Source organism: Aquarana catesbeiana, linkage group LG02 (genome assembly GCF_042186555.1).
Source record: "Aquarana catesbeiana isolate 2022-GZ linkage group LG02, ASM4218655v1, whole genome shotgun sequence".
Classification (NCBI taxonomy): domain Eukaryota; kingdom Metazoa; phylum Chordata; class Amphibia; order Anura; family Ranidae; genus Aquarana; species Aquarana catesbeiana.
The window spans coordinates 417,395,455-417,467,543 of record NC_133325.1 but is presented as its reverse complement, the minus strand read 5'-3'; positions in this window follow the sequence as shown (position 1 = coordinate 417,467,543).

The following is a 72,089-nucleotide window of genomic DNA, read 5'->3' as shown; positions in this document are numbered from 1 at the left end:
AGTGGATGGTGTCAGTAGAGTGGTGGACGGTGTCAGTGGGAAGGTGGACGTCGTCAGTTGGGCGTTAGACGGTGTCAGTGGGGCGGTGGACAGTGTCAAAAGTTTTTTTTTTTTTTACAATTCAATTTGTTCTTAATTTTTTTTCACAATCCTTTGGGGGTGGGGCTTAGGGCTCTGGACTGTGTTATCAGCCCTGTTGGGGGCTTTGGTGAGAGGAGGGGAGCCAGCTGCGGGGGACGAGGGTGGGGGGGGGAGGAGGAAGACACAGCGGGCAGATGAGGAGGGGACCAGGGAAGAAGAGGAGAATATGGGCGCTGGGTGAGGAGGAAGACACAGAGGACAGTCGGGGATGATCAGTGAAGCGGGGAAACCTGTGAGCACCGATCTCCCTGCATGGTTTTTTAATCAGCCGCTTCTCCTTCTCTCCCTCCAGCGGCTTTCTGCTAAAAAAACATGCACCGATCATTCCCAACTGTCACTGGACATCCATGTGTGCAGAAGTGACAGGGGGCTGTGAGCGCGCTCTGCTTTTACCCAGAAAGCACTCTGCCTCTCCTATGCACGCTCTGGCCAAGGGGAGTGTAGAGGTGGGCGGGGAGTCTGCTGGCGTCACGACTCCGCCCACCGAGCGCCAGATAACACTGAATCTGGAGTTTTTGGGGGCTCCAAATAGAGAAAGGGGAGATATTTGAAAGGTAAGGATACATGCAGGAGGCATGTATACAGTATCCTTATAGTTCAGCACTATGGCAGTACTTTATAATTGATGAGAGTGGGTTTACATTCACTTTAATTTCTTGACTACCTCTTACAATTTTGAAGGCCCTGGAGCACCAGGACAATGGCAATGCCAAGCAATTACCCTATTTTGTAAAGAAAACACCCCAATGTATAATCTATGAGGCATAATGAGTCTTGAGGATGAGTGCTGATGTGGCATGAATGTGGCACAGATGAGCACTGATGTAGCATGGATGTTACACGGATGATCACTGATGTTGCATGGATGAGCACCGATTTGGCATGGATGAGGCACAGATGAATGAGGCATGAATGAGCCATGGATGAGCACAGATGAGCCATGGATGGATGAGCCATGGGTGGCATTAAGTGCCCTCCCACTGACCTCAAAGCATGCACACCAAATCCGCAATAACTGTTATGAACATGCAGTAATACAAAACAATACAAATATCCCATGCTCAAGGGCTCCCCCTAGGTTGTAATGCAATGTTCCCAATGCAAGGTGAACTATGGTACTTTGTAGGAGATGATAGAAGTCCCGTGTCCTCTTGGTCTTCGCTAGCTCAGGATATTAGCCTGCAGTATTTGTAAAACCAACAGGGAAAGCAAGTAGACAGTGGAATGTAGGATAAGTGATGCGCTGATAATTGTGTACTTGCAAACAAAAGATACTTGTAATACTTTCTCCTTAGCAGTGGAGGCAATGCAGTATTAACTTTATAGCACAGGGAAGGCAACCCTGAAGTTCCACTGTATGCAGCCTATGGATAGGTGAGATCACTTCTGTGGGACTACAAGTCTCACCAGCTGTCTATAGCTGACACACTTAATTAACAGGCCACTTTATGGATCTGGGCAAGTGCCCGCTCACCACAACAGGCCCAGATGCTTGCAAGGCTCCTTTCCTGTTATCTCAGTCCGATCCAAGCTGGCGCCGTCACATCGCACTGCTCCTTCTGATGGCTGATGACTGTAGTGCAGGAAACCTCTAGAAATCTTGGGTTCTCCGGTCCATCTGCACGCTGGTCCAGCTGACTGTGCTCTGGAACTCCTCAGAGGCAAAAGGATTCCGCTCCGCGCCTTACAGGCCACAGTCTCCTGGTCACACACAGACCTCACTGCAGGCAGGTTTTGAAAGGCGTCCCAAGAGACCGAAAGTATGGTATGCCTGTCCTTTCATCTGCTTACCCAGCAGGCTGTTTTGTGACTTGGCATTGTGGGTAAGTGGAAAATAGTGTAAAAAAACGCGCTATAAGAACCAAACTAAATTAAACTAAATTAAAAATTGGTAGCAGGATGATTGACACCCAACCAACATGTAGGGAGCAGCAATTAATATGTACACATCAATACACATACAAATGGAAAAAAATATAAAAAATCGCACTACCCTTAAAAAATATATATAATACTGTGAAAATATATATGTGAAAACCTGCGTGATAATAATAACATACAAGTAATAAGTTAAACCAATTGTTGTTACCAACAATAAAAGATGTCCAGTGATCGATAAATATTATTGACAAACGATCAATGATCAATGAGCAATTTAGTGTAGTGAGCACCAGTGAAAATAAAAATTAAAGTCCAACAAAATAGCATAAATCAATTAATCTGTTCCAGTTTCCCAACAGTAAGTGAGATCCACCACCACAAGTCAACGAGAATGCGCCCTTACCGGAATACCATGATCCCCCATCACAGAGGATCATGTGTATTCCTAAACCCCGGCTCCATGGGACGGCAAGCAGACACCAGATGGTAGGAAATCACCTAAGGCAGCTCGAACCGGCAAAGCAAAGTTGTGGCACATAGGAGAGAATGGATGCTCCAATAGTGTAAAAACCAATGATAGTTTATTATAAAAAGAAAGGTAATACACTTACAAGAGAATGGATATATAAAACCGAACGTCTGCTGCACCGGCTGGAGCACAAACAGAAAGTCACACCCCCAGACTGCTGATTGAGACTCGGACCCAAGCTTACAGAATAAAGATCACACAAAACAGAAGTTAAGCATAAAATGTTAGGAATTGTCTATAAATGCATTCACATCAACATCCACATTTAGACCATGGGGGACATATGATTTGACTCTATGTATCCATGACATCTCAAGCTTGGAGATCACCCTAACTAGAGAGCTTCCTCTCCAGTGAGGACTATACTCACCCCATACAGGGGAAGTATAGTACTTCCTGTTGTTCAGATCTACTGTACTTTGCATGGATAAGGCGGTGTATTTATGGATAACGTGAGGATGCTATTAAGGTGCTTGTGTGTTGAATGGCTGCAGATCACTTGCCTAGCTACCTCTGTCTCACCAGGTATCACCTCTCTGAGCTGCTAAGTGAGAAAAGAAGAGAAAATTGTTTTCTTTAGGCAAGTTTAAATTGCACTTTAAAGCGGAGCTCCACCCCAAAAGGGAAGCTCCGCTTGTCTGCCTCCCCCCCCCCTTCGCTACCACATTTTGCACCTTTTGGAGGGAAGGGGGGAGCGGGTACCTAGTTTTGACAGGTACCCACTCCCACTTCCAACTCACTTTGCCGCAGCGAAGTGAGCCGGGAGTTAACCCCCCCATCTCCCCACAGCCAGCCCATTCACAGAGTGCAGCACTATTTGCACATGGGCAGTAGGAAACCAGCTGTGAAGCCGTAAGGCTCCACTGCCGATTTCCCTTAGCCAAGATGGTGGCACCAGCACTTGAGAATCGGCTCGGACAGGCAAGTGCTCTAATAGTAAAAGTTAGCAGCTACAGTATTTGTAGCTGCTGGCTTTTAATTTTTGGAGGGGGGCGAACTCCACTTAAGAGGCTTCTCTGGTATTCAACTTTAAGTTATATCAAAAAATAAAATTACTTTGTATTGATATGTTTTTCATGTAATTAAGTCTTATGAAATTTGAGAACAAATGTTTTTCAGTTTTTTAAACTTTGTATACAGTAGGGAAGTATTACAAACAAACATTTTTATTACTGCTTGTTTTTTCATTGGTGGAATTTGCTCTCATTTCCTGTTCTGGAGAAAACTGGAGAGTAACAGGATGGATAATGGACTAAATGGTCATAACAGAAGTAACTGCAGTTTACTAAACAGGTGCAATGTTGGAAGAAATTATGCAAAACAAGTTTAGGGTGCCAAAGAGCATGCAAACACTGCTGAATAATACAAAACAGAATATGAAAACTGACCCAATATAGAATGTTCACAGCAGTGTCTCTGTGGCTGAATCACAGCCACAGAGACACTGCTAATAGCAGTCAGCCCAGCTGCCCCTATTCCAGCTGTGACAGTGGGGGGCCTCTCACCTGGCTTTAGGTCACTTGCCCAGTTACCTCTGCCTAACCAGGTATGGTCTCTCAAAGCAGCTTAGAGAGGGGAGCCAAGTAATGTATGCCCCCTGTGCATGTCCAGAAACCCAGGGAGCTGTAGGAAACAGAGATAAAGAGGTCTGCACCTACATCGGAGCATGGTGAGTAAAAAAGCACTTCACTACATAGCACCCCAATTGAATTTGCTGTCCCTGGCAAGTTTGCAGACCATTTGAATTCATCCCATGCAAAGTATATGTCCCATTTAGGTCTCTGGGAGCATCTCAGGGGATGAGTCTCAGTTCCATTTTCCAAGATGAGGAAAGGTGTCTCTTTCTTCAGGTTCAGTTGTTAGGGACAGGGAGTTCATTCTCTAGAGCAGGGGCCTCAATCTGGCGGCCCTCCAGCTGTTGTGAAACTACAAGTCCCATCATGCCTCTGCCTGTGGGAGTCATGCTTGTAACTGTCAGTCTTGCAATGCCTCATGGGACTTGTAGTTTTGCAACAGCTGGAGGGCCACCAGTTTGAGACCCCTGCTGTAGGGGGCAGGTTACAAATCACAAATTTAGGTATTTCTTCGTTTCAGCACCCAGACATTTAATCTCCTCATGCCTGAAACCAACAAACACTCCGAAACTCCTTTCTGATTCCTGTTATCCTCTAGTATTTTAGGAAGGGGATGTAGAACATGACCCACTCCTCACCAGACTTGTGTGTCCTCTCTAGACACCTAACACTTGATCACTACTGTGTACTGTATTCTAAATTAATTTCGCAGTATAGGCTCTTATCACAGAAGCCACAGCTTTACGATTACTGCAAGGCCTTGCTCTTGTGATTCTCCAAGTCAGGTCCATAAGCTGACCCTGTGCCACAGTAGGTTCCAATATGGATACTAATCCACGAGGTGGGGGACACAAAGCGCACTTGCCCTCCCACTAAACAGGGCCACCGTCACTTGCCACAGTCATCCACTTTCACTCAGTCTGGCAGCAATTTAATATATATATATATATATATATATATATATATATATATATATATATATAGATATATATATCTATATATATATATATATATATATATATCTATATATATATATATATACAGTATCTCACAAAAGTGAGTACACCCCTTACATTTTTGTGAATATTTTATTATATCTTTTCATGTGACAACACTAAAGAAATTATACTTTGCTACAATGTAAAGTAGTGAGTGTACAGCTTGTATAACGGTGTAAATTTGCTGTCCCCTCAAAATAACTCCACACACAGCCATTAATGTCTAAACTGCTGGCAACAAAAGTAAGTATACCCCTAAGTGAAAATGTCCAAATTGGGCCCAATTAGCCATTTTTCCTCCCCAGTGTCAGTGACTCATTAGAGTTACTAGGTCTCAGGTGTGAATGGGAAGCATACTGGTCACTGGATGTTCAACATGGCACCTCATGGCAAAGAACTCTGTGAGGATCTGAAAAAAAGAATTGTTGCTCTACATAAAAATGACCTAGGCTATAAGAAGATTGCCAAAACCTTGAAACTGAGCTGCAGCATGGTGATCAAGACCATACAGCAGTTTAACAGGACAGGTTCCACTCAGAACAGGCCTTGCCATGGTTGACCAAAGAAGTTGAGTGCACGTTCTCAGCATCATATCCAGAGGTTGTCTTTGGGAAATAGACATATGAGTGCTGCCAGCATTGCTGCAGAGGCTGAAAGGGTGGGGGGCCAGGCTTTCAGCGCTCAGACCATACGCCGCACACTGCATCAAATTGGTCTGCATGGCTGTCGTCCCAGAAGGAGGCCTGTTCTAATGATGATGCACAAGAAAGCCCTCAAACAGTTTGCTGAAGACAAGCAGGCTAAGGACATGGATTACTGGAACCATGTCCTGTGGTCTGATGAGTCCAAGATAAACTTATTTGGTTCACATGGTGTCAAGCATGTGTGGTGGCAACCAGGTGTGGAGTACAAAGACAAGTGTGTCTTGCCTACGGTCAAGCATGGTGGTGGGAGTGTCATGGTCTGGGGCTGCATGAGTGCTGCCGGCACTGGGGAGCTACAGTTCATTGAGGGAACCATGAATGCCAACATGCACTGTGACATACTGAAGCAGAGCATGATCCCCTCCCTTCGGACACTGGGCCGCAGGGCAGTATTCCAACATGATAACGACCCCAAACACCCCTCCAAGAGGACCACTGCCTTGCTAAAGAAGCTGAGGGTAAAGGTGATGGACTGGCCAAGCATGTCTCCAGACCTAAACCCTATTGAGCATCTGTGGGGCATCCTTAAACAGAAGGTGGAGGAGCGCAAGGTCTCTAACATCCACCAGCTCTGTGGTGTCGTCATGGAGGAGTGGAAGAGGACTCCAGTGGCAACTTATGAAGCTCTGGTGAACTCTATGCCCAAGAGGGTTAAGGCAGTGCTGTAAAATAATGGTGGCCACACAAAATATTGACACTTTGGGCCCAATTTGGACATTTTCACTTAGGTGTGTATTCACTTTTGTTGCCAGCAGTTTAGACATTAATGGCTGTGTATTGAGTTATTTTGAAGGGACAGCAAATTTACACTGTTATACAAGCTGTACACACATTACTTTACATTGTAGCAAAGTGCCATTTCTTCAGTGTTGTCACATGAAAAAATATAATAAAATTATTACAAAAATGTGAAGGGTGTACTCACTTTTGTGGGAGGGATACTGTATGTGTTCTAATCATGAAGGTTAAAATGTGCGTACTAAAGGTTCTGCAATAGAACAAAGCTGCTCAACCCTGAGGATTGCATGGCTTCAAATTCCAAAATAAAGTTCCTCTGATACACCAAGGTTACTCTGATTCAGGTTATAATCACTGCCACTTGTAAAGAACACTGACAACTTCTTGTCAATTCCTTTTACTTATGAACTTGAAAGTTGCATATACACTTTAAATAATTTTCCCAGATATTTTTGACTTATATGTACAAAATTAGTTGCATACTGTATAATTGGCTGGAATTTGGGTAGAATTGGCTGTGCTGCTGTAACATAAAACTGTCTCTTGTTATTTCACATAGGAAATATGTGTAATGGGGCATACACACGGTGGAACTTTTCGTCTACAAAAGTCCGACAGCCTGTCCGACAGACTTCCGGCGGACTTTCGGCGGACTTGCGGCGGACTTGTGGCAGACTTTCTAACGAACGGACTTGCCTACACACGACCACACAAAAGTCCGACGGATTCGTATGTGATGACATACACCGGACTAAAATAAGGAAGTTGATAGCCAGTAGCCAATAGCTGCCCTAGCGTGGGTTTTTGTCCGTCGGACTAGCACACAGATGAGCGGATTTCGGGGTCCGTCGTAGTTACGACGTAAAGATTTGAAGCATGTTTCAAATCTAAAGTCCGTCGGATTTGAGGCTGAAAAAGTCCGCTGAAAGTCCGGGGAAGCCCATACACGATCAGATTACCAGCCAGCTTTAGTTCGTCGGCATCCGTTGGACTTTTGTAGACGAAAAGTCCGACCGTGTGTACGCCCCATTAAGCAAACATAGTGTGCCCCATACCAGAGATTGATAATCTCCATAGCAACAACAGTCGATAGAAATTTGGATTCCCTGATGAACAGGCACATTGGAGAGGTAGCGAATGGAAGAGCAAAGGTTATATTGTAGTGGTAAGTCCTCTCAGATGTACTCCTATAGGACAACAGAACCTAGTTCAGTCCTCTGCAGATGTAAATATACACCCAACCTCACAGGATGTGACACATCTGCAGAGGAGAAGACACACACTACCTGATCCCCACAGCAATCAACCAAAATAAGTAATGTGATACTACACCAGGAACACAGTACATTGTCATAATGACAACAAGGTAACAGCAAGCAATAGTAACCTGCCTACATGTTAGCGGATGGTGGTTCAGAGGGATGCACAATGGAGCTGAACTGGGTGACCATTGCGGTGGTCTTGTTAGTTTGGTCACAGGTTGGTATTGCCACAGCAAACTTGATAAAGTGGTCCACATAACTAAAAAGTGATGATATTCATCTACTGACTTTTTTAGTGTAAGAACGTTGATAGTCAGTTCTTCCAGTGGGGCATATATATATACCTGGTCAAAGATGCAATCTGGGCTTCAGTGTCTTCTAAACTGAAAAGACCACATAGTATAGGCAGACTTGTTCAACCATCTGAAATAAACCCGCACTCATAGAACTAGGTAAACATTTTGTGGACACGCTAGTGTCCTGTTGTCACTTAGACTCTTTCTCCCACAGGGAGGGTCTGGGCCCTTGGCAGTGTGACAGAGTACTCTGAAATGGTTCCCAACTGAAAAAAGAATACATTCCAGCAGAACAGTGTGAAAATCTCAAGTCAAAACAAAACCACTGCAGTGCTTCTCCACCTCTGAACAATATGCTCTCACCAGATCAAATGACCTTAAAAATAAGGAGGTCAGGTAGCACTTTGTATTTAAAACATCATGGAAGGATATCCTCTTTGAAGCACCGTCAGTTATGTCTGTGATTGAAAAGTAAAAACTAATAGTGTAGTATTTTATACTATCAATGGCACATTTTAAAAGAAGAAAGTCCCAACACATCAATGCAGTTAAAGGAAAGTGCTCCAGTTAAAACTTAATATGATGCTGCTGGAAAAAACACTACTTCTCTAACACCTGCACTCACCAGGTAAAAAGACCCCAGGAGGCAAGATGTCAAATAGCATAGTTTAAAACATAAAAATGGGATATCTTCTGCATGTCATGTTCATGTCCTCAAGGACATATATGGTCTATGATGTTATTGAGTGGGCCCATCCCTTGTGATCTCATCGACCCCACCCCCCTGGTTTGTTTAAGTGGCAGGAAAGCAGAGCTGTCATTGTCGGCGGCAAGAGGTGGGCACGGTCGGGCGTCTGCGAGTGGCAGATTTTTTTTTCCTGCGAGTTGCCGGACGTCATTAATCATGATTGACCCGGACTTATATCTCTGGATGATGCGACTGACAATGGTTGTACATTGGGGGAACTTTTTTTATTTAATAAAGTACTTGTCAAAAATAGTGTTTTTTATTTACATTTGCCTTTTTTGGTTAATGAATACCCCAAACTCATTCACATGGAGCGGCCAGATCTGGGGGCCCTTTTGTTAAAGTAACCTTGTGAATCAACTTTGTGGTAAAGCAGTTGGGAAGGGGTACCAAGAGACTGTTGATGGTGCAACGCAAAAAGAACTAAAATGTTCACACAAATCAGTTGCCACCATCACCATGAATATAAATTACTTTAATCCTCCTTGCTCCTCTAGCAGTGCCACTGTTTATGCCTTTTGCCTTGCTCCTCCACACCATCTAACACAGCACCTCTGTACCTGACACTCACCTCTCTTGCCGCTCCCTGCTGCTCTGCCACTGATTGCACCTGCACTTTGTAGACATACACGCTCTGGCTGCCCTGTGCTGACTCCTTGGAAAGGTTTGGAGTCCTCCTGACTTCAATGCAGAGACCTCCTGTCTCTCAGGTGGTGGAAGAAACTACTGTCACCTCCTAGATTATAAGGGCTATGAACACCTGCTCACATGCCCTGCTGGTCTCCTTCAATTTCTGGACACTGGGTTGGAGACTTCTTCCCACCCAAAGCACTTTGAAGTCTCCTAACTCCTTTTCTCCACTCAGAACTTACATTCTGGAGCACCTTAAACTGTATTCTCAGTACTCTGTGTTGCTTTATCCTAAGTGTGCACAGTGGCAGGACCTTGCACTGTCACTATATATCTATATCTATATATCGATAGATACTGTAGATAGATAGGTATCACACACCTTTTTATATAAGTTTTTCTCCTACCACTTTACTCATCTCCTTGCCACCCTGTCATACCGTTCAGTCTCTGGTCTCCACTGCTTATTTTCCAGGCTGATCATTCAATGAATAGATGCATCAGGAGGCCGTCACAACTGACAGGTTTGAAATGCAGCCTTTAGACACCAGTCTAGAAGGTGCTTCACTGAAATCTATTAAATCTGGATGTATTTTCCCCTCCAAACTGTCATAACATGTCAAATGCTGCAGCTTCTATATACAGCCTGTTAAGCAAAGCTTATTTTTTCTTTCTCTTCCTCCCCCAGCCTCTATGTAATCTCTCATTTTACATTTATCTTCCTCACATATTATTACTTAACTCTGAAAGCACAGATAATATAATTTTCTCCTTACATTATCTGCTTCATATGCCTGCACCCTTACTCTTTTTTTCTAGCTTTTACTGGTAAAACTTGCACTGGCAAAAATATAATCACTCATTGAAAGGAAACCATTTACAAGGAATTGTTGATAGCGTGGTTCTGTATAGATTAAGCATGGCAAGTAATAAAGCCTACTTATGAACTATACAAGGCTGCCCTAACCATTTTAAGGTTAGTTAAAAAAGAAAAGAAAACAATGTTGTCCAATAATCCAATGTACCTACACCGCTTTTATTTCCTCCTTAATTTATGAAGTGAGAGTAACTAAAGTATATTGAATAGGATTTAACCACTTTAATGCAAACCACTTTTACCCCCTTCCTGCCCAGGACAATTTTCAGCTTTCAGCCCAGTCGCCCTTTTAATTACAATTGCATGGTCAGGCAACACTGTACCCAAACTACATTTTTATGATTTTGTCCATACAATTAGAGCTTTCTTTTGGTGGTATTTAAAGAAGAGTTCCACCCACTTTTCAATCTCTACATCATCCGCTTCAGACCTTGATATGCACATTGCAATGAGCACCCCCCCCCCCCCCCCCCCCCACTGTCTTTACCTTGTTTATAATTTTATAAAGAAAATGGATGGTCTTAATGACCAGTCATTTATGAATGAATGGCTGGAATTTTTTAATAAAGCAGGAAAGGAATTACAGGCATTAGTCCTGAAAAGGAAACAAATTAAGTTGAAGATGTTGAATGAACAAATTAAGGATATACAAGACAAATTAGAACCTATTAAGGATACCAATCAAATGAAGGATTTTAACAACAATATTAAGAAGAAATTAGAAAAAATTGATAGAGATACCCAAAAGAAGAAAGTGAAGAAGTACAATAGGGATGCCAATGATTTTAAAACCAATAGAATATATGCGTGGCAGGTATCATTAGAGAACAATAATGCTGACCCAGCCACTAACATCAATACGGCAGGGGGGACTAGTATTCCCCCGCCTAAACCTGAGATTAAAAAGAATGTAATGAATAAAGTTAAAGGCGGAAATGAGGGTATGAACCCTAGACCCAATGAAAGAGGGCGAAGTGTAGGGGATGTTCAATATGAAAGGGAACACTATCGGTCCCCTAGACCTCCATCACGTGGAAGAGGAAGAAGAGGGTACTATCACTCCCCCAGACCTTCGTTTCAGGGGAGAGAAGGGTACACATCAGGGTACCCTAACAATTACCCATCCCCTAGAAACTATAGGAATGACTTACCACAAGATCACAGGCAGTGACAACATCACCCTCCGTCTTACCAATATTCTGAAGGCTATGGTGAAATCCCCCTATATAATAGGTATTCACCGTTAGATAGGGAAGAGCATCTTGGATATGCTCCTTTTTTAGGACAACGAGGGAAGGGAGGGGGGACATCGAGGGGGAACCCCAGAGGCTCTCATCAGAGAGGGGGAGGGAGACAGGTACCCCCCCAGGATTCGACAGAGAAAATGTGCCCACCCAAGGAGAAGGAGGGGGTGCAGAGCAGGAAGATCCAAGAAATCCAAGGAAAAGACTGAGGGATGCGTAAAAACTGGGATATACAATCTAAGCAGTGTGGAACTCAGTCATAAAGAACTTAATATTTTGAATTTGGGTTTAAAATGCGCCCCTAAAAGGGCAATGAATAAGTTTGATGTGTATATTGATGCACAGAAATTTATTAGAACTATGAACATTAAAAAATATTTCCTCAGTCATCCGGTGGAATCATCAGAGAGGTCTAGGGTACCTCCAAATAGGGTAGATACGGGATTGAGGAATAAGTCTATCTTTAACCCCCAAAACCCGAGCAATCACTTTATAGAGGTATTTAAGAGCCTGGTATTGAGTGATATTGAGGAGTTAGTCCCACGTAAGGATGTTAATCCCTATTACATTAGGGAAGGTATTAGATCTTTAGAAGCAAGGAAGAATCTGATAGTGCGCCCAGCCGATAAGGGGGGGGTGTGGTTTTGTTGGATAAAACATTCTACCTGAACCAGCTGTTGGAGTTGATAGGGGACAGAATCACTTATAGAAAGTTACCCGCCGACCCAACTGATGCATATAAGTTGCAGTTAACAGCTCTGGTTGAATGGGGTTATAGGATGGATGCCCTTAATGTTAAAGAAAAGAGGTATCTAATCCCCAGTGCATGCAGAATCCCTGTTATATACACCTTACCTAAGGTGCATAAGAATATACAGTGCCCACCGCCTCGACCGATTGTTAACGGGATTGGGTCCGTTACGGCAAGATTAGGGGAATTTTTAGATAAATTCCTCCAACCAAGTGTGAAGAACACCAGGGCTTACTTGAAAGACACAGGTGACCTTCTGACATTACTCAATGATGTCCAACTAGAGACCTCATCGTCAGTGTATTTGGTAACGACTGATGTGGCCTCCCTATACACTATTATACAACACGAGGATGCGGCTTTAGCCCTGAATTGGGCCTTGAGTAAGAGAGACGACATCCCTGATGTACAGAAAAGATTTTTGGGACAAGCACTGGACTTTTGTATGTCCCACAATTATTTTTGGTGTGATGGCCATTTTTATTCCCAACAGGTTGGCGTGGCGATGGGGGCTAAATATGCTCCCAGCCTCGCCAACCTGTTCATGGCAGAGTGGGAAGACAGAAAAGTGTTTAACCAGAGAAGACCTCAACTTTTATTTTATCGGCGATTCATTGATGACCTCTTGTTCATTTGGGAGGGTACAGAGGAATCGGCCATTGATTTTTTACAAGAGCTCAATAACAACCATAACAACATTAAATTAGAACATCAGATGAGCAATCTATCGGTCAATTTTCTGGATGTAACTATTGAGAGACAGGGCCAATCATTAAAAACTAAAATTTATTTTAAGCCGACTGATCGAAATAGTTTCTTATCAATCAGAAGTGGCCATCACCCGGCTTGGATAAGAAATATTCCAAAAGGGCAGATGTTACGTGTACGCCGCAATTGTACGGAATTGGAAGACTACTTCGAGCAAGCAGATGTTCTTAAAAGCAAATTCCTACAAAGAGGCTATCGGGAGGATGAATTAAATAAAATCACCCAGGAGGTGGCATTAGTACCCAGGGAACAATGCCTGAAGAAATCGGAGAATATACCCAGTGAGAATAAACATCAATTTGGCTTTATTTCTGGATTCCATTGCCAGTATAAAGACATTGAAAATATTTTCAGAAAATACTGGCATATTTTATGTAAGGATAGGCATCTGGGAGAGGTGCTACCGGACCGGCCAATATTCATTTATAGGAAGGCCCCGAGCTTCGGTGACCACGTGGTGAAAAGGATATTGGATCCACCTGGGAGGAATTCTTTTAAATTTAACTTCAGAGGGTTCTACAGTTGCAGGAGGTGTATTTGTTGCAGGACCGTTAGAGTCAACCATAGAGGAGTGACTAATGTGACTAATAGGGATGGGGAATCCTTTGAAAATTAAGGAATTTAGCACATGTAATTCGACACATGTTGTTTATCTGATGTGGTGCCCGTGTGGCCTTCTGTATGTGGGGAGGACGAAAAGAATGCTGAGAGTTAGGATTTCGGAACATCTTACCAACATTAAAAATGGCTATAAGTACCATAGTGTCTCCCTACATTTCAAACTAAAACATCAACAAGATCCATCATTACTACAATTTTGTGGGATTGATATTGTACATCCCTCCTGGAGAGGGTCTAACAGAGTCAGGGATTTATCGCAACGGGAAACCAGATGGATATATTTATTGAAGAGTTTAGCCCCTAGGGGGTTAAACATAGAATTAGATCTAAACTGCTTCATTAACAATTTTTAGATTAGGTCTTCCTGTCTTAATGTTCACTACAGGTATTGGAGCCCTGTGGTTATGATTTTTTTGGTTTTCATCTGTTTTATTGTGATTACTACCACATTTTAGAATATATTTGTGTGGATGGTGTCTTTTTATTGTTAGTGTATTGTTTTATAAACAGACATGTGTAGTTATACCCCCATTTATACTTGCATTGTAGTAGGGGGATTAAGGGATATGTCTATTATAGATTATATGTCTGGAGTTACCCTGTACATTTAATAAGTATTGGTAAAGTATTAGTCCCTAGGAGGAGGGGAGAGAGGGGAGTTGATTTGGAAACAGATTTTTAAACAGATCCCTCATGTTTGTTATAAGTTGTCGGTATTACCCTGGTAGTTATACAACACTGCACACCTATTATGGGTGGGGTATGGATTGTTACACTCACCGGAGGGGTTGGTTATTATTGTAGGTTAGTTTAGTTTATTCTTCATTTGGTATCCATATAAAATTTATATACAGTATAGATATTTAATTTTTGGAGGCTTATCTATACATTTTATATATATTTTTATTTATCTCTAAAGTGGTATTCAACATCAGATTATATGTATATATATATATTTTTATGAGAGGATCCATATTAATTCCATGGATTTTACTTCTCGTTTACAGTTCAGCATTTTTATGCAATTTGAATTTTATTGGATTTATAATATATAGTAAGATTGTATTTTTATGTATTTTTATTTCTTTATTTTATATTTTATTAGTAGCACAACTGGGAATTAAATGGGCCCAGATTGGGTAACATGCGATCTCAATTTTTAGTCCCTGGGTTGGGATTGCTATGTATATTACCATTGCTATTAAGTAGATGGTTAACTGTGTAAAAGATTGTTCTAATTACTGGCCGGTATTCATTGCCGATATTAAGCAGTAGGTTAGCGATGTGAAAAATCATGGCAAGTGCGGGCTGGCATTTAAAGGATAATTTTATATTTATATATTTTTTAGAATGATGCGGTTTGCACTTATACTCATTCATCAGTTTGGTAGACTGTATTGAAAAATCCCGCGGATTGTTTCTATTATTATTAGAATGCTCTCATGTGCCTATAATTCCTTATCACATCTGCTGTATTAGACACTATTATGTCCGATATACGGGGACGTGAGGTGTGCGCATGCGCAGAGCGTAACCCAGGGGGCGTCTATTGTAGATTAGATAAAAGGGAGAGTGACAGCTAACACAGCCAATCCCATGAAGAAGTCTATCCATGACGAAACATGTCGGGGCGTGGCTGTGAGTTGTGACGTACATGCTGTCAGCCACACAGGAGGTTAGGATTAGGAGCGCACGGAGGGACGGAGGAATTCCGAGGGAGGGGTGAGAACTTACCCAGCGGCTGCACACCTCGGGTCCGCCGTGACCATTGTTTATTGGTATATCCACAGAGTTGAGGCTTGCTGTTTCCTACACGATTTGTGCCTTTTGATTTTACACTAATGTGAGTGCTATGTGTGAGGAGTGCAGTGATTTTAATAAATTGTTATTGCTGAATTACACTATTGGGGCATTTATTTCTTTTTATGTGGATCCATTGAAAACCATCGATGTGAACCTCGTATACACCATTTACCCTGGAGTGTGGTAAAAAGAGCATGATTTGCCTTGCATGAGAGTGCTGGCATGTTATTCTGGTGAGTGCAGGTCTGGAGAGTGTGATTCACTAGCACGGTGGTGAGGTGAAAGAAGCACCAAGTTACTCATCATATGACACACATCACTGAGGAATCATCTGTGCGGGACATTTGATTTTCAATTTATCGTCACTATTTTTTGTCACTTACGGCTGGTTTGGAGACTGCTTTCATTCATGAACTGTAGATGAAGTTTTTTACTTTTGCAGCATGAATTGGAAAACTTGCACGTGTTCATTTTTCTAGTTGCTGTCACTTTTATTAATGTATAAGGTCACACTATACATCTGTATGTTTATTTTTAATTTTATTTTTTACAGGTTATATACATATATATATTTTTGGTGGGTTATTGTTATTTTAGTGTGTTATACTTAGGTGATTGATTCACCTAAAAGAGGGTATCACCACTATTATATTGAGGTGATTGACTCACGATTAGAGGTTATCACCACGTTTGCACACTGTTCTATTTAGGCAACTCATTGATTATTTAGAGGTTGTCACCATCATTGTACACTGTAAGGTATACACGTTTTTTTGTTTTTGAGCGCCTTCCATTTAGCCTAGGTGTCGGTTTACCATGTTTGTGGTTTATTAACCGATATGTAGGATTAAATATTTTATTGATTTATAATTTTATAAGGCTTTCTTCAGCACTTCCAGTCTCGCCCATCCACGACTATGTGCGCAATATCTGGCTGTGCACTGGCTCCTGGGAGATGTTTGTCATAATTCCCGGGAGTCAGTGGGCATCACCGATTTTCATACAAGCGAGATTATGAGAGAAGTTTCCTGCGCTGCGAGTTGTGGATAATGAGCATGCGTGGGATCCGGCGGTGCATGCTGGTTGTTCAGCAGCACCATATACAGAAGAGTATACTAGTGGGCTTCACATGCCCACAAGCAAGATGGAACAGCACTACCAAGAGAAATATTAGGTTAGTTTTAGAAATGAAATGAAATGAAATTAAATTAAAAAGTTAAATCAAATATAGCGGCGTTATAAATGAGATTAGTGATTGCAGTATTACATTAGGATGATATTAACAGATGCCTTTAGAAAAAAAAATAAACGAAAAAAGACTGAAAATTTTGAAGAAAAAAAAACCCACGTTCTTCTTTGTTTCTGTTATAAAATGTTGCAAATAAATAATTTTTCTTCATAAATTTAGCCCAAAAAGTATTCTGCTACATTTCTTTGGTGAAAATAACCCAAATCAGTGTATGTTATTTAGTATGTAGCAAAGTTATAGAGTCCACGAACTATGGAATGTACGGTATATCTGAAAACTGATGAATCCTGATGTACTGACTGCTTATCCCATTTCTTGAGGCCCAAAAATTTCAGGAAAGTACAGATATCACCTAAATTACCCCCTTTTGTTAAGTAGATGCTCCAAGGTATTTAATAAGAGGCATGGTGGGTTTCTTGAAGTTTTGTGTAGTAATTTTTTGTTATAATTTTTTGGGAAAATGAAGAAATAAAAAAAAAATCTCTTTTTCTTTTTTTACATTCTGTCACCAGTGCAGTACAGTGTTATCATATAACTGGTGTGGCGGTAATCAGGGACACTGATTGGTGACAGTACAAAAAGAAAAAAAATTGTAATTTGATATAATATAATATGATAATAGATAGTTACATAGTAGGTGAGGTTGAAAAAGAAAAGACACAAGTTCATCAAGTCCAACCTATGTGTGTGATTATAAGTCAGTATTACCTTGTATATCCCTGTATGTTTTGGTCATTCAGGTGCTTATCTAATAGTTCTTTGAAACTATCGATGCCCCCCGCTGAGACCACCGCCTGTGGAAGGGAATTCCACATCCTGGCCGCTCTTACAGTAAATAACCCTCTAAGTAGTTTATGGTTAAACCTCTTTTCTTGTAATTTCAATGAGTGGCCAGGTGTCTTGTTAAACTCCCTTCCGCGAAAAAGTTGTATCCCTATTGTGGGGTCACCAGTACAGTATTTGTAAATTGAAATCATATCCCTTCTCAAGCGTCTTTTCTCCATAGAGAATAAGTTCAGTGCTCGCAACCTTTCTTCATAACCAATATCCTCCAGCATATTCTAGGTGCGGCCAGACCAGAGTTTTATAGAGTGGGAGAATTATCACTTTATCCCTGGAGTTAATCCCTTTTTTAATGCATGCCAATATTCTGTTTGCTTTGTTAGTAGCAGCTTGGCATTGCATGCCATTGCTGAGTCTATCATCTACTAGGAACCCCAGGTCCTTTTCCATCCTAGATTCCCCCAGAGGTTCTCACCCTAGTGTATAGATTGCCTTCATATTTTTGCCACCTAAATGCATGATTTTACATTTTTCTACATTAAACCACTTTTGCCATGTAGTTGCCCACCCCATTCATTTGTTCAGATCTTCTTGCAAGGTTTCCACATCTTGTGGAGAAGTTATTGCCCTGCTTAGCTTAGTATAGTCCACAAATACAGAGATTCAACTGTTTACCCCATCCTCCAAGTCGTTTATGAATTAATTAAATAGGATTGGTCCCAGAACAGAACCCTGGGGAACCCCACTACCCACCCCTGTTCATTCCAACTATTCCCCATATATCACCACCCTCTGAACTTGCCCTTTTTCAGGTTTCAATCCATGTACTCACCATATAGTCCATGCCAACGGACAGTTGCCAATCTGTTCTAACTATTTAAAAAATAGGGGATAAAGGCAAGTGGGGTTTTTGAGCAATGTTGTCTATTTTTATGAGGCGGTTGGGGTATGCTTTGTTCTTACTATTGATGTAATTATTTTGAATAATAATATAATTATGTATGGAGACAATCTCGCAGTTGTGTCAAAATTCACAAATATTTCTTTAATACAGTATTTGCAATAATTATAAGTGAGGACTCCTGCAATGAGGGAAAAGAACTCTGAATCATTATAGGTGTAGCTCTGGATCCCGCTGAGTAATTTTTAATTGATAAAATCCTGTGCTGTGCCTTGAAGTTTGTGGCCTATTTCATTGCTTCAGCTCTCAAACGTATTTGTGGCTAATGGCTTTCAGATAAAACACTCTAATGGTTATTTTAAGATAAAACCAGCCTTGTCTCTTCATTCTATATTACAGCCTAACCAAGCTGCTTACATACTGCTCAGCCACTGAACAATATTCGTGGCTATTGTCTCTCAAATAACCCACTCTTTATGCCTCTCTCTCTTATCTTGCGGCCTAACCAATCTGCTTCGATATAAAATAATAATGGGGTATTCCTGCGCTATCGTGAACGGGGTTAGGGAGAAAGGAGGAGGGAAACCCAATCTCAATAAAACAAGGAAAAGCAGCCTACACCGAATGGGGTACAGCCTGTCCCCGGTTAAAAAGAAATGGAATAGAATGTGGTGCTGCGCTAATCCCAATGAGATCCCCTGAAGAAGTCACGTGACCGTGACGTCACGCGTAGGGACGGGACAGGCACTCTCTGACAGTTATTGCATTACGAGCTCGCCGCTCGCCGGATCTCCACCCGGTTTTATACGTTTTATGTGAGTATAGAATTTTATATTGTAATAAAAGTGGTACGCTTCCATACAATACTACACTATTGTGGGCTTCCTTTCTTAATCTATCTGGGTGACCCCGGAACACTACTTAAAAGGACCAGACGCCCCTACAAGAGAAGTGATCAGGATAGGACCATATTTCTACCATCCTTCACAGCAGATTATACCCATGGTCTCTACAAAGGCTGCCATGCCTCTAAATGGCTAAACGTGATTACCCCATTACCCTCAGGTAAGGGGCCACTGCCCACCAATGTGCACGTTGTTGCATGAAGATTAACCACCATTGTCCCCCATGTTCAGCACGGAAGTGATTACACGTTTTATGGACTTTGATTAATTGTTTTTTTGCCGTACGAAGCACTGCACCTGATAATACTTTGCACGCAAGATTTGCATGCATATTAATGAACTTTCAAGCACTTAGCCTCATTTAACCTTCACTGTATGCACTTTTAACACTTTGGTTATATATGCACTTGTGAATGTGTTGATTTATATTTAATTAAGCCAGTTGGCGACTGGTGACAGTTTGAGCCAGCTGCTATATTTATTTATGCTATATTTATTCACTTATATATTTATGTTTGCTACCATGATGTTCAAGCACTGATCACTTTGCACGCTATACTTATTAGCACTTATCGTGTATCTATATTATGATTATTTGATCATACACACCATCAGCACATAATTATACAACTGTCACATTAGGTTATTTTTCCACTGCTCTGTTACAGTTGCAAAGATTAAATTTGGGTGTACTATAAGATACTCACTAGTACAGAGCCAATATACCCCAATCTGCTTCGATACTGTCCAGCCAATGACATTTTTTCATCTTTTTTGGCTTTTGTCATTCAAAACATATACTCACTGTACAGTCACTGTACAGTATTTGTGGCTATTGGCTATTTTAGATTTGTTGTGACTGCTATTTCCACTAGTTAGTTCAGGGCGATTATCATTTAATAAAAAATCAGGTGCCCAAAACTACTTTTTTTTCCTAAATCTGAAATGAATCAGATTGAGGTGCTGTTGCTGTATTCATGACAAGCTATATTTTTCAAAGTTGCAAGATAAAAAAAAAAAAAAAACACAACAACTTTACATTAAAAATATGTGAAAAAATATGTGTGCATCAGAATACAGTGTCCCTGATGATACTATTGAAATCAAACTGTTCTGTAACACTTTCTTTCATGTCCCACTTGGTGGTTTCCAGTTCCCCATGCCTTGTTTGGCAATAGCTTGCTTATTCGCCTTGAAATCTAACCAGAATTTAGTATTAAGAGTTGCCCCCAACACACATATGAGTTCAACCCAGGTACATTAATTCATACCTAAAAGCAGCCTTTGGCGGCACAGCAATGCAAAAGATATCTACTTTCTTGTTTGCATGTATCTTTTTAATTAAAGGTTTTATTTATGCCAAAGAGTTGCTTTAAAACTATTGCTCATGAGCTTCTTTATACTTTTGTATTCATGCTCTGTGTGTTACTGCGGTGATAAATACAGTCTGTAATGCACCTGGAAAACAAGTTGTAGCATTGCACATCTTAATATGCAGAAAGGCACAGTTTGTCTTTACTATCATATATAATGAAAAGCCTCTGCAGCAGTGCAGTAAAAAGCTAGCCCATCACTTTCTGACTCCTGTACATTCTTGTATGAAGCAAGGGTCAATATGAATTTGAGGATCTAGGACCCTACCAAAAGTGTTAAAGCTCTCAGAACAGTCCCCAGCATTTAGCAATAGCTGCAGGCTGCTAGAAGATGCAGCAGTTTTTTTTTTGTATTTTTATTTTTCTAGAGGCAGGATCAATTTAAATATCGACTCTAGGTTTTCTTGAGTACGATAAGCCCTGCTTATGAATCTTGAATGTAATTTATTTTACCACAGCTCATACACACATATAATTTAATCATACCATTTTGCACTTGCCTCACTAGAATTAGCATTGTAACCATGATATTAAATGGTAATGTATGCAGTTGCAAATCTGTGATTACCTTTAATAATAGTAATAACTGATATCAAAATTAGCACCAGTAAATGTGTTGAATAGAGATTCATGTAGGATCAAGTATTTGGTTATTTAAAATGCCTCCTGCACCTAAAATTGGGTGAAAAGGTCGGACTTCTTTGTCATTTGTAAGTATTTTTTCTACAATGTATATGTCATACTAAAGAAAATCAGAAACTCAAGTCCACTAACAAACTGGTGTCCCCTTTTGAAAATGCAAGGCTCACAGACATCAGCTTTGAGAGAGTAGATCTTTTTTGGTACAGAATATCTTTTTACAGGAATCACATCAAGGCCTAACAGAAATGGGGATCACTTTTATAACTATGACATAGATCACTGCTCAGGTACTGGTACAACAGTACAGACACAGTTTTGGACACTTTTAACACCAAATGACAGTCCCATGGACTGTTTGGCATGCTAATTTGGAAAAAAACAGACCTGAAAAGTGTTTGGCATGCTTAACTTACATGATAGATGATAGTCTTGACAGCTTCTTTCGTGTAGGGGGAGGTCCGGCTGTAGTATGCTATATCCAAAGCCAAAACTGTTTTTTTTTACATTTTGGATTAAGTAGGCATTGGTAAAACCTCTCTCAAGTTTTGTTTTTGTAGTCTGTGTTCCAAAGAGGACTTTTTTCCTTCACTTCCTGTTGTGTAGACCTAATGGGAAATAAAAGGAAAAATTCCCTTTTCGTTTTCCCAAAACAGGTGGCTCCATTGGCGGCATCTGTGCTACAAATTGCTCAGGGTTAAAAGTGGCCTTAGAATATTTTCCCTCTTTGTGACAACTCCAAATTGTAAATTTCCCATCACTTGGTGACAATGGTCTTCAGAAAGAGGGGATAATTCCCCCAGCAGGGACAAAGACATCAATAAAAACCTAAAAGACATCTAACGCCTTCCCACTCAAACTTTAGATTCACTGGAACACTGCAGTTTTAAGAACATGCAATGGCACATGCAGTCCGCCTTGAAGGGATTTCCACTAGTTAAAATATAACTAAAGGCAAATTTTTTTTTCAAAGCTTTGAATAGAGGGGAGAGAGATTAGAATGCTTGTCAGATTTCTATTGCTATCTGTGCCCCCATTAGGGTGATTTAACCTCTCTATTTGTCCTTGTTACCATTATCCCAATCCCAAATTTTGAGTTGCATCCAGAAAAGTAATAGAGGGGAAATCTTCCAATGAGGACATTAGTTCTACTGACCTGGGGGACCCTAAAGAATTCCCTTAATTTATAGGGATTTCCTCTCACTTCTTGTTTGGCTATGGGACAGGAAGTGAAGGAAAATCTCTGGGACACATATGGCGAAAAATTATCAGAGATTATAACCCTCTCTTGCTCAATCCAAAATGAAAAAAAAAGTTTTGCCTACAGTTCTACATTAACCCAAATAGGTACTTAACTGTGCTGTCACTACATGGGATTCCATTGTACTTGATACTTATTTTAAACATGCATTTCCAGTGAAATACAATACCCTACACATTTGGACTAAATAAACTTCATGCTACATCTCACAAAGTTTGATACTATTATGGATTCCTTCTAATACAGTTATAACTATACAGGCACCATACCTGTTTTTGCTTAGTTTCAGAAAATACCTCCAACTTTTTTTACAAGGTTAAAAAGTTCTGTGATGTGACCTCTTCTTGTGCATCTCTTCTTCCCGATAGTGTTTGTGTGTGCGTAGAGGGGGGGGGTTCAGGACTCTGTGCAGACATACAGTGTGCCTGTATTCCATAGTCTGTTCAGCTGGAGGCATGATGCAGGCTGTGCTTGAGCAGGGGGCATGTTCAAGTGGCAGGCTGTGATTGGGAGAGGGTGTGCATCAGATGCAGGCTCTAACTGGTGGGGGGCATGGTGGCCAGCCAATGGATGAAAAGTTACTATGAAAGCACAGTTGACCTTCTATGCTTTGTGTGGTCAGTTTAGAACAAGGAAGAAAGGTGACTTGAAGGATCAAGCAGGTACTTCAGATGAAATAAGTGCATGAAAATGATGGAGACTAAGATTTTAAAATACATATATGTGAGCTCACACATAAAATGTATATCTATGAAGCAGCATTGTCTCTAGGCTGCTCATGTGATTTGATTATAAACACCTCTCCCTCTCTTTATCTCCATCACATAGGGAGGAGGTGTTCTATAGTTCACAGAAGAGAATTAGGAAAGCTAATTAAAATATTTGAAATTTGCAGCTTGTTTTCTCATGACAGGTTTAAGTAACGTAAACAATGGGACCTTTGTTTTCTATGATGGGGCTATTATAAAGAGACATTGCAATGCGCTCTTATGCCCCGTACACACGGTCGGATTTTCCGATGGAAAATGTGTGATAGGACCTTGTTGTCGGAAATTCTGACCATGTGTAGGCTCCATCACACATTTTCCATTGGATTTTCCGACACACAAAGTTTGAGAGCTTGCTATAAAATTTTCCGACAACAAAATCCGTTGTCGGAAATTCCGATCGTGTGTACACAAATCCGACGGACAAAGTGCCACGCATGCTCAGAATAAATAAAGAGATGAAAGCTATTGGCCACTGCCCCGTTTATAGTCCCGATGTACGTGTTTTACGTCACCGCGTTTAGAACGATCGGATTTTCCGACAACTTTGTGTGACCGTGTGTATGCAAGACAAGTTTGAGCCAACAGCCGTTGGAAAAAATCCTAGGATTTTGTTGTCGGAATGTCCGAACAAAGTCCGACCGTGTGTACGGGGCATTACAGTTAGGGATGAGAAGTTAAATATTTCCAAAATAACTTGAAATATCTCTAACTAGAAGTAATAAATGGTAAGATTTTGTGAAAAGTTGAGTCATCTGTCAACTTCTACAAAGCTTAAAAATGCGACATGCGCTCATATAACTTAACACACTTTATACATAATGTATGACTGTCTTCAGTAGTTAAGAGAAAGTCGCATTATAGATATTTTAATAAAGTTCTTGTTTTTTTTTTTCTTCTAAAATTCAAGTTAGGGGAATAAGATTTTAATGATTACAGTGTTGCTGACAAGCATGTATATATAAGTTCTATGAGAAAGTTTTTGAGCCATACCCACATTGACATAAGAACATCTCCTCCCGCCTCCTCTTCAGCTTTTGGATATATATTTTTTTGTTTTGTTTTTTTGGGAGTGGTTGCCTGGTTTTGACAGATGGGCTAGGTCATGGGTGCTCAACCTGTAGCCCTCCAGCTTTTGCAGAACTATAATTCCCATGATGCATTGCAAGGCTGACAGTTACAAACATGACTCCCAAAGAGAGAGGCATGATGGGACTTGAAGTTCTGCAACAGCTGGAGGGCCACAGGTTGAGCACCCATGGCCTAGGCTATCCGAGCGAAAGCCCCCCCCCCTGCCCGCAGCCTCTTGGGACTTGTCCCAGAAGGCTGCAGAACCATTCAAAGTGCAATGTGGCTCACTCATGCACAGTGGGAATTGGGCTGTGAAGCTGGAAGAAGTCACTGCTGACTTCCAACAGTTAGCATGGTAGTGTCAGAGACCCAGCACGGATGAAGACATCGCTGGATCCCTGTACAGGTAAGTGTCCTTTTATTAAAAGTCAGCAGTTACAGAATTTAAAGCTGCTGACATTTTGGGGTTTTTTTTTGGGGGGGGGGGGGGGAACTGAAGAACTGCTTTAAGGATCTCCTAAAGGACAGTTTTGCTTTCAGTACAAAATCCCCAAGCTCACAATCCCTTGCTCACTGACCTGATTTAATTCAGACATCCCCAGCCAGGTGCCCATTTACTTTTGCCTGACAGCAACAAAATCTTTTTTGCAATCAACTGTGGTCCACAAAACAGCAGCCAGTCCAAAAGATGGAGACTTATTCAGGTTTCAACCATTTTCAAATCTGAAAAATGTCAGTTTTATTATTTTTTAATAATTTTAAAAGCTGTTGTAGTAAATACAGTTTCATAAGAGGGTTTACTTAGACTTTAAGGGAGAAGTGTGAGAATTAAAAAAAGTCAAACATACATACTCATCCCCATGCTGCAGCATTGGTCTGATGCTGCAGCTGTCCCACTCTGGCTCTAAGCCTGAGTACTGAGCAATCACATGACCGCTGATCGCTCAGCTCTTGGTCTTCTTTGTCAATCACAACCTCTGCTCTGCCCCTTCAATGCTCAATGAAGCATCAAGCTGGGGAAGGGCAGGAATGGCTGTCTCAGGCTCTCAGCAGCAGACTTTAAGGCATCTGGGTTGCTCTGTGACATCAGCCAACAGCAGACTTTAGCCCAATTTTGGGTCACAAGAGAAATCAAGTAGGTTTACTGCAACAGGAGACCAACAGAAGAAGTATGATCAAAAACCCTTTGGCCATAGTTCTCTTTTAAAGGGTTCTCAGTATTTTTAGCTGGCCATCTGTATAATAAGATATTACTGTGAACATTTAAAGAAAACATCATTTTTAAACTTACAAAAATGTAACCAAGAAAGAAAAAACAACAATCAACAGAAAAGAAATGCATTAAACTAAATGTACATTAACATATGCTTAAAAAAACAAAACCATTATATAGCATTACTTCCCAGAAAGTTGTAGTAATTGGTCGCTTTCTGAGAAACTTTATAGATATACCAGTTTAGAATCTGATTGTGTGTCGTTACCATTCAGAGTAAATGAAGCACAGCAAAAGTGAATACCATTTAGTTAGACATTAATACAAACGTCATTGCGTACTATAACTGTTAAATGCTGTCTAGCCTCTGAGCAGTTTTGGTTTGAGTCCAAGGTTGGCTCTTTGAAAATCCATGTCATAAATTTGCATCTGTACATAAACACAGTATGTTGCAGACAGGAGTCGTAAAGGCTGTCTGCAAAGCTCTGATACAATAGTTTAATGCACCCATTTGTGTGTGGCAGTGTTTCAAAGCAACCACCAGTACAGAACTAAACCCCAACAATAACAACTCAAGTGCTCTAAAGCAAAATAATCAATTCATAACACAAACTTTTTGCATTTTCTAGTAGCAGCTGTTGTTTCTGATTTAATCATTGTACAGTACCATTTACACAACACTGCTGCTGTCCAAGGTACTTAAATATCTACATTTCCTTTTAAATGGAAGTGTATAGTGGTTTTGTTTTGTGCATATTTTGTTTCTTTTATTATGGTCAGGACTGAAAGATATATATTTTTAAAGCAATGTTTTCTTTGCAAGCATTGCATATTGATATGATGTATTCCTTTAGCCATCAAAACAGTAGGTGGGGCTTTTTGATACTTTTTTACATGTTTTTGTGTATTTCTTTTGCTCCTCTGTTGTGAATAAAGCCTCCCATTTACAGAGCTCAGTACCTGTAGCTGAAATGTACATATATAAATGAATGAGTCATTCATAAGTCCATCAAGTTCAACCAAAAAAAAAAAAATACAATCCCATATACACATACTTACACCAACAGTTGATCCAGAGGAAGGCAAAAAACCCCAGCAAAACATGCTCCAATTTGCTACAGCAGGGGAAAAAATTCCTTTCTGATCCCCGGAGAGGCAATCGGATTTACCCTGGATCAACTTTACCTATAAATGTTAGTACCCAGTTATATTGTGTACATTTAGGAAAGAATCCAGGCCTTTTTAATTTCTTTATTTTTCTCTTTTTCTTTTTTTTAAACAAGGACAAAAAAACTTAAATGAACAATCTTTCCATAGCTTAACATTCCATTCCTGTGTATACACAGCACAAAATACAATAAATCAATACATTCGATTCCCTTTATACCTGATCTTTCCTATAATGATATCCAATGAAGCTAAAAAACACTAAGTAGGAGGGGGAGGAAAAAAAAAACACAAGAAAACAAAACAGAACAGGAGATTAAATGGGGAAATTTTGCCCTCTAAAATCCACCTCCAGTGCTGTTATTTTATGCCAGGTCCTGGGACAACACTGTACCAAGATCTGGCCAGTATGTGGCTACTACCTTCTAGTATTTCAACTTCAGCCATTATTTGTAGTTCATTTTCATTCCTCTCCTTGCTTCCCCCTCCCCCCAAAAAAAAACAAAACAAAAAAAAAAACCCAAGTTCCCATTTTCATCTCTTCCTCACCCCCCCCCCCCTCTCTAAGTTGTATCAATTTTCTTTTTTCCTTCCTCTGAAGAAATATAGCAATTCCATGGTGTCCAGATTTCCAAATATATTTCTCTTTTTTTCCTGGCTGTCCATACTAGGTCTTCCATCCTGTTCACCTCCTCCACTTTCCTAAGCCACATACTCACAGTAGGTGGTTGTGTCTGTTTCCACCTAAGGGGTATGCATGCCTTGGCTGCATTCACTAAATGACACAGGATGGAATTCCTATATGTTTTCCTTGGGAAAGAAATAACGCTGGGTCTTCGCTTATCTCTGCTTCACTACATTATTGAATGATCTCCCGTACTTCCTTCCAGAATTTCTCAACTCTCGGGCAGGACCAAAACACATGTAACAGGGTTCCCTGTTCCCTCTGAAATCTCCAGCATTCACTTGATGTGTTCGGGAAACACTTTTGAAGCATTTGTTCGGTCTATACCATTTTGAGATAATTTTATAATTTGTTTCCTGTAACTTTGTACATGTCGCTGTTTTAAATATGGATTGCATCATATTTGTTTTCTGATCCTCCGAAAAGGTCCTCCCCAGATCTATTTCCCATTTTCAAAAGAAGGGCAACTGAAAGTTCTCCGGTGGTTTAGACAGTAACACATACATTTTAGATATTGCATGCGTGATTGGCTCCTTTTCCATACAACATTTCTCAAATGGCGTAAAACTACGGTCCAAAAGACCTGGTAGTATCTCAGTATTTAATAAGTGTCTTAATTGTGCAGCTTCCCAGAAATCTAATTGAAAAGGGTCTTTTCTGTCCATCAATTCCTGCAGTGTTGGCCATTTACCTGATCTTATAAAGTGCAAAGCCTGATATAATCCTCGTTTAATCAGTACCTCAAAAGGTCCTTTCTGTGTACCTGGTATGAATTGCGGGTTACCTAATATAGGTACCAAAGGTGAGTTCTGTGTAGATATCCTATCCTTGGATAAGAGGTTATAACATACCTGTAATGTAGGTCCTATTGTTGGGTGCAACTTAGTATCAGATGCAAGATTTCTCTATGTAATAACTCCCTACACTGTGCTTACTCTAGACTAGGCCAGATTTTCAGATCTCCATGTCGACACCAATCCAACAGTCGGCCTAGATGTACTGCCTGATAATATTTATACATATTGGGTACCGCCAACCCCCCATATTGTTTTGGTAGTGACAATAATGTCCTCCTAATCCTTGGTTGTCTATGCGCCCAGATAAATTTTGTAAATAATGTTTGGATATTTCTGAAGAATTTCCTCAGTATTGAAATTGGAAGTGCCTGAAGAAGGTATAAGAATTTTGGTAAGATAGTCATTTTAATTATATTACTTCTTCAGAACCAGGAATGTAATCCCTTATGCCAGCCCTCCAGTAGTCCACGTACTTTACTTAGTACTGACAAAAAATTTAGTTCATATATTTTAGTGGGATCTACTGCAATGCAGGTCCCTAAGTACTTCAGACACTGGTCCGTCCATTTAAATTTGTAATTTAATTTTATTGACTTCATCATTTCCTTCGGGACTGCTACCATTAAAGCCTCTGACTTGGAAAGATTTATTTTAAAGTAAGATAATGTACTATACAGCTCAATTTCCTTAAAAAGATTTGGATATGTATATCATCTGCATATGCTGCTACTTTATATTGAATTCCTCCTATACCTACTACCCAGATGTCCCTATTAAGCCGTATCCTACATAAAAAGGGTTCAAGGGTCAGCGCAAACAGTAAAGGGGACAACGGACATCCCTGTCTTGTCCCATTCATTATTGCAAAGGATGGGGAGACTACTCTGTTTACCTTCACTTGGGCTGTAGGCCCTTTATACATGCTTGCGATCCATCTGATCATTTTCCCTCCTAATTTTATATGTTGAAGGACCGCAAACATAAACCCCCACCCCACCCGGTCAAAAGCCTTCTCTGCGTCTGTTCCAAGGAATACACAGGGAGTCCCGATCGATTTGGCTATATGCATCAAATTCAAGGCTTTGATGGTATTGTCTGTTGCTTCTCTTGTTGGTACAAATCCCACTTGATCTTGATGGATCAAAGAAGGGAGTTGCTGTTGTAACTTCATGGCTATTATCTTACTAAATATTTTCAAATCGGCATTTAATAAAGATATTGGCCTATAGCTTCCACATTGCTTTGGGTCCTTACCCTCTTTTGGTATCACCGATATCATAGCTTTCACTGTCTCTGAATGGAACAAGGCTGTATCCCCTAGTTCATTAAACATTTTTTCCGGTGTACCGAAAGACCATCCGGTGTACCGAAAGACCATCCGGACCAGGCCTTTTTAAAAGCAATTGACTGAGCTTGCCAGAACCACCTCTGGAGGGAGTCTATTCCACATTTTCAAAACTCTTATTGTGAAAAAACCTTTCTGTATTTGGAGATGAAATCCTTTTTCCTCTAGATGTAAAAAGTGTCCCCTATTCCTCTGTGATGACCTTAAAGTGAATAACTCAACACCGAGTTCATGATAGGGACCACTTATGTATTTGTACATGTTGATCATACCCCCCTTAATCTCCTCTTCTCAAGAGGGAATAGATTCAGTTCCTCTGATCTTTCCTCATAGCTGAGCTCCTCCATGCCTTCTATCAGTTTGGTTGCCCTTCTCTGCACTTTCTCCAGTTCCCCTGAAATCCTTTTTGAGAACTGGTGCCCAAAACTGAACTGCTTATTCCAGATGAGGTCTTACTAATGGTTTGTACAGGGGCAAAATGATATCTCTCTCTCTGGAGTCCATACCTCTCTTAATACATGAAAGGAATTTGCTCACTTTGGAAACTGCAGCTTGCCATTGCATGCTATTATTGAGCTCATGATCTACCAAAACCCCCAGATCCTTCTCCGCTATTGGTTCCCCCAGCTGTATGCATGCATATTCTTAGCCCCCAAGCACATAACTTTACATTTATCAACATTAAACCTCATTTGCCACTTAGTTGCCCAATTAGACAGTGCATTGAGGACGACTTGTAAATTGGAGACATCCTGTAAGGACGTTATTCCACTACATAGCTTAGTGTCAAAAACAGAAATGTTACTTTTAATCCCAGGCCCTATATCATTTATAAAGATATTAAAAAGTCAGAGGAGCAACACATCCCCCCTCCAGCACCTCACTGTGCAGTAGGATGTAGAAGGGGTGGGTGCTAAGCTGGGCACCTGAAACAGGGTACAGGGTCACTTTCCCGGCACAGTGGGGTATCTTTACTTTTGTCTAGCACAGTGTACACTTGAACAAATAACTGGACTCCATGCATGCACTTAATTAACTCTTCTGTACAGTCTGAGGACCTCGGTGGTGCAGATCTTCTCCCATAGCTATGGGAGATGGATCACTGCAGCATTAACCACTACCTGCCTACAAGTAGGTAGAGTATCTTATAATGGCCTAATATAAGGAAAAAGTGATATAACTTTAACTATGTCAGTGGCTAAGCAGAATGTTTGAACCAAGGCAAATACAAATTTCTTTTTTTTTTTCCTTTTTTTTAATTTAAAATTTTTATTGAAACAAAAGAATAAGTGTAACATGAATTATCCCTCGCAGGGAAATCGCACCAAAAAATAAAAAAAAAGAATATAAAATCTAATAGTGGTATACGAGTTGACACAATATACCAAGTATCGCTTGGACAGATCTGCTGTCTTTAACAAGGATGGAACTGAGGGAGACATACATTTTGAGAAGGCAAAATGCACCTAGACAGTTAGGAAATAAACCACCATCTGCCTTGGAGCCTCAACACCCCAAATGGGATCAGACTGTATTTGGGCCTCAAGGTCTCCTGGCTTTTGGAAACAAAGCTTGTCAAAGTACATTATTATGGGGGAACATAATTACACATGGACCCCCGTTGAAAACCTGAAAAGAGAATCTTCCTCACGAAAAAAAAAAAAAAATAAATAAAAATTTGATCTGTTCCAGAGGTAACTGAGGGAATGAAAAGCAGCAAAACCACAACAACTTATGCCAAAAACAATTTGGTGCAATAAAACTGGAGAGAGGAATTCTTGAAACATTCACATCAAGTCCACTCACCAGCAGGTACTGATAAGGAGAGTGGATATTGAGGTAAAGAAAAGAAGAGAGAGAAAAATAGAATGAGGCATAATGAAAAAAAAAGAGAAAAAGGATAAGGGGGGGAGCAAGGAGGGGTTATTGTGGGAGAGGTGCCTGCTTCAAGGAGAGCTAGAGTGAGTATGGAGGATTACTTTCGGAGAATCTTCGAAGTATATGAGTTGAACCAGTATAAAAGGGAAACCCCAATATATCGGGCCCAGGGTTCCCAAATTCGTTTGAATTTTTCAGTTTTATCAAGGATAGTGTTAGAGGTTTTTTCCTGAAACATGATCCAGGTAACTTTCTGTTTGGTTAAATATATAGAGACCTTTGGGGATTTCCAGGCCTGAGCTTTTGTCAGTTTAGCTCCAGTGAGGATATAGTGGGACAAAATTTGGTAATTTTTAGAGAGTTTGGGAATTTTCTGGTTCAGGTGGGCTATTGTCGGGATTTGGGGGACTGCAGAGCCAGTGACTCTGCGGATTAGCTGGAAAAGTTTATTCCAGTAGCCCCTAATCCTAGGGCACTCCCAAAAAATATGAAGGAGAGATCCCAACTGTCCACATCCTCTGAAGCATAGGGGGGAAGACTGTGGATAAAATTTAGCTAGGCGTGTTGGAACCAGATACCAGCGTGATAAGACCTTGAGGTCTGCTTCAATTAGGGAAGTGTTTAGAATCCCTTTGTAGGCGCTTGTGAAGTGGGAGTGGCAGGTGTCTAGGTCCCATTCAAGCTCAAGTTCACACTCCCAGCTCAGCATATATGACGCTTTTTCAAGCGGTTCAGCTAAGGCTGAGTAAATCAGGGAGATACCCCCCCTCATGTCCATGGCCGTGGAACACCACTGTTCTTAAGGGGTAACAGTTAGGGGGAGCGATTCCTGGGAGGAAATAGAATGTAGAAAGTGGGCTATCCGATAGAAGCGGAATTTTTCTGTGGCAGGCATTTCAGGTTTCGAGATGCATTGGGTCAGTTTAAGGGGGCCACTTGAATTGACAAAGTGTCCTATTCGATATAGACCTTTGTCAAGCCACCATTGAAATGCCCTGATATCCATCCCTGGTGGGAATAGGGGGTTATTGAAAATGTGGGCTAGGTGTTGCCACCTGGATGTTATGGTATTTAATTTGTGTAAAGAGTCACATATAGCTAAAGAGTGAGAAAGGGTAGGGGATAGGATCGGGGGTCTAGATTTAGGGGGGTGCCAAATAAGGTAGTCAATAGTAAAGTTGGGGACAGCCTGTCTCTCTATTCCTATCCAGTCAGGCTTAGGTCCTCTGGAGTAAATAGCTGATATTTGGCCTAGCTGAGCTGCCTGGTAGTACCACCAGATATTGGGTAAACCTAAGCCTCCTTTCCGTCTGGGCCTGAAGAGGGTCTTTTTGGGAAGTCTGTGATTTAATTTAAATATAAAGATAAATCAGCGCGAAAAATGTATAATATTGCTCAGCAGCTGAACACCAGGGTCAATAATCAAATCCCTAAAGCAATAATGTAAACAGATGGTGCAGCACTAATAGAGAACAAATGGATAACATAGAAATAGCAAACATACAGAATAATGTACAAAATATCCAATAATATCTGTCACATTAGGAAAGCAAACATGCAGACTACTATATGATGTGAAACATGTCCAATAGTGTCTATAAAGTGTCAGACCACACAGGACACAGTAATAAACACATATCTACAAAGTTCATGAAGGCAAGGAAAAATCCATGGATCATCCAATGATTCCAAACACTCGTGTCAGATCAAACAGCAAGCTGAGAGAGGGTGACAAATCGATGTGCCCACCACCAATGTTCAGAGTGGCCTCTCACCTGATAGTATGGCCCCATTAATTACAGAGGGTCATAATAGGCATTCCCTTTAAGGGTCATATGGACATGAAGCGCAGCAGATCAGCATACAGAGACTTCCATCATGACGCTGGATCAAGACACTCAGGCTTGAGCGATGCGATGTAAACACAGTACACAAGGAAACACGATGGCCGCGGGTGACGTCACGACGTATCCTCGTTCTGGACGCGTTGCGTCCCAGTGAGTGGGGACTTCTTCAGTCTGCTGTGTTTACATCGCATCGCTCAAGCCAGTTTACTTGCACTTGCTATAGTGCTAGATCTGTGAGTGTTTTCTTTTATCCTTTTAAATAAATTGTTTATACGGAGAGCACTATTTTTGCCATCTTTTATTCCATATGCTACTGCACTGCCTGAGTGTCTTGATCCAGCGTCATGATGGAAGTCTCTGTATGCTAATCTGCTGCGCTTCATGTCCATATGACCCTTAAAGGGAATGCCTATTATGACCTTCTGTAATTAAAGGATCCATACTATCAGGTGAGAGGCTACTCTGAACATTGGTGGTGTGCACATGGATTTGTCACCCTCTCGGCATGCTGTTTGATCTGACACGAGTGTTTGGAATCATTGGATGATCCATGGATTTTTCCTTGCCTTCATGAACTTTGTAGATATGTGTTTATTACTGTGTCCTGTGTGTTCTGACACTTTATAGACACTATTGGACATTTTTCACATCATATAGTATTCTGCATGTTTGCTTTCCTAATGTGACATATATTATTGGATATTTTGTACATTATTCTGTATGTTTGCTATTTCTGTGTTATCTATTTGTCCTCTATTAGCGCTGCACCATCTGTTTACATTACTGTGATTTAATTTGCCTCAGGTAAATCGAATTAGTGAAGACTGTAGGTTCTGGATCTGGAGTTTGGGGATCGATATAGGAAGGGAGCAAAATAGGTATAATAACCTTGGAAGGAGGGTCATTTTGATAGCGTTTATCTTATCTAGCCAGGATAGTTTGTGTAGTGACCATTGATCAAGATCATTCTTAAGCTTTTTGAACACGGGTGGATAATTGTATTTATAAAGTTGGTCAATGTTGGAAGTCAGGTGGACGCCCAGGTAAGGTATGGAGGAATTACTCCAAGCGAAGGGGAAGTGGTTCCATAGTCTATCAACCAGGGACGCAGGATCTGAAATATTAAGGTCAACTGATTTAGACATATTAACTAGCAATCCTGAGAACCGACCAAATTTGTGAAGGAGTTTTAAGACATTAGGGGTGGAAATGAGGGGGGAGGTTATAAAAAGAAGGACGTGCATTTATGTGTAGAGTGGCTGTATTTGACTCCGTGAATGTCTGGGTGATTTCTAATGGCAATGGCTAACGTTTATATCCCTATGGCAAAAAGGAGGGGGGAAAGTGGGCAGCCTTATCTCGTTCCCTTGTTGATGGAAAAGGGGTCAGAGAGGTGTCCCTGGATTCTGATCTGGGTCTTTGGGTGGGAGTAAAGGGCTTCTAGAAGGTTAATAAAGTGTGAGCCAAAACCCCACTTTTCTAAGATATTAAAAAGGTAAGACCATGTAATGGTATCAAAGGCCTTCTGGAGGTCAATGGATAAGAGAAAGCCTTCTTGGCTGGGTGGAATCGAGAATGCCTGGGATCTGCGAAAGTCTGATTTGGTAAGCTCTCCTTGAAGGCACCTGGAGGGGGGGAAGTAAGGGAAGACCAGGAAGGAAAAAGAGAAAAGAATAAGAGAGGACAAGTTCAGCATATGAAATATCATGGACTCTCTAATAGCAGGGTTGGGAGGCCAAGACCTGCTCCAAAGCCCTAAAAATTTGTAGGGTACGGATAAAGGGCAACCCAAAATTGGGTCGCAGACCTGGTGTCATCGCGGGAGGGAAACTCCTCAAGGTCACAGCAGGTGGAGTGGCAAGCAGCCCCACTCCGGCCACAGGGCACCTTAGTAAATATAGTCTGGGGATGATCCCCATAAAAGATAAACATATGTTATGCAGGAGGTGTCATCAAAACATGCAAGAAAAAAAAGAAAAAAAAGGGTGTATCTTCCAACCTGAGACAAAAACATTAAAAGAAAAGAGCAAAAAACCTTAAGCAAGCATTTAAGTCAGCCTTTTGGGCACAGTACCAAGGGTAAAGATGGGGGAAGGGGTAGGGGAGAGGAGAGAGAAGGTTAGGGGGGAAGGGGAGGGGAGAAGAGGGTAAGGGGTAGGGGGGTTTGAGTAAAAAAATCCGGGGTTGAGGACTGTACCAGTCCTTAAAGTCCAAGTCCACCAAATGACTGGGTAACTGCAGTTTTCGTGGAATAGAGGGGAGAGTGGGAAAGTGGGTCTTGAAAGAGAGAAAATATCAAAGACCGGCAAGTCCCGTGAAGGACTAAGAGCGTGTGGGAGTAGCCATTACACCATCCAGGGATCCAGATAGGATGGAAAAATTAGAATCAGACCCCTAAGGGGTCAGTTGGACCCGGTGTTCATTTTGGGGGGATAGAGTCACTGTGTCTCTTAGATTGCTGTTTCACCCACAGTGGAGTGAGGGGGCTATTCGGAGGAGGTCTCTTGGATGAGCTTGGGCGGTTCTCTGTTTGGTGCGGAGGAAGTCCTTGCGAAATGAATCCAAGTTGAAGAAGAATACGTTCCCCATTTTGAAAGTTCGTAAAGCTGTAGGATTTATCTTTGTACTGGAATTGCAGGCTGAAGAGAAAGCCCCATCTGTACTTTATCATCTTCTGGGTGAGGATGTCAAGCAGAGGTGCATAGCTTCTGTGTCTCTGCATGGAGGAGCCGCGGCTGCCATCTTGGGAGGCTCAGGGATGTCCAGGCCGAAGTTCAGCTGGCGATTCACGTCCTTTTTGGGGTGTCCTCCCGACATCCAGGTGGATGCCCAGCATTGTCCAGGGATCAGTGAGGGTCTCCCTGAGGGGATCTGCTGAAAAAAGCCGGTGTTAGGTGCACTGGAGGGCCGGAGCAGTGTGGAACTACTGGCTAGTAGGGATGAGCCGAACACCCCCCTGTTCGGTTCGCACCAGAACATGCGAACAGGAAAAAAGTTTGTTCGAACATGCGAACACCGTTAAAGTCTATGGGACACGAACATGAATAATCAAAAGTGCTAATTTTAAAGGCTTATATGCAAGTTATTGTCATAAAAAGTGTTTGGGGACCTGGGTCCTGCCCCAGGGGACATGGATCAATGCAAAAAAAAGTTTTAAAAACGGCCGTTTTTTCAGGAGCAGTGATTTTAATAATGCTTAAAGTCAAACAATAAAAGTGTAATATCCCTTTAAATTTGGTAGCTGGGGGGTGTCTATAGTATGCCTGTAAAGGGGCGCATGTTTCCTGTGTTTAGAACAGTCTGACAGCAAAATGACATTTTGAAGGAAAAAACTCATTTAAAACTACCCGCGGCTATTGCATTGCCGACAATACACATAGAAGTTCATTGATAAAAACGGCATGGGAATTCCCCAAAGGGGAACCCCGAACCAAAATTAAAAAAAAAAAATGACGTGGGAGTCCTCCTAAATTCCATACCAGGCCCTTCAGGTCTGGTATGGATATTAAGGGGAACCTCGGCCAAAATTTAAAAAAAAAAATGACGTGGGGTTCCCCCTAAATTCCATACCAGACCCTTCAGGTCTGGTATGGATTTTAAGGGGAACCCCGCGCCAAAAAAAAAAAAAAAACGGCGTGGGGTCCCCCCAAAAATCCATACCAGACCCTTATCCGAGCACGCAACCTGGCAGGCCGCAGGAAAAGAGGGGGGGACGAGAGTGCGGCCCCCCTCCCTCCTGAACCGTACCAGGCCACATGCCCTCAACATTGGGAGGGTGCTTTGGGGTAGCCCCCCAAAACACCTTGTCCCCATGTTGATGAGGACAAGGGCCTCATCCCCACAACCCTGGCCGGTGGTTGTGGGGGTCTGCGGGCGGGGGGCTTATCGGAATCTGGAAGCCCCCTTTAACAAGGTGACCCCCAGATCCTGGCCCCCCCCTGTGTGAAATGGTAAGGGGGTACATAAGTACCCCTACCATTTCACGAAAAAAGTGTCAAAAATGTTAAAAATGACAAGAGACAGTTTTTGACAATTCCTTTATTTAAATGCTTCTTCTTTCTTCTATCTTCCTTCATCTTCTGGTTCTTCTGGCTCTTCTGGTTCTTCTGGTTCTTCCTCCGGCGTTCTCGTCCAGCATCTCCTCCGCGGCGTCTTCTGTCTTCTTCTCCTCGGGCCGCTCCGCACCCATGGCATGGGGGGGAGGCTCCCGCTCTTCTCTTCTTCTCTTCTTCTTTTCTTCTTTTCTTCTCTTCTTCTCTTCTTCTCTTCTTCATTTTCTTCTCCGGGCCGCTCCGCAATCCATGCTGGCATTGAGGGAGGCTCCCGCTGTGTGACGGCGCTCCTCGTCTGACAGTTCTTAAATAACGGGGGGCGGGGCCACCCGGTGACCCCGCCCCCCTCTGACGCACGGTGACTTGACGGGACTTCCCTGTGGCATTCCCCGTGACGTCACAGGGAAATCCCGTCAAGTCACCGTGCGTCAGAGGGGGGCGGGGTCACCGGGTGGCCCCGCCCCCCCCGTTATTTAAGAACTGTCAGACGAGGAGCGCCGTCACACAGCGGGAGCCTCCCTCCATGCCAGCATGGATTGCGGAGCGGCCCGGAGAAGAAAATAAAGAAGAGAAGAAGAGAAGAAAAGAAGAAGAGAAGAAGAGAAGAGCGGGAGCCTCCCCCCCATGCCATGGGTGCGGAGCGGCCCGAGGAGAAGAAGATAGAAGACGCCGCGGAGGAGATGCTGGACGAGAACGCCGGAGGAAGAACCAGAAGAGCCAGAAGAACCAGAAGATGAAGGAAGATAGAAGAAGCATTTAAATAAAGGAATTGTCAAAAACTGTCTCTTGTCATTTTTAACATTTTTGACACTTTTTTCGTGAAATGGTAGGGGTACTTATGTACCCCCTTACCATTTCACACAGGGGGGGGGGGCGGGATCTGGGGGTCACCTTGTTAAAGGGGGCTTCCAGATTCCGATAAGCCCCCCACCCGCAGACCCCCACAACCACCGGCCAGGGTTGTGGGGATGAGGCCCTTGTCCTCATCAACATGGGGACAAGGTGTTTTGGGGGGTTACCCCAAAGCACCCTCCCAATGTTGAGGGCATGTGGCCTGGTACGGTTCAGGAGGGAGGGGGGGCCGCACTCTTGTCCCCCCCTCTTTTCCTGCGGCCTGCCAGGTTGCGTGCTCGGATAAGGGTCTGGTATGGATTTTTGGGGGGACCCCACGCCGTTTTTTTTTTTTTTTTTGGTGCGGGGTTCCCCTTAAAATCCATACCAGACCTGAAGGGTCTGGTATGGAATTTAGGGGGAACCCCACCTCATTTTTTTTTTTAAATTTTGGCCGGGGTTCCCCTTAATATCCATACCAGACCTGAAGGGCCTGGTATGGAATTTAGGGGGACCCCCACGTCATTTTTTTTTTAAATTTTGGTTCGGGGTTCCCCTTTGGGGAATTCCCATGCCGTTTTTATCAATGAACTTCTATGTGTATTGTCGGCAATGCAATAGCCGCGGGTAGTTTTAAATGAGTTTTTTCCTTCAAAATGTCATTTTGCTGTCAGACTGTTCTAAACACAGGAAACATGCGCCCCTTTACAGGCACACTATAGACACCCCCCAGGTATGAAATTTAAAGGGATATTACACTTTTATTGATTGACTTTAAGCATTATTAAAATCACTGCTCCTGAAAAAACGGCCGTTTTTAAAACTTTTTTTTGCATTGATCCATGTCCCCTGGGGCAGGACCCAGGTCCCCAAACACTTTTTATGACAATAACTTGCATATTAGCCTTTAAAATTAACACTTTTGATTTCTCCCATAGACTTTTAAAGGGTGTTCCGCGGCATTCGAATTTGCCGCGAACACCCCAAATTGTTCGCTGTTCGGTGAACTTGCGAACAGCCAATGTTCGAGTCGAACATGAGTTCGACTCGAACTCGAAGCTCATCCCTACTGGCTAGCGTGGCGCTCTGGAAGTCCTGCGCATGCGCACTGTGCAAATACAAGTTTTAAGTATTTTACATTTGAGGTTTTAGTGAAAGATCCTGGAGTGAATTCATTAAAGCATTTACAACACTTTTCTGGCAGTACAAGACCTTTAAACACTCCTGTGCCTAAGTCATAAAAGTCTTGCAACAGTTTTGTACACATTACTAACATCTGCAACAGTCAATGAATAGGAACACTATTGCAAGTATATATTTAAAATAACATTGACCTCAAATCATATATGTTTGGTCTTGAGATGCAAAGTGGAACTTCACTGTCTCAATCAACATTGTTTATTTGTATTCCTTTTGCCATTAGCAATAGTAAATTGATGGGAAAGTATATCATACATTATTTACTTGTTTTAAACTTTTCTTTTTAACATTTCTTCAGTTACTTTCTGGTTTCCATGCCTAGGCAAATTATGCCATTATGCTATACATCTCAGGAGTCTTCAGTAGGGGCTTTCTTAGCTATGCACACCCCATCCTGCTTGCATGTCTGAGCTAAGGGATGTATTCCAGGAGGCAAATGCTACATGAATCATCTGTCCTTACTCAAGGTGACCACGACCAGAAATGCTAGGGAGTGTTTTTCAAAGTGATTTCTCAACAAAATAAAGCATGGAGGCATGGATGGATGGGTGAGTTTGCTTTGAATATTAAAAATGAATTAAATAGTGTTTTCAGTGTTTGTGGTGCTCAGATGAAGTGTAGTTCCACTTTAAGCATTTCAGTTCTACCCACAGTGAAAAACACCATAGGTACAGTCAGGTTTTTTTTTCAGCAGGAATTGGGGGGGATGCAGTTCTGTCACCTCGAGCACTGAATGTATGTAATAACAAGGGGTGCTGGGGTGTAATGAAGTGTCCATTGATGCCAGCTTCTGGAGGATCTATTGTAGCTGGGGATTTGTAGTTTAGGGACGAGTCTATTGTTTCTGCGAGGGTATTATGTTTCTGGGAGGGTCAGCTGATGCTGGTAGGGATCTACAGTACTGGTAAGGAAAGAATCTATGGTGGCTGCTGGAGGGTCTAATAATGCTGTCTGTTGGAAGATCTATTGTTGCTGGTGGGGTCTATTGTTTCATGTGGTTGGTCTATTGTTGCTAGGGAGAACAATTTTGTTTCAGGGGTCCTTTTGTTGCTAGGAAGATCTATTGTTGCTGGTTGCGGGGATTTATTTTACTGCTTTTCTTGTTTTTTATTAACAAATTCCATACAAATTGCTTAGCACCACAAAATGATACTTGGTTCTGTATTCTCTAAAAGGGGTGGCACTGGGAAGAGGGTAGGGGATGGAACCAAGGGACAGTGTACAGAGGTGGGTAGAAGGCGGAAACAAGAGGTAACTTGGAAGGGGGGAGTACCTGCACCTTTTCATGAGAAAGAAAGCAATGATAACATTGTTGAAGATTTTAGTTCACATAAAGTAAAAAAAGACTTTGGATTCCTATCAGGATCAGAAGGCATACAGAACATGTTCTTAGTCTGAAAAAAAGAAAACAAATGCAGCCACCACAGCTAAGGACTGGTAATGTACAATAAATTATATTTATGTTCTGAGAATTAAATATACTTCAAGAAATTTTTCGGTCAACTGTCCTGCAGCCCAAAGTGGGTTTTTTCGTTTACAAACATATATTTGAGCAAGTACAAAAAAATATATATAATTGCATGGAGAGAATAGAGTGCACATCCAAAAAACAACCTATGATTATATAGGTGAATAGCTCTCTAACGGTCATTGAGTAAGAAAAATAATAAAACAACAACTTTTAGACTAAAAAAAAATCTAAATAAGGTAACACGGTAGTTTTTGCATTGTAATTAGACAGGGTACATTAAAGGTAAGCGACATGAATCTTTCTATATACGTGAAACAATAGTATTAGGTGCATTGTCTTCCAGGGCCACCCACTCGTCCGGGGAACTCAAATGGGGTAATAGGGAAGCCCTCCAAACTCAAGTTAAAACTGATGAGGCGACCAATTAGCCCACTTATGTTCAAAGAAGTGCATGGTATCCATGAGAGTGTGGTGTACTCTTTCCATTAATTTCATGGATTCCAAGCAAAGGAGCACCTGTGCCCATGAAACCGAGGGACTCCGCCAGTTTAGGGCAATTGCCCAGTGGATGGCACTAAAAAGTGTGTGTGCCAGCTTTTGGTGGGGGGGGACCTCTGGGAGCTCTGTAAATAAGATGCATATCTGATAAGTCAGGGTCACGGGTTTTGGCATATGGGTTTCAATACCAAGCAGCTCCAGAATGCATTGAGAAGAGTGCTCCTGTCTTGACAACCCCTAAAACATGTATCTGGAACTAAGGGGAAAATCTTATGCAGTCTAAAGGGGGTATAGTACCAGCGGGTATGCAGCTTGACCACAGTCTCCTTAATGGCTGTGGAACGTGTGCATTTGTGCATGTTGGAGACCATGTCATACCAATCCTTCTCCGAGATCTCCTGGCCAATCTCCTTCTCCCATCTTAGCATAGCTGGTAATTTGGCTGTACTCTTGTGGTCATTAAGGTATTCATATAAAGTAGAGATAGTTCCCTTGTCCCTAGAGGCCACCCCACAAAGGTTCTTGAATGGTGTCACAGCCCCATCAACCGCTTGAGGTAACATCTTAGAGAAGAAATGCCTAACTTGTAGGTATTTATAGAATTTGGAGCTGTGAAGGGCATAATTCTGTTGGAGATGTTCAAATGAACAAAAGGATGGACCCTGTAGCAATGAGACTAGAGTCACTAGGCCCTGTGATATCCAATTTGAGAACTCTTTATAATTGTTAAAGGCCTGGGGGAACACCTAAGTAGGAGGTTAGACACGCGGGACTGGAGAGTAATTTAAATTTTACCCTGTAAAGGGACAAAAAGGTACAGGGACTGGCCCACTATGCCATTGAGTGGTTCAACATCCTTAGGGAAAATGGAGCTTGACCAGAGGAGACCCAGGAGATAGAAGGGGACAACCGAGGTCCTTTCAAACTGCAACCATGGAATAGAGGAGGGGGTGGCCTGCCATTGAGCTAATTGTACGAGGGTTGAAGCCAAAAAGTATTTCCATAGATCAGAGCAGCCTAGGCTGCCTCTGGACTGGGTCCTATACATAATCTGTCTGTTCATACGGGGTTTCTTGTTTTGCCAGATAAATTTAAACAGATCTGACTGTACGTCCATTATCGTGGAATGGGAAACATAAAGGGGTAGGGCTCTAAAGAAAAATAACAGCTTAGGGAGGATCGACATTTTTACTACTTGAATTCTTCCTAGAAACGATATATGGTAAGAGGACCACTGGGTGAGTAAAGATTTAACGTTGGCAAAGGCTTGGGCATAGTTGTGTGTGTACATCAGTTTGAGGGAAGGGGCTAAGCGGATCCCTAGGTATTGTAGGGTGCCCAAGCTCCAGGCAAATTCATATTTATCTTTATGATTGGTTATTAAGGGTTGAGGGAGGTTAATAGGTAGGGCTACATGTTTAGATGGATTTACTCCCAGACCCGTAAGTTGGTGAAATGTGGCTAAGGTAGAAGGTAGATTGGGGAGGGAGATTAGAGGATCTGAGAGGTGTAGGAGGACATTGCTCGCGTAAAAGTTCAGTTTATATTCTTGGTTATTCTTTGTGTATCCTTTGATGTTGGGGTTAGAGGCAATTGAACTGGCCAGTGGTTTGATCCCAAGGCGAACAACAGGGGGGGAGAGGGGGCAGCCCTGTCTAGTGCCTCTCCCTGAAGTGAAATATTCCGAATTGTACCCAGGGAGCTAGATTCGGGGTCGGGGCTTGTGATAAAGAGCCTTAAAGCCATGGATAAACTCCTTATTAAAGCCAAATTTGGCCAAAATGGAGTCTAACCACAGTGGGTTTGTTGCTACCTTCAGCAGATGATAACACTTGGGGACTTTGTTATGGTGTGCGTGCCTGAAGAGTTACAACCTGAGGCTTTAAAATAGCAAATCAAATGGCTTTAGGCATAATTGGAATCAGACCATTAACTTCATAACTAGCTTGTAGTGTTTACATTAAGCAAACTGTATTTGTTTTAAGCACCATGCTCCTTTGCAGTTATCACTATCTTTAATAGTCACCATGAGATTTATAAATTTTTGCAAGGTAAACACTTTCTGTGCTTTATTAAAATATACATTTCTGTTATGAAATTTCCTTGTTTTTTCTCAAGTTTTTCAAATGTCCTGAATGTTTTTTTATTTTTTTTTTAACAAACGGAATGTTCCTTTATTGAAAAAAAAGGCATGGTACAAAGTCAGTAGTAGGGACATAATCAAGAGATACATCACACACTGACATTATTAAAGGACTCAAAGTCCACATTATATAAACAGTAGGGATGAGCCGAACACCCCCCTGTTCGGTTCACACCAGAACATGTGAACAGGAAAAAAAGTCGTTCGAACACGCGAACACCGTTAAAGTCTATGGGACACGAACATGAATAATTCAAAGTGCCAATTTTAAAGGCTTATATGCAAGTTATTGTCATAAAAAGTGTTTGGGGACCTGGGTCCTGCCCCAGGGGACATGGATCAATGCAAAAAAAAGTTTTAAAAACGGCAGTTTTTTCAGGAGCAGTGATTTTAATAATGCTTAAAGTCAAACAATAAAAGTGTAATATCCCTTTAAATTTGGTAGCTGGGGGGTGTCTATAGTATGCCTGTAAAGGGGCGCATGTTTCCCGTGTTTAGAACAGTCTGACAGCAAAATGACATTTCAAAGGAAAAAAGTCATTTAAAACTACTCGCGGCTATTGCATTGCCGGTCCGACAATACACATAAAAGTTCATTGATAAAAACGGCACAGGGGAACCCCGAAACAAAATTCTTAAAAAAATGACGTGGGGGTCCCCCTAAATTCCATACCAGGCCCTTCAGGTCTGGTATGGATATTAAGGGGAACCCCGACCAAAATTAAAAAAAAAAAATGACGTGGGGGTCCCCCTAAATTCCATACCAGACCCTTATCCGAGCATGCAACCTGGCAGGCCGCAGGAAAAGAGGGGGGATGAGAGAGTGCCCCCCCTCCTGAACCGTACCAGGCCACATGCCCTCAACATTGGGAGGGTGCTTTGGGGTAGCCCCCCAAAACACCTTGTCCCCATGTTGATGAGGACAAGGGCCTCATCCCCGTAACCCTGGCCAGTGGTTGTGGTTGTCTGCGGGCGGGGGGCTTATCGGAATCTGGAAGCCCCCTTTAACAAGGGGACCCCCAGATCCCACCCCCCCTGTGTGAAATGATAAGGGCCTATCATTTCACTAAAAAACTGTCAAAAATGTTAAAAATGACAAGAGACAGTTTTTGACAATTCCTTTATTTAAATGCTTCTTCTTTCTTCTTTCTTCTATCTTTCTTCATCTTCTTCTTCTTCTTCTGGTTCTTCTGGCTCTTCGGAGGGAGGGAAACGGGCATTCAACTTAAGAATAATTTCCCACTTAGCATAATAGAACAAATAAGCTAGCAACAGTTTAGTGCATCTAGGCCTCTGCTCATCATCCTGAATTCCTAGCAGTGCCAGCTCCGGAGAGATCAGGAGAGACAGCTGAAGATGAGGGTTAATAACTTTGACCGCCTCTCTCCAAAACCAAGCCACCCTCGGACAACTCCAGAACATAGGGATATACAGTGGGGACGGAAAGTATTCAGACCCACTTAAATTTTTCACTCTTTGTTATATTGCAGCTATTTGCCAAAATCATTTAAGTTCATTTTTTTCCTCATTAATGTACACACAGCACCCCACATTGACAGAAAAACACAGAATTGTTGACATTTTTGCAGATTAATTAAAAAAGAAAAACTGAAATATCACATGGTCCTAAGTATTCAGACTCTTTGCTCAGTATTTAGTAGAAGCACCCTAACACTTTTCTAATACAGCCATTAATCTTTTTAGGAAAGATACAAAAAGTTTTTCACACCTGGATTTGGGGATCCTCTGCCATTCCTCCTTGCAGATCCTCTCCAGTTCTGTCAGGCTGGATGGTAAACGTTGGTAGACAGCCATTTTTAGGTCTCTCCAGAGATGCTCAATTGGGTTTAAGTCAGGGCTCTGGCTGGGCCATTCAAGAACAGTCACGGAGTTGTTGTGAAGCCACTCCTTCGTTATTTTAGCTGTGTGCTTAGGGTCATTGTCTTGTTGGAAGGTAAACCTTCGGCCCAATCTGAGGTCCTGAGCACTCTGGAGAAGGTTTTCGTCCAGGATATCCCTGTACTTGCCGCATTCATCTTTCCCTCGATTGCAACCAGTTGTCCTGCTGAAAAACACCCCCACAGCATGATGCTGCCACCACCATGCTTCACTGTTGGGACTGTATTGGACAGGTGATGAGCAGTGCCTGGTTTTCTCCACACATACCACTTAGAATTAAGACCAAAACAATCTATATTGGTATCATCAGACCAGAGAATCTTATTTCTCACCATCTTGGAGTCCTTCAGGTGTTTTTAGCAAACTCCATGTAGGCTTTCATGTGTCTTGCACTGAGGAGAGGCTTCTGTCGGGCCACTATGCCATAAAGCCCCGACTGGTGAAGGGCTGCAGTGATGGTTGACTTTCTACAACTTTCTCCCATCTCCCGACTGCATCTCTGGAGCTCAGCCACAGTGATCTTTGGGTTCTTCTTTACCTCTCTCACCAAGGCTCTTCTCAGTTTGGCTGGACAGCCAGCTCTAGGAAGGGTTCTGGTCATCCCAAACGTCTTCCATTTATGGATTATGGAGGCCACTGTGCTCTTAAGAACCATAAGTGCAGCCGAAATTTTTTTGTAATCTTGGCCAGATCTGTGCCTTGCCACAATTCTGTCTCTGAGCTCTTCAGGCAGTTCCTTTGACCTCATGATTCTCATTTGCTCTGACACGCACTGTGAGCTGTAAGGTCTTATATAGACAGGTGTGTGGCTTTCCTAATCATGTCTAATCAGTATAATCAAACACAGCTGATCAGAAGAAATGGACAACACCTGAGTTAAATATATGAGTGTCACAGCAAAGGGTCTTAATAATTAAGACCATGTGATATTTCAGTTTTTCTTTTTTAATAAATCTGCAAAAAAGTCAACAATTCTATGTTTTTTTCTGTCAATATGGGGTGCTGTGTGTTTATTAATGAGGAAAAAAATGAACTTAAATTATTTTAGCAAATGGCTGCAATATAACAAAGAGTGAAAAATTTAAGGGGGTCTGAATACTCTCCGTCCCCACTGTACGTGCCTACACTTTCACCACATCTGGGGCCTTCATGTGACCTCTGAGGGTAGATTCTGCACAGTCCCTGGCGGGTATAGTAAACCCTGTGTAAGAACTTTACCTGAATCAACTTATCCTGTGAGGAAATTACCAATTTGGTACTATCTTCAAGACAGTCCTCCCAGTCCTCCCCAACCAAATGTTTTTTTGTTTTTTTTTTAAAGACATTGATAACAGCCTGCATGGAGTTACCTGCAATTGCTAGTCTATAGCTAGAGCAGAAGATCACTGCTAGTGAATGCATAGCGCTACTGCAAATGTGTGTAGCAAATAAGCACATTGGAACAAGGGAGAGTGAATGCAGCAAATCATCTAAAAAATCAGTGAATAGCCCTCTGCAAGTAGTGAATACAACAAAGAGGATGCAGTATTCTGATATAAAAAAAGGCAAATCTACCGAGACCTGAATTTATAACTGGAAAAATCCTAATATATGATAAACAGTGATGTACACAACCTGAGTCATTGACTGTGCAGATGCCAACTGTGCTTTATAACTATTTAGAATAATGTTCAAATACTATTTCATGCACTAATAATACCTTCACTGCAGGGCTGTCTGACCTCTAGGGATGAGCCGAACACCCCCCGGTTCGGTTCGCACCAGAACCTGCGAACGGACCGAAAGTTCGCACGAACGTTAGAACCCCATTGACGTCTATGGGACGCGAACGTTCGAAATCAAAAGTGCTCATTTTAAAGGCTAATTTGCATGGTATTGTCCTAAAAAGGGTTTGGTGACCCAGGTCCTACCCCAGGGGACATGTATCAATGCAAAAAAAACTTTTAAAAACGGCCGTTTTTTCGGGAGCAGTGATTTTAATGATGCTTAAAGTAAAAAAAGAAAAGTGAAATATTCCTTTAAATATCGTACCTGAGGGGTGTCTATAGTATGCCTGTAAAGTGACGCGTGTTTCCCGTGTTTAGAACAGTCCCTGCACCAAATGTCATTTTTAAAGGAAAAAATCTAATTTAAAACTGCTTGCGGGTTTAATGTAATGTCGGGTCCTGGCAATATGGATGAAAATCAGTGAGACAAACGGCATGGGTACCCCCCAGTCCATTACCAGGCCCTTTGGGTCTTGTATGGATATTAAGGGGAACCCCGCACCCAAATTAAAATAAGGAAAGGTGTGGGGCCACCAGGCCCTATATACTCTGAACAGCAGTATACAGGCTGTAGGTTTGTTGTTAAGTAGAATCTCTTTGTAATTTTGAACGGGTACATTTTTAACGTGTTTAGCTCCAGCCAAAAAATCTTTTTTAAGCTTTTTGGAAAACATAGGAAAGGGTTATCACCCCTGTGACATTTGTTTTGCTGTCTTTCCTCTTCAGAAGATTTCACCTCACTTTTTGTCCCAATGGATTGGAAAGCATCAGTGGAAAGGAGAAATGTTTTTCCCATATTAACTCTTACAGGAGAGAATTTCCCTTCCTAGGGGTAGATTTCACTTCCTGTTGTCTCCTTCCGTTTGCAAGTAGGAGTTGTTTGTAAGTTAGTTGTTTGAAAGTAGGGTCCTGCCCTATATACTCAGCAGAAATTTGGGCCTTAGGTGTTGCTGTGGCCACAACACTGTAAGCCCTCACAGGGCTCTGCTGTGAAATATTAGATCAAGAATTGTAATTACATGCCCCTGTTGAACAGGAGCTGAAAAATTAGGCCTTAGGCACTGGTGCTGGTGCCACAACACTGCAACCCCTCACAGACACTCTAGTTGGAATGCAGGAACGAGCCCTGCTGCAAAGTATTGCATCAAAAATTGTAATTACACGCCCCTGTTAAACAAGGGCTGAAAAATTGGGCCTTAGGCACTGGTGCTGGTGCCACAACACTGCAACCCCTCACAGACACTCTAGTTGGAATGCAGGAACGAGCCCTGCTGCAAAGTATTACATCAAAAATCGTAATTACACGCCCCTGTTAAACAGGGGCTGAAAAATTGTGCCTTAGGCACTGGTGGTGGCACCCAGAACCAAAAATGTTCTTACAAGCTATCAGCGTGATGATTGAGGAGGAAGAGGATAATTACTCAGGGATAGTCACTCAGCATCAGCATAGGCAGTCTTTGAAGGGATCTGAGATTTCAAAAAAAATTATTCGGTTACATCAGCATCAGGTGCTTGGTAGCTGGTGGTGATCCAAGACTCATTCATTTTTATGAAGGTCAGTCGATCGACCGAGTCAGTGGACATACGCACCCTGTGATCGGTTACCACGCCTCCAGCAGCACTGAATGTGCGTTCCGAAAGAACGCTGGATGCAGGACAGGCCAGTAGCTGAATTGCATACTGTGCAAGCTCTGGCCAGTGATCCATCCTCAAGACCCAGTAACCCAGAGGATTTTCGGTGGGAAAGGTGTCCAAGTCTGATCTTGCCCCTAGGTATTCCTGCACCATGTAAAACAGACGCTGGCGATGGTTGCTGGAACCGATCATACCTTGGGGCTGCGGACCAAAAAATTGTCTGAACGCATCGGTCAGACGGCCACCTTCTCCACCGCTCCTTCTTTGACTGACCGAAGCCTCAGCAACACGTTGTCCAGAAACAGGAGTTTGTAACCTCCCAGTCTCTGGGAACGCGTTGCACAGACCTTTCTGCAAGGCCTCCCGAAGATGTTTCATCCTCTGCTCCATCTGCGATGGCAAGATAAGGTCCGCAACCTTACCCTTGTAACGTGGATCAAGGAGGGTTGCCAGCCAGTATTGGTCCTTCTCCTTGATACCACGAATACGAGGATCCTTACGCAGGCTTTGCAGGATCAGGGAGGCCATGCAGCGTAGGTTTGCTGAGGCATTCGGTCCGGAGTCCTCTGGGTCACTAAGGACGACATGGTCCGCAGCCACCTCCTCCCAGCCATGTACAAGTCCATGTGTTTCTTGGGACTGATCCCTTAAAGACTGCTGCTGATGCTGAGTGCCAGGCTCCACCTCCATACTGACACAATCTTCCTCCTCCTCCTCCTCCTCCTACTCCTCGTCCTCTTCCTGTGTGATCGGCGGGCACGCAGGAACACTGTCTGGATAAAGGGGGCCTTGAGAGCTAAGGAAGTCCTCCTCTTCCTGCCTCTGTTCTGCCTCAAGTGCCCTGTCCATTATTCCACGCAGCGTGTGCTCCAACAGGTGGACAAGGGGGACAGTGTCACTGATGCATGCACTGTCACTGCTCACCATCCTCGTGGCCTCCTCAAATGGTAACAGGACAGTGCATGCATCCCTGATCATGGCCCACTGGCGTGGGGAAAAAAAACCAAGCTCCCCTGACCCTGTCCTGGTGCCATAGTCGCACAGGTACTCATTGATGGCCCTCTGCTGCGTGTGCAGCCGCTGCAGCATGGCCAACGTTGAGTTCCACCTGGTGGGCATGTCACATATTAGGCGGTTCTTGGGCAGGTTAAACTCCTTTTGGAGGTCCGTCAGCCGAGCACTGGCATTATATGACCTGCGGAAATGCACACAGACTTTCCTGGCCTGCCTCAGGACATCCTGTAAGCCCGGGTACCTGCCCAAGAACCGCTGCACCACCAAGTTAAGGACGTGAGCCAAACAGGGAACATGGGTCATTTGTCCCTGTCGGAGGGCAGAGAGGACTTTGGTGCCATTGTCGCAAACCACCATTCCTGCCTTAAGTTGGCGTGGCGTCAACCACCTCTGAACCTGCCCCTGCAGAGCTGACAGAACCTCTGCCCCAGTGTGGCTCCTGTCCCCCAAGCACACCAGCTCAAGCACCGCATGGCATCTTTTGGCCTGCGTACTTGCGTAGCCCCTTGAACGACTACGGAGCACCGCTGGTTCCGAGGAAGAGGCCATGGAGGAAGAAGAAGAGGAGGGGGTGGAGGAGAGAGGTGTGTCACAATCATTAGCATTTTGGAGGCGTGGTGGCGGAACAACCTCCAACACTACTGCACCTTGTCCTGCATCCTTCCCAGCTGCCAGCAGAGTCACCCAATGCGCCTTGAAACTTAGGTAACATCCCTGTCCATGCCTGCTGGACCATGAGTCAGCGGTAATATGCACCTTACCGCTGACCGCCCTGTCCAGCGAGGCATGGACATTGCCTTCCACATGCTGGTAGAGAGCCGGAATTGCCTTCCGTGAGAAAAAGTGGCGTTTGGGTACCTGCCACTGAGGAACCGCACATTCCACAAACTCACGGAAGGGGGCAGAGTCTACCAACTGAAAAGGCAGCAGTTGAAGTGCTAGCAATTTTGCCAAGCTAGCATTCAACCGTTGGGCATGTGGATGGCTGGGAGCAAACTTCTTTCGGCGGCGCAGCAGCTGGGGCAGGGAAATTTGCCTGGTACAATCTGACGTCGGTGTACCAAAATCAGATTGCCCACAAGTACGTGGCTGTGACACACCTAATTCTACACCTTCATTCCTCTCAGTGCAGGTCTCAGAGAGGACTGAAGGTCTAGTGGGGTTGGAAATCTCAGCTGATGAGGAGCAAGCAGAGGTCCTCTTTGTTCTTTGGTGTGGGTCTTTTAGATACGCTTGCCAACGAACTGCATGGCAGGTCAACATATGTCTGGTCAAGCATGTGGTACCCAAGCGGGAGATGTTTTGGCCACGCGAGATACGCTTGAGACATATGTTGCAAATAGCAGCGGTGCGATCTGATGCACTCGTCTCAAAAAAGGCCCACACCAAAGAACTTTTTGAATAACGCGCAGAGACTGCAGGGCCCTGCACATGTGGAGCTTTGGGGTGTGATGCAGTCAATGTGCTGCCCTTAGGCTGGCCCCTGGAGGGCATCCTGCCTCGTTGGTGATGTGCCGCCTCCTCCTCCTCCTCCTCCTCCTCCTCTCTCCTATCAGGCACCCACGTTGAGTCAGTGACCTCATCATCCCCTCCCTCCTCATCACTGGAGCAAACCTGGCAGTATGCTGCAGCAGGGGGAGCATGACTGCCAGATTGCTGTCCTTCTTGGGCACCCCCTCTGTCCGTGCTCGTGTTACTGCCTTCATCGAGCTCAGTATCATCATCAGAGCCTTCCAAACGCTGGGCATCCTCCTGGAGCATGTACCCAACACTGTGGTCAAACAGTTCGAGGGACTCCTCAGGAGGACATGGTGGGGCTAGGGAAGGAGTCACTGATGACATTGAGCCAAGGGAAGAGGCCGCTGCTTTGCCAGACAAAGTACCCTGGGCATGGGTGAGAGAGGATGAGGAGGATGAGGACGGCTTGGTCATCCACTCGACCAAGTCTTCCGCATGTTGCGGCTCAACATGGCCAGCTGCCGAAAAAAAGGCCAAGCGTGTCCCATGGCCACGTGCTGATGAGGATGCACCGTCTCCACGACCAGCACTAGACACAGAGCCTGCTTGCCCTCTCTTATTGGCTTGTAACTGTCTGCCTCTCCTTCTTGGCCTTCCAGACATACTAATGGCCTGTAGCTGCACTAAGCTGGGATATATATATATATATATATATATATATATATATATATATATATATGTACTGATACTGCAGCTAGCAAAATCAACTGCCTGCCTGTAGTATGAGAACACCACCAACCTTCTACAGGTAGCTTTAGCTGAACACTGTGAGGTGGACGCACCCCACTAACTTGTAGGTTTAGCTGAACACTGTGAGCAGGGCGCACCCCACTAACTTGTAGGTTTAGCAGAACACTGTGAGCAGGACGCACTGCACTAACTGTAAATAGTCTAGCTGCCTGACTGTGGTACTAATAGGATCAAAAGAACACCAGCAATTTTCTTTAAAATACTGTAACAAGACAAGCCTGCCTGTCAGTAAGAAGATAACAGGAACGGATCTAGCTGAACACTGTGAGCAGGACGCACCCCACTAGCTTGTAGGTTTAGCTGAACACTGTGAGGTGGACGCACCCCACTAACTTGTAGGTTTAGCTGAACACTGTGAGCAGGACGCACCCCACTAACTTGTAGGTTTAGCAGAACACTGTGAGCAGGACGCACTGCACTAACTGTAAATAGTCTAGCTGCCTGACTGTGGTACTAATAGGATCAAAAGAACACCAGCAATTTTCTTCAGGTAGCTGTATTTACTGTAACAAGACAAGCCTGCCTGTCAGTAAGAAGATAACAGGAACGGATCTAGCTGAACACTGTGAGCAGGACGCACCCCACTAGCTTGTAGGTTTAGCTGAACACTGTGAGGTGGACGCACCCCACTAACTTGTAGGTTTAGCTGAACACTGTGAGCAGGACGCACCCCACTAACTTGTAGGTTTAGCAGAACACTGTGAGCAGGACGCACTGCACTAACTGTAAATAGTCTAGCTGCCTGACTGTGGTACTAATAGGATCAAAAGAACACCAGCAATTTTCTTCAGGTAGCTGTATTTACTGTAACAAGACAAGCCTGCCTGTCAGTAAGAAGATAACAGAAACGGATCTAGCTGAACACTGTGAGCAGGACGCACCCCACTAGCTTGTAGGTTTAGCTGAACACTGTGAGGTGGACGCACCCTACTAACTTGTAGGTTTAGCTGAACACTGTGAGCAGGACGCACCCCACTAACTTGTAGGTTTAGCAGAACACTGTGAGCAGGACGCACTGCACTAACTGTAAATAGTCTAGCTGCCTGACTGTGGTACTAATAGGATCAAAAGAACACCAGCAATTTTCTTCAGGTAGCTGTATTTACTGTAACAAGACAAGCCTGCCTGTCAGTAAGAAGATAACAGAAACGGATCTAGCTGAACACTGTGAGCAGGACGCACCCCACTAGCTTGTAGGTTTAGCTGAACACTGTGAGGTGGACGCACCCCACTAACTTGTAGGTTTAGCTGAACACTGTGAGCAGGACGCACCCCACTAACTTGTAGGTTTAGCAGAACACTGTGAGCAGGACGCACTGCACTAACTGTAAATAGTCTAGCTGCCTGACTGTGGTACTAATAGGATCAAAAGAACACCAGCAATTTTCTTCAGGTAGCTGTATTTACTGTAACAAGACAAGCCTGCCTGTCAGTAAGAAGATAACAGAAACGGATCTAGCTGAACACTGTGAGCAGGACGCACCCCACTAGCTTGTAGGTTTAGCTGAACACTGTGAGGTGGACGCACCCCACTAACTTGTAGGTTTAGCTGAACACTGTGAGCAGGACGCACCCCACTAACTTGTAGGTTTAGCAGAACACTGTGAGCAGGACGCATTGCACTAACTGTAAATAGTCTAGCTGCCTGACTGTGGTACTAATAGGATCAAAAGAACACCAGCAATTTTCTTCAGGTAGCTGTATTTACTGTAACAAGACAAGCCTGCCTGTTAGTAAGAAGATAACAGAAACGGATCTAGCTGAACACTGTGAGCAGGACGCACCCCACTAGCTTGTAGGTTTAGCTGAACACTGTGAGGTGGACGCACCCCACTAACTTGTAGGTTTAGCTGAACACTGTGAGCAGGACGCACCCCACTTACTTGTAGGTTTAGCAGAACACTGTGGGCAGGACGCACTGTACTAACTGTAAATAGTCTAGCTGCCTGACTGTGGTACTAATAGGATCAAAAGAACACCAGTAATTTTCTTTAAAATACTGTAACAAGACAAGCCTGCCTGTCAGTAAGAAGATAACAGGAACGGATCTAGCTGAACACTGTGAGCAGGACGCACTGCACTAAATGTAAATAGTCTAGCTGCCTGACTGTGGTACTAATAGGATCAAAAGAACACCAGTAATTTTCTTCAAAATACTGTAACAAGACAAGCCTGCCTGTCAGTAGGAATATAACAGGAACGGATCTAGCTGAACACTGTGAGCAGGACGCACTGCACTAAATGTAAATAGTCTAGAAGATAACAGGAACGGATCTAGCTAAACTGAATACAGTGTATATATATATATATATATGCAACACCTGGGATGCATATATATACACAATACACTTTAAGTGCAGCTAACTGACTGACTGTCCTGCCTAATCTAGCTAACTCAAATGAAATGACACTGTCTCTCTCTCTCTCTAAGCACACCGGAACACACTGCACAGGGCCGCCGTGCAGGCGGCCTTATATAGTGTGGGGCGTGTACTAAATCCCCTGAGCCATAATTGGCCAAAGCCTCCTTGGCTTTGGCCAATTATGGCTCTCTGTTAAGGCGGCGCTGTGATTGGCCAAGCATGCGGGTCATAGTGCATGCTTGGCCAATCATCAGCAAGCAATGCACTGCAATGCCGCAGTGAATTATGGGCCGTGACGCGCCACACGAATTTGGCGCGAACGGCCCATATCGTTCGCAATTCGGCGAACGATCGAACAGCCGATGTTCGACTCGAACACGAAGCTCATCCCTACTGACCTCTTACTGCTGCTGAACTTCCAGTGCTGTGGGGGTTAACAGCTTCAGGTCTCTGGGCTCAGCTGCACTATAGATGATCTGATGAGGGCATGCTCCCTCCTGCCCTCTACTCCATGGATCAAAGTTCTTTCACTGATTACGCTACCTGTAACACAATTTATGAATGGAGGAGAGTCTGATCAGTCACAGAGTTCTCCTCCCACTTTTGGGAATATTACATCCAAAGCTTCATTTATGCACACAAATTAACCATTTGACCACTGGGCACTTAAACCCCCTTAACCAGACCAATTTTCAGCTTTCGGTGCTCTCACATTTTGAATGACAATTACTCAGTCATGCAACTGTACCTATATGAAATTTTTGTCCTTTTTTTCACACAAATAGAGCTTTCTTCTGGTGGTATTTAATCACTGCTGGGTTTTTTATTTTTTGCGCTATAAAAGAAAAGAGACTAAAAATTCGGTAAAAAAATGAATTTTTCTTTGTTTCGGTTATAACATTTAGCAAATTAGTAATTTTTCTTCATAAATTTTGGCCAAAATTTATACTGCTACATATCTTTGGTAAAAATAAGTACAAATTGGTGTATATTATTTGGTATTTGTGAAAGTTATAGAGTCCAAAAGCTATGGTGCCAATATCTGAAAATTGATCACACCTGAATTACTGATCTAAATTCTTGAGACCCTAACATGCCAGAAAAGTACAAATATCCCCCAAATGACCCCTTTTTGGAAAGAAGACATTCCAAGGTATTTAGAAAGATGCAAATGACCCCTTTTTGGAAAGAAGACATTCCAAGGTATTTAGAAAGATGCATGGTGAGTTTTTTGAAGTTGTCATTTTTTCCCACAATTCTTTGCAAAATCAAGATTTTTTTTCTTTTTTTTCATGAAATTGTCATATTAGCAGGTTATTTCTCACACACAGCATATGCATACCACAAATTACACCCAAAAACACATTCTGCTATTACTCCCAAGTACAGCGATACCACATGTGTGAGACTTTTACACAGTGTGGCCACATACAAAGGCCCAACATGCACGGAGCACCTTCAGGCGTTCTGGAACACCCAGGCCAATTCTGACATTTCTCTCCTACATGTAAAAATCATCATTTATTTGCTATAAAATTACATAGAACCCCAAAACATTATATATTTTTTTTAGCAAAGACCCTAGAGAATACAATGGCGGTTGTTGCAACTTTTAATCTCGCACGATATTTGCACAGCAATTTTTCGAACGTGTTTTTTTTGGAAAAAAAAACTGTTTTGTGCTTTAAAAAAAAACAAAACAGTAAAGTTAGCCCAATGTTTTTGCATAATGGGAAATAAGAAGTTATGCCGAGTAAATAGGTACCTAACATGTCACCCTTCAAAATTGCACTCGTTCGTGGAATGGCGCCAGACTTCGCTACTTAAAAATCCCCATAGGCGACGCTTTAACATTTTTACTGGTTACATGTTTTGAATTACAGAGAAGGTCTAGGGCCCAAATGATTGCTCTCACTCTACCGATCGCAGCAATACCTCACATGTGTGGTTTGAACACCGTTTTCATATGTAGGCGGGACTTACGTATACGTTCGCTTCTGCATGCGAGCACACGGGAACCAGGGCGCTTTAAATTTTTTTTTTTATTGTTCATTTTACTTTATTTATTTTAGTTTGACACTTTTTTTCCAAAAACATTATTTTTTGATCACTTTTATTCCTATTACAAGGAATGTAAACATCCCTTGTAATAGGAATATGGCATGACAGGTCCTCTTTACAGTGAGATATGGGGTCAATAAGACCCCACATCTCACCTCTAGGCTGGGAAGCCTGAAATAATAAAAAAAAAAAACGATCCTGGCTTTAATCGTAGCAGTGAGTCGGTAGAAGCAACGGAAGGTGGCGGGGGGAACGTCCCCTCTCGCCTCCCGTAAGAACAATCAAGCAGTAGAACAGCTGCTATGATCATTCTTATGGTGTAGGGAATCGCCGGCTGAAAAAGCTGATATCTGAATGATGCCTGTAGCTGCAGGCATCATTCAGATATACCCGCACAAAGTCAAGGATGTCATATGACGGCGGGCAGGATGTGGTTAAAATGAATTTTTTCTTTAACACAAATTTGACCATTTATACAATATTTCTAACACATAGCATGTACATACCAAAAATCACACCCCAAAATAGATTCTCCTACTCCTCCTGAGTACGGCGATATCACATGCGTGAGACTTCCACAGCCTGGCCACATACAGAGGCCGAGTACAGCCGAGTATGACTGAGCATGGCAGAGTATGGCCGAGTATGGCCGAGTATGGCAGAGTATGGCTGGGTATGGCAGAGTATTGCAGGGTATTGCAGAGTATTGCGGGGTATTGCTGGATATTGCGGGGTATTGCAGGGTATTGCGGGGTATTGTGGGGTATTGCAGAGTATTGCGGGGTATTGCTGGGTATTGCAGAGTATTGCAGGGTATTGCTGGGTATTGCAGAGTATTGCGGGGTATTGCTGGGTATTGCGGGGTATTGCAGGGTATTGCTGGGTATTGCAGAGTTTTGCAGAGTATTGCAGGGTATTTCTGGGTATTGCGGGGTATTGCAGAGTATTGAAGGCTATTGCAGAGTATTGCACATGGTATTACACATGGTATTGCAGAGTATTGCACAGAGTATTGCAGGCTATTGCACAGGGTATTGCAGAGTATTGCACAGGGTATTGCACAGGGTATTGCAGAGTTTTGCACAGGGTATTGCAGAGTATTGCTCAGGGTATTGCACAAGGCATTGCAGAGTATTGCACAGGGTATTGCACAGGGTATTGCAGAGTATTGCACAGGGTATTGTAGAGTATTGCACAGGGTATTGCACAGGGTATTGCAGAGTATTGCACAGGGTATTGCAGAGTTTTTCACAGGGTATTTGAGAGTATTGCATAGGGTATTGCACAGGGTATTGCAGAGTATTGCACAGGGTATTGCAGAGTAATGCACAGGGTATTGCACAGGGTATTGCAGAGCATTGCACAGGGTATTGCAGAGTAATGCACAGGGTATTGCAGAGTAATGCACAGGGTATTGCAGAGTAATGCAGAGTAATGCACAGGGTATTGCACAGGGTATTGCAGAGTATTGCAGGGTATTTCTGAGCATGGAGGGATGGCTAAGCATGGACGGATAGATGTGGCTCTGTGTCACAGAGCAGAGCTGTGGGCACTACACATCCAGCCCACAGCGGTGCTGCCATCCGATCCCTCCCCCTCTGTACCGATCGGTACACAGAGGGGAGAGAGGAACCGGCGTCATGACATGACACCGACATGAAGTCTGTTTGTTTACATGTGATCGCGGCCATTTACCGTGATCCGTATTGTGCCGGGTCCTCTGTACCCGGCGGTCACGGATGTTCTCGGGTGTGCACCCCAGGGGGGCGCGCGAGAGCGGAATTCTGGGAGGATGTCACTGTACGCCCTCCCAGAGTTAAGCAACTGCCCTGTAGCCGTCATTCGGCTATGGGCCGGTTGTTAAGTGGTTAATACCAAAATTACCAAAAAGAAATTGGAGTTGGCTTTAACCCTTTCACTGCCAGGTCCATACGACCTAACAGCAGAGGGTTTGACACACACAATCCGGTGTCTGCAGCCACTGGGATTGTGTGTAAAGCAGACAGGCAGACTCCTGTCCTTCAGGTGAAAACATTTGGCTGGCTGCACTGCTGCCTGATGTCAGAAACTGTGAAATCAGACCGAGACAGAAGTACAGTTAAATCACACTTGTTTAATAACAAAAATAAATAGAACAAACATAGTTAAAACATAGCCAGAGTTCAGGAACCGGAAGGGATAGTCAGACAAGCCAAACGTCAGGGAGCTGGAGATGAGCGCAGTAAAACAGCAAGCAGGATCTGGAGCCAGAAGGGATGTCAGCCAAGCAAGTCTTTTAACCACTTGACCACTGGGCACTTAAACCCCCTTAATAACCAAACCAATTTTCAGCTTTCGGTGCTCTCACATTTTGAATGACAATTATTCAGTCATGCAACACTGTACCCAAATAAAATTTTTGTCCTTTTTTTCACACAAATAGAACTTTCTTTTGGTGGTATTTAATCACCGTTGGGTTCTTTATTTTTTGCGCTATAAAAGAAAAAAGACAGAAAATTCTGTAAAAAAAAATGCATTTTTCTTCGTTTCTGTTATAAAATTTTGCAAATTAGTAATGTTTTCTTCATATATTTTGGACAAAATTTATACCGCTACATATCTTTGATAAAAATAACCCAAATCGGTGTATATTATTTGGTCTTTGTGAAAGTTATAGAGTCCACAAGCTATGGTGCCAATATCTGAAAATTGATCACACCTGAAGTACTGACGGCCTATCTCATTTCTTGATACCCTAACATGCCAGAAAAATACCCCCCAAATTACCCCTTTTTGGAAAGAAGACATTCCTAGGTATTTAGAAAGATGCATGATGAGTTTTTTGAAGTTGTCGTTTTTTCCCACAATTCTTTGCAAAATCAAGATTTTTTTTTCTTTTTTTTTTCACAAAATTGTCATATTAGCAGGTTATTTCTCACACACAGCATATGCATACCACAAATTACACCCCAAAACACATTCTGCTATTACTCTTGAGTACGGTGATACCACATGTGTGAGACTTTTACACAGCATGGCCACATACAGAGGCCCAACATGCACGGAGCACCTTCAGGTGTTCTGGAGTACCCAGGCCAATTCTGACATTTCCCTCCTACATGTAAAAATCATAATTTTTTTGCTATAAAATTACATAGAACACCAAAACATTATGTTTTTTTTTAGCAAAGACCCTAGAGAATACAATGGCGGTCGTTGCAACTTTTTATATCGTACGGTATTTGTGCAGCAATTTTTCGAACGCGTTTTTTTAAAAAAGAAAACAGTTTTGTGCTTTAAAAAACAACAAAACGGTAAAGTTAGCCCAATATTTTTGCATAATGTGAAAGATGAAGTTATGCCGAGTAAATAGATACCTAACATGTCACCCTTCAAAATTGCACACCCTCGTGGAATGGCGCCAAACTTTGCTACTTAAAAATCCCCATAGGAAACTCTTCAAAATTTTTTACTGGTTACATGTTGTGAGTTACAGAGGAGGTCTAGGGCCAAAATTATTGCTCTTGCTGTACCGCTCGCAGCGATACCTCAAATGTGTGGTTTGAACACCATTTTCATATATACTTACGTATGCGTTCGCTTCTGCATGCGAGCACACGGGGACGCGGGGAAAAAAAAAATATTTTTTTTATTGTTCATTTTACTTTATTTATTTTAGTTTGACGCTTTTTTCCAAAAAATAAATTTTTTGATCACTTTTATTCCTATTACAAGGAATGTAAACATCCCTTGTAATAGGAATATGGCATGACAGGTCCTCTTTACAGTGAGATATGGGGTCAATAAGACCCCACATCTCACCTCTAGGCTGGGAAGCCTGAAATAAAAAAAACGATCCTGGCTTTGATCGTAGCGGTGAGTCGGTAGAAACACCTGAGGGCGATGGGAGGGGGGACATCCCCTCTCGCCTCCCGTAAAAATGATCAAGCAGCAGAACAGCCGCTATGATCATTCTCATGGTGTAGGGAATCGCCGGCTGAAAAAGCTGATATCTGAATGATGCCTGTAGCTGCACCCATCATTCAGATATCCCCGCACAAAGTCAAGGACGTCGTATGATGGCCGGCGGGCGGGAAGTAGTTAAAACACATTTTTTTTTAACACAAAGTTGTCCATTTATACAATATTTCTAACACATAGCATGTACGCATACCAAAAATTACACCCCAAAATAGATTCTCCTACTCCTCCTGAGTACGGCGATATCACATGTGTGAGACTTCCACAACCTGGACACATACAGAGGCCAAGTATAGCAGAGCATGGCTGGGTATGGCTGAGCATGGCAAAGTATGGCTGGGTATCACCGAGTATTGCAGAGTAAGGCTGGGTATGGCTTGGTATGGCTGGGTATGGCGGGGTATGGCGGGGTATTGCCGAGTATTGCAGAGTATTGCAGGGTATTGCAGAGTATTGCAGGGCATTTCAGGGTATTGCAGGGCATTGCAGAGTATTGCAGGGCATTGCAGAGTATTGCAGGGTATTGCAGAGTATTGCAGGCTATTGCAGGGCATTGCAGAGTATTGCAGGGCATTGCAGAGTATTGCAGAGTATTGGGGGGTATTGCAGAGTATTGCGGGGTATTGCGGGGTATTGCAGAGTATTGCGGGGTATTGCAGGGCATTATAGAGTATTGCAGGGCATTGCAGAGTATTGCAGGGCATTGCAGAGCATTGCAGAGTATTACGGGGCATTGCAGAGAATTGCAGAGCATTGAGGGGCATTGCAGAGTATTGCGGGGCATTGCAGAGTATTGCAGAGTATTGCAGGGTATTGTTGAGTATTACAGAGTATTGCTGGGTATTGCAGAGTATTGCAGGGCATTGCAGAGTATTACAGAGTATTGCAGAGTATTGCGGGGTATTGTGGGGCATTGCAGAGTATTGCGGGGCATTGCAGAGTATTGCACAGGGAATTGCAGAGTATTGCACAGGGAATTGCAGAGTATTGCGGAGTATTGCATAGGGAATTGCAGAGTATTGCACAGGGAATTGCAGAGTATTGCAGAGTAGTGCTGGGTATTGCTGAATGGGGGGATGACTGAGCATGGAGGGATGGATGAATGGATGTGACTGCACATGTCACTGAGCAGCACTGTGGGCACTACACATCCAGCCCACAGCGCTGCTCCCATCCGATCCCTCCCTCTCTGTACCGATCGATACAGAGAGGGCAGAGAGGAACCGGCGTCATGACATGACGCTGGTTTGTTTACATGTGATCGCTCTGTCATTTGACGGAGCGATCACATGGTAAACGGCTGTGATTAGCGGCTGTTTACTGTGATCCGTGATGCACGGGGTCCTCTGGACCCGGCGATCACGGATATTCCCGTGTGCGCGCCCCAGGGGGTGCGCGGGAGTGTTTTTCTGGAATCACGTCATAGTACGTGATCCCAGAGTTATCCAACTGCCCTGCAGCTGTCATTTGACTATGGGGCGGTTGGCAACTGGTTAAAAGGAATGCAGGAGAGCGTCTCTGTGATGTTGACTAAGGCGAAGGCAGAGATCCTCTGGGCTGGATGGCTTAAGTAGGCAGGACTGACGAGCAGGATATCATCAACAGCTGAGTACCTGTGGAGAGATAGGATCTGGCAATTAGCCGACAATTAGCCGACAGCTGAGCAGCCAGTTCAGAGAAGGAAAGGCTGAGCCCAGCCCTGACAGTACCGCCTCCTCAATGACCCCTCCCCCTCGGAGGACCACCAGGCTTGAGGGGAAAACATCTATGGAAATCACGGAGGAGGACAGGGGCATGTACGTCCGAGGATGAGACCCAAGAGTGTTCCTCCGGACCCTACCCCTTCCAATGCACAGGGTACTGTATGCGCCCACGGAACTTACGGGTGTCAACAATGGACTGTACTTCATACTCCTCATGATTCTTAGCCTGTACAGGGTAAGGACGTGGCACAGAGATGGTAAAGCAGTTGAAGACCAAAGGTTTTAATAAGTAAACATGAAATATATTCAAAATAACCATGTTAGGGAAGGTCTAATGCGTAAGTCACTGGGTTAATCCTGCGAAGAATATGGAAAGGCCCAATAAAACCGAGGTGCGAACTTCAGAGAGGGAACACGAAGTTGGAGGTTGCGAGATGACAGCCAGACCCTGTCCCCAACCTGGTAGGAAGGCACGGGCAGGCGTCTGTGGTCAGCATGACGAGTCTGTACCTATCATTAGCATGTCGCAAAGCCGGAACCGACTCCAACTTGGAAGTGGAGGAAAATTGTTGTGACAAGGCACCAGCCCTTACATTCTTAGTACGGGGTAAGAATGAGACAATGTAATTGAAACTTGACAAGAAAAGAGCCCATCGCGCCCTCCTGGGAGAGAGGCATTTAGCCTCAGACAAGAACGTGAGGTTCTTATGGTCAGTAAGAATGAGAACCGTGGTACCTTTGAGGAGATGTCTCCATTCTTTCAGGGCCAAAATGATGGCCAACAGCTCTCTGTCACCAATCTCATAATTGCACTCTGCAGGTGACAATCTTATGGAAAAGTAGCCACAAGGATGCAAAGCGCGCTCAGAGGTAGGACGTTGAGACAGAAGGGCACCAACTCCAGTCTCAAAAGCATGAACCTCAAGGATAAAAGGTAACATAGGAACAGGATGTGCCAACACAGGAGCAGAAACAAAGGCAGCCTTGAGACTCTCAAAGGCATATCAGTCCAGGGCTTGACCAGAGATGAGAAGTTACAAATAAACTTCCGATAATAGTTGGCAAAGCCCAGGAAACGCTGCAGAGGACGTAAACCCATGGGTCGGGGCCACTGTAGGACTGCAGAAAGTTTCTCTGGGTTCATTGAAAAACCAGCAGTGGAAATGACATAACCCAGGAATTTAACCTGCTCATGTTGGAACTCGCACTTCTCTAATTTACAATAGAGATTGTTCTCTCTTAGTTTCTGAAGCACATGACAGACATCTGTGTGGTGGCTCTCCAGGGACTTGGAAAATAAGAGGATATCATCGAGATAAACCACCACACATAACCACAACAAATCTCTGAGGACATTGTTAATGAATTCCTGGAACAATGCCAGGGCATTACAAAGGCCAAAAGGCATTGCGAGGTACTCATAATGGCCTGTTCTGGTATTAAACGCAGTTTTCCACTCGTCGCCCTCCTTAATCCTCACAAGATTGTATGCCCCTCTCAAATCAAGTTTTGTGAGGCGGTCAAATAACTCTGTAATCAAGAATCGGATAGGCATTCTTAATTGTGAAACATTTGAGACCCCTATAATCAATACATAGTCTCAGTTCACCACTCGTCTTCTTCACAAAGAAGAAACCAGCACCAGCAGGGGAAGAGGATTTGCGGATGAAGCCTCAAGAAAGTGCGTCTGCAACATAATCCTCCATGGCCTTATCCTCCAAGACCGACAAAGGGTAAACCCGGCCACGAGGGGGTATGGCACCAGGTTGAAGGTAAATTGCGCAATCATACGGCCGGTGTGGAGGTAAACTACCAGCTTGACCCTTGTCAAAGACATCGCTAAAATCGCGGTACTCCTGCAGCAGGGAGGAGAGTGAAGAGGTGCACAGGACCTTGGCTACCTTCTGGAAGCATGTCTTACTGCATTGTGGTGACCAGGAGAGGACTCCAGCATGGAGCCAATCAAAAGAGGGGTTGTGCCTCTGTAACCAAGGATACCCAATAACCAATGGAAACTTAGGTGAGGAAAAAACTTGGAATTGGATTATCTCATGGTGAAGAGCCCCTACAGCCATGGACAACAGAACTGTCTCATGAGTCACATGGGCAGGTCTCCCCTCAAGAGCCTCAATGTCAAGTGGAGTGTCACGCAGCTGTAGTGAAATCAAGTGCTTCGATACAAAGGCAGCATCAATGAACAGGCCTGCAGCCCCAGAGTCGATTATAGCCTATATATCGACGGATGACTCAGCCAAAGAAAGGGTGACCAAAATTAGGGGCTTATCCTTCTGGATAACTGAGGACGAAACAATGCCACCTAAGGTCTGTCCGTGACAGGACCTCAAGGTTCAGGCGTTCCCTGGACGGGTAGGACAAGACTTCAAAAAGTGACCTGCCTGGCCACGATAAAGGCACAATCTCTCCCTCCTCCTAAAGGCTATCTCATCCCCAGAGAGATGCGTGAAGCCCAAGTGCATGGGTTCATCTTCATTGACTGACTCAGTACCAGGAGGCATGGGAGGTGAGGGGGGCACGGGTGGGACTACAAAGCTCAGAGGCAAATGTACAGGAGACTTCCGCAAGTGCTCCTTAAAAGAGAGTCTTCCTCTGAGTCTGGAGTCAATGAGGATGGCAAACGTGATCAACTTCTCCAGCTTAGTGGGTATATCGCGGGCTGCCATCTCATCCTTGATGGAATCCGAGAGACCATGAGAAAAAGCAGCTACGAGCGCCTCATTGTTCCAAGCAACCTCTGCTCCCAGAGTACGGAATTCAATGGTGTAGTCGGCAACAGTTCTTGTACACTTAGACAAACAATGAAAAAGAAAAACCACAGTGCACAATAATTTACTTGTCGTGACGTGACAAGTGACACACTCAGGGATCCCACTGGTTCTGCATTATGGATACTCATTATCGCTGTGAGTGAACTCTTTCCATTGATGACCGTCTGCTGTTACTTATTCCACACTTCTGGACGGGACCTATCCACAGAAGGGACAACATCCAAAGTGGAGGTTTTTCATGCCTTTTATTAAGGGCTGTCTGGTAAGCCTTTAATCTTCCTATGGTGACGGGTCTATTGCGGTGGAAGTCACGGATTTACCCAAACAGCGACTCACATATTTATGGACACTGTATGAATATTAAGCACGATTTTAGTGTGATAAAGTTTTGCAGTGGGGATAGCCACGCACTTAATCCAACACCCCAGTTTTCTATTATATTGGAGCATGTATGGACAATATGTACTAATTTGATTTTAATTTTTCACCAGTAAATTATTGTGCACTGTGGTTTTTCTTTTTCATTGTTTGTCTATATACAGCACTGCACTTTTCTTTATATATACTTAGTAGTGCCCCCTATCAGGGTTATAGTGTCCAGCTGCAGGATACCTTTCTCATAGGTTTTTTATATTCACATTTTTCAGTTTTTTGTACACCTAGCGCAGATTTTTCTTTTAGAATAGTTCTTGTACACTGTTTGATGGACATGAGGCACTTGGCAGCAGAAGGGGAGCATGCAGGAACGTCAAATACCCTTTTAAAGGAGGCCACAAACTACAAGACAACAGGTTTTTGCATCTCCCATAAAGGGTTTTCCCAGGCCAAGGCTCTCTCAGAAAGCAAAGATATCACAAAACCTACTTTGCTTCTGTCCATCGGAAACACCTGGGGAAACATCTCAAAGTATATCTCAACCTGGTTGAGAAACCCTCTGCATTGAACTGGGTCACCCCCAAATCGCTGGGGAAATGGAGCGGAACCAGACATACCTGTTATAGAGGTAATACTCGAGGCGGGTGCCTGCACAGAGACTGGAGCAGCAGCAGGGACGGACTGCAACTCAGTTTGTACCGGAGCAGCCACAGTGGGATATTCTAGGTGAGCCGTGTGACTCAGGAGCATTTGTAACGCCATGGCAAACTGATCCATGCGTGATCTTGCTCATCCAATCTGGAAAAAATATTACCAACAAATGGATTGACTGTATCTTCTGAATTCATGGCCTTCGCCTACTGTCAGAAACCATGAAATCAGACCGAGACAGAAGTACAGTTTAATCACACTTGTTTAATAATAAAAATAAATAAAACAAACATAGTCAAAACATAGCCAGAGTTAAGGAACCGGAACGGATAGTCAGAAAGCCAAATGTCATGGAGCCAGAGATGAGCGTAATAAAACAGCAAGCAAGATCTGGAGCCAGAAGGGATGTCAGCCAAGCAAGTCTTTTAACAGGAATGCAGGAGAGCATCTCTGTGATATTGACTAAGGTGAAGGCAGAGATCCTCTGGACGGCTTAAGTAGGCAGGACATCATCAACAGCTGAGTACCTGTGGAGAGATAAGAGCTGGCAATTAGCTGACAGCTGAGTGGCCAGCTCAGAGAAGCCCAACCCTCACATCTGGGTGCTCACACAAACCCCTGGTACCGGTGTCCCCCCCGCGCGCACACCCCCACTCTGTATTTCGGGCTCTGCTTGCCCATCTGCAGTCCTGGGACCAACAAAGCAGGTGCCAATGGGAGCAGGGGAGGGAGATGAGCAAACACACGTCTGCTCCCCTCCCCTTCTTGCTGTGACCCATCTATGATGTCACTTCCAGGTTACCTTTCACTTTCCCGACCTAGCATTGTAAAACATTCAGTGGAGTACAGAGGAGACATGCAGGGTGCGTATGCATATCTTATTAAAGAGAACCTGTCACTTTAAAATCATCACAAAAAAATAAAAAATAAAATTACACCCAAGCACATAAATCTCCCCCCCCCAAAAAAATGTTGTGGTCTCCCCCGCATATACGCCCGTATGAACATAAACTTGTGCGTCAGAAACGCCTACGCTTGAAATGTCGATTGTGATACACATGTTACATACTGATGCACATCGGAGAGAGAGCAATAATTCTAGCACAAGACCTCATCTGTAACACTAAACTGATGACCTATAGGAGGCTTTTGAAGCGTCACCTATAGAAGGTATAGAGTACTGAAGTATATCCACATTTCACAGGCACACACAAATTTAAGGTTTGACATGTTGGGCTCCAGCAGCGAAAGGGTTAAAAAAAGATTGGTTTGTGAGTTCAAAAAATTCTGAGTTTACAGTGTTTGTAAAGGCAGAAAATTTTGTACCTTAATGCATTTCTTGTATTAGGGTAAAAAAATGTTCCAGTACTTGTATCAAATCCTATGAGGAGGGGGGCTGAGCCACGCTGTGTGTGTCTATGAACGCATATAGCCTGGCTTGGGAGTGAACCCGCGCAGGAACTTTCACAGAAAGCGGCTTGTTATAGTGGTGCACACAGAAGAGGAGGAACCAAGAGCACCAGCGAGGGGACCCTAGAAGAGGGGATTCGGGCAGCACTGTACAATACAAGTAAGTGTAAACCCATTTATTTTCCACAAAAAAAGTGTTTACAACCACTTTAAGGAGATGAAATTTAGATATTAGCAGCTCTCACCTATGAGGTACTGAGACAAAGTTGTTGAGAGGCTATAAACGTCCATGTGTGCATGGAAACATAGGATAAAATATAGGGGAGTTTAAGGGCTTTTAAAAAAAAATGGCCAAATTCAGAAAAACTTGAGTTTATCAGCTGCAGTGTGCATGAGGCCTTAAACTCCATTCTATAACTAGAAACTACTATTGTTATTGTTTATTAGTGTAGCTCCTAAAAAGAGGAATGCCCCGTACACACGGTCGGACATTAATCGGACATTCTGACAACAAAATCCTAGGATTTTTTCCGACAGATGTTGGCTCAAACTTGTTTTGCGTACACACGGTCGCACAAAGTTGACGGAATTTCCGATCGCCAACAACGCGGTGACGTCAACCACGTATGACGAGACTAGAAAAGGCCAGTTCAGAACCAAGCACGGCACCCTTTGGGCTCCTTTTGCTAATCTCGTGTTAGTAAAAGTTTGGTGAGAGACTATTCGCGCTTTTTCAGACTAGTGGCTTTCAGATCGTTTTCTGCGGTTCAGTTTGTTTAGGAACTGGGTTTGTATCTGCTCTTCAGTGCGTGCAGCGAGTACCATTGACTTGTCTTTTTGTTCTTGTTCGTTCGTTACTGTTTTTCAGGTCACTCTTCACAGGCCTTGCTGTTTTTCAGTGTGTTCTGTTACTTCGTTCTGAGCAGCCGACCGTTTTCTAGCCATGTTGCGTATACGTACTCCTCGTAGAGTTCGTGCTGTGTGGGGGCTTGGTGTTGGGGTCCTGACCCTGACACAAGTCCAGTCCATGAACAGGGTGGGGAGGAGTTCATGGACCAAGAATTGGTTGCTTCAGCATGACCAGTTCTCTCATATGCCTTTGCTCCGTGAGATCCGTGAGAATAATCCTGATGATTTCAGGAACTTTCTCAGGATGACGGACCCCGTATTTCACCGTTTGTTGGCTTCGCTGACCCCCTATATCAGCAGGCAGGATACCTGCATGAGGCAAGCCATCACTCCGGAGCAGAGGCTCATCGCCACCCTGTGGTATTTGGCGACAGGGAGAAGCCAGCAGGACCTCAAGTTCTCAACAGGCATCTCCCCCCAGGCTCTGGGTATCATTATCCCAGAGACCTGTTCTGCCATCATCCAGGTCCTGCAGAAGGAGTATATGAAGGTAAGATTTTTATCCTTTAATATCACATTTTATTGTATTGAATGTTTGCTAATATATTGTATTTCTTTACTCATTCCCTAATTACCATGATTGTAATATGCTGTGAATGTCCCCTTTGTCTTCATGCATGCTTGAATTTTATGGGGTTTTTTTTGTCCTTCATACATATTTGCCTTCACTTACCAGCATGCTCTCCTGCCCTATATTCACATCATGTAGTCACTTAACAATGTATTTTATCAGCTCCATAGTAGTGCTTTACCCCAAACACCCCCTAACATGTTTAGAAATCTGATTTGTGTTTTAAATTCAGGCAGAGTGCCAGAGGCTTTATTTTGTAGTGTCCCCAAATCATTTTTATTAACCCTCCCTCCCCCCAACTGCTAAGTCAGCTGATACCAATTCTCTAACTATCCTCAATCATTTATCTGCTGACTTTTCCAAACCCATACACACTATACCCATCTCTTTTGTGGTCAGATTTATGGATGAATTCCCCAAAGCATGTAGTGCAAGGGCCTGCCTGTATACTTTCGAATGGTACTGTTGAAAGTGTTTGTATTCTATTATTATCTTAATAGCTAATAGCAGAATGTCCAAATGTGCTCAAATGTTTACAATGTGTATATATATCTTTGTATTATGACACTTCTTACCTGTCCAGTGGGCTGCCAATAGTGTAACTAAGGAGGGCTGTTCCAAGTAATACCCATTATTTAGGCATTCATCTCTCAATGAAGTGAAGAGGGTTACCTGTCCAAGATTCCCCCCCCTATAATGTTAGAAATGGCCCATGAGAGGGGGGGGAGGAATATGATAGGTGACCCTTATACTTTGGTGTTGTAAAATTCCCCTTAATAAATGTTATCTGGATGTTGGCCAAGAATGTTTGTGTCTAATCTGCTTTCCATGTTTATGTGCAAAAATACTAATTTTTTTTTGTTTTCCTCAACAGTTTCCTTCCACGCCACGGGAATGGCAGACTGTGGCCTCCCACTTTGCCCAGCGGTGGGACTTTCCTAACTGCGGAGAGACAATTGATGGGAAACACGTCCACATCGTCCCACCACCCAACTCGGGGTCATACTATTATAATTACAAGGGGTTCAATAGTATTGTGATGTTGGCGGTGGTGTTGGCTAATTATGACTTCCTGTATGTGGACGTGGGGAAGAATGGCCGGATGTCCGATGGTGGAGTCATCGCCCAGACTGAGTTTTACAGGCATCTCCAGAATGGCAGCTTGGACTTGCCACCTCCAGAAGAGAATGTGGAAGGACTCCCATTCATCTTCGTTGCGGATGAAGCATTTGCGCTGGGGGACCATCTTATGCGGCCATTCCCGATGAGGACCCTCACCTCGGAAAAGAGGGTTTTTAATTAGCGGCTGGCCAAAGCCAGAAGAGTGGTGGAGAACACATTTGGAATCATGGCCAGCCGGTTCCGCCTATTTCTGACACCCATACATATGGCGGAGTATAAACGTAATCATATAATCCTGGTGTGCTGTGTTCTACATAACTTTTTACACCAACATTCTGCCAACTATGCTGGCTCAGTTGGGCCTGAGGCTGGAATTATAAATGAAACAACCCTGACGGTGCTTGAAAGTGGCCGTCCTGGCTTGCCCTCCCTGAGTGCCCGTGATGTCCGGTTAAGATACCTTGAGTTCTTTGCGGGTAGGGGGGCCATCAATATGCCAGACAATTTGTGAAGCCTTTATCAAATAAAATCCAAAAAAAATCAAATCTTTGGTGACATTTACTGCTTGTGTTTGTTTTAGCTGACCCTGACAGCAATGTGTTGAGTCCTGAAAATGGCGTGATTGTGTAACCTTATACAAAGCACTGTTGGGTGTTATTTACTAAAGGCGTAGACACTTTGCACTACAAGTGCACTTGAAACTGCACTTGTAGTGCAAAGAGGATTTGCCCTTAGGAAATAACCCCCATTTTCACAGAAAGCAGCAATTACATCACCACAAAAGTGTTGTAGCATTGAGACAATAATCCACACATTCTTGATTAACAATCTTTTTAATACCTGCATAATCACAAACCAACATATTTGTTGTATAACAATTTTTGGGGTGGCATGATCAAAAATAGAAATGTCCGTTTAAGATAAAACAGGCATGTGTCAAACCAACAAGAAAGACACAAATCTTGAACTTACAAAGTTCACATATGGTAAAACTTGAAGGTAATATCAGACATGATTATTTAGGAACTGTGTTTGATATTGAGTTCAGATGGGGTGAAGTCACCCCAGGAAAAGCCAAATTTTGAAGATGCACACCAATTTACGAATGTCAACATGTGCTAGCTGCCATCACGGGGGATCAAGGGACGTGATTTGGGGGAGCAACCCCTTCCTCTCAGCTACTTTATTATTGAGGAAGGGGTTGCACCCCCAAAACGCGTCCATTGATCTCCCGTGATGGCAGATAGCACATGTTGACACACTGTGTGCATCCTCAAAATTTGGCTTTTCTAAAAATCGCTAAAACATTTTTAAAATTGTAGCACACAAAAAAACAAAGTGATTTGTAGGGGCTTTAAACTCTCCCCAAAACATCAATGATGTTATTATTTTTTTTAATAACATCATTGATGTTTTTCTTGATGTTTTCCAAAGCTAAATTACACCCCATGATCTCCCCGATCAGGATCTGTGCACTTTCAGAGGTGAAATGCCCTGGGTCCACAACATAACGATCACCTAAAAAGAGAGAAAACCACAAAAAAAAGGTATTATAAATATGCCGGCATCCATCTCTTACCTGAGTCTGTGGTCGCAGACACTCACCTGTTGTGGTGCCGATTTCCACCACGTCTTCTTCCTCCTCCTGCTCTGCTTGGGTTGGGGGTATTTCCCCTTCTTCCCGAGGTGGGGGGTCTGTGGTCTCCTCGGATGAGGGGTGTCCTCCGAGTCTTTTCTCCCCTATGTAAAACAAAAATGGTATAATTAGCACACAGATATTTGATGGCCGAAATATAAAGATGAAACATTGCTTGGAAGTGGTGTACAAATGTCTATTTTTGCAGAGTTCCAAGATGTAGCATTTTTATTGTCCGTTGTCAAGCTTCAAGACTTTACCTGTCTTGTACAAGCTTCACAGATGGAAACCCCCATATAGTATACACTGGAGCACCTGT